General features: G+C 38.2%; 1 pseudogene; it reads right to left on the minus strand.

Annotated features, from left to right (window-relative positions):
* Window positions 1-19,695: 19,695 nt before the first annotated feature.
* On the minus strand, window positions 19,696-45,102 carry LOC149139407 (cytochrome P450 782C1-like; annotated as a pseudogene).
* Between the last annotated feature and the right edge of the window lie 26,987 nt (window positions 45,103-72,089).

Genomic DNA, 72,089 nt, shown 5'->3' on the forward strand with positions numbered 1-72,089 from the left:
TAGGATACATATTGAAATGAGCATAATAATTATGAAGATCGAAAATAGTTACATTTTCAACAGTTGTCCATGGAGGAAGCAAACGATGTTTCACAAGCCAATCAAGATGGAAATTGGTTAAAATCCATGCATGAAGAATTGGACACAATTGAGAAAAACTAGACATGGGAACTTGCTCCAAGACCAACAAACAAAAATGATATTGGAATAAAGTGGATATTTAGGAATAAGTTAAATAACTATGGTGAAGTAGTAAGAAAAAGGGAAAGATTGGTATGAAAAGGTTATTCTCAAATTGAAGGTTTGGATTTTGATAAAACTTGTGCTCCTACTGCTAGATTAGAGGAAATCAATTTCTTTTTTGGTATTTTCTTGTTTCAAGAAATTCATAATATATCAAATGGATGACATATTTGTGTTTCTAAATGGATAATTATAGGAAGAATTTTACATAGAGAAGCCATATGGTTTTTATCTGGCAGAGAAGCTTGATTATCTTTGCAAGATTAAGAAGGCCTTGTATGGTCTCAAGCAAGCAACTTGGGCTTGGTATTCCAAGTTGGACAACTTCCTACTCAAGTGTGGTTTCAAAAGAGGTGCATCTAACAAAAATTTATATGTAAAAGATAAGGATGGAAAACTCATAATGGTGGTTTTTTATTTTGCTGATATCATTTTTGCTAGTGATTTAGATTTGTTAACCTGCTAATTTGCAATATACACAATGGTTGATTTTAAAATGTATATGCTTGGATAGCTTTATTATTTCCTTGGATTGTAGATTGCACAAACTCTCAAAGGGATTTTTATCTCAAAAGGTAAATATGTCAAGGAAGTATTGAAGAAGTTTGTCATGGAGAAATGCTCTTTAGTGAGCACACCAATGCTTATAGGTTGCAAGCTCAGCAAGATTGATGAATCAGTATAAGTGGACTGGACTTTATACAAATCTATCTATTATATTTGACTGCTTCAAGGCTAGACATTATGAATATAGTTGGTATTATTGGAATATTTCAAGCAACCCCTAGACAAATTCATCTACTAGTAATTAAGAGGATTCTTAGATATCGCAAATCCATAATGGATTATAGATTGTGTTACCCAAGAGGTAAAGATTTTTCATTGACTGTTTATACTAATGCTAATTGGGTAGATGATGTAGATGATTGAAAGAGCACTAGTGGTGGTGCATTATTTCTTGGAGAATGTCTAGTTTCATGGTTGAGAAAGAAGCAAGCTTCCATCACTTTACATACAACTGAAGCAAAACATATTGCAATAGCTTCTTGTTGCACTCAATTATTGTGGATAAGTAAGCCCTTTCAAGATGTACAAATGTTTTATTATCAACATATTCCTATTATTTGTGAAAATACAAGTGCCATAAGTATGTCAATGTTGGCATTATGATTCTGGTATGGCTCTATGTTACAGGTGTTGTACTTGATGGCAACTCTCTTAAGTGGCAATGCTCTGTTCAGGCTCTCAAAATGTTAGAAAATAAGAGGTACGTAGGTACACTGTACAAAAGCTGCGGACCCGCAGGAATATCATAGATAAAGTGCGTACATACCCGCAGGTTACCCGTTCATGAGGTGCGGACCCCCAGTTCACTCACTTCAAGGTAGAGAAGCGCGCTCACGTGGGGTTTCTTATGTTTGGCCCGTGGTATTTAGCCCGCCGTTCTTGATTCTATGGTTTTGGCCCGTGGTATAGGATCTAATTTAGCCTCGGTTTGGATCCCTTGTATTGGTTATTGATGGTTTTGTCCCATGGTGTGGATAAGGGCTTGACTATAAATAGAGAAGGAGATCACTTGGCCAATGTATCTTTGCAAATTGTATATCTTAAGATCTGAAATGTTGGGTTATCGGTTTAAAAGCTTGATCTATATAAAAGAGAAGTTGAAAGTGAATCTATGAAGTGTGATCTCTCGGGCGCATGATCAGATCTGGGCATCTAACTATCTGTGGCACACTGGTGGACTGCCAATTCAAGCCCTAATCAGAGGTACGCAGGTGATTAACGGTGCAAGTGCGTGGGTACGCAGAGCAGAAGAAGGCGCAGTGCGTGGGTACACATAGCAGAAGAAGGTGCAGTGCGTGGGTACGCAGTGTGACAGAGGTTCAGGTGCGGAGGCACAGTGAAAGTACGCAGCTCTACAAAAGCCGCAGGTGCGTAGATACGCGACGCGATAGCATCTGAGAGTGCGTGGCCATAGTAGTAGTACGCGGCGCGATAGAAGCAGTGGGTGTGTGGGCACAGTGAAGGCACGCGGCACGTTTAAAGGAACAGTGCGTGGATACGCAGTGCAGTTCAAGGCTCTTTGCATGGATACGCAGAGGTGCAGAAGGTGAAGTGCGTAGCAACGCATGCCAGATAAAGAAAAGCTGCAGATTTGTATTAAGGCATTTATTTGACTGACTTTTCTCTGTTGATAAGGTGTTCTGGGTTTAGTTTACTGTTACTATTGATCTGGTTACTGCAGTTGACTGGGTGACTTACTTGTACTTGATGATTATTTGATGTTCATGGATCCAGTTTGAAAATTTATGAAAAGTGGTCCTTGAAATAAAAGAAGTAGGGGGTTGTAGCTCCCTTCCAGGAGAGACTGGAAAACAAGAGAGAGTTGTAGCTCTCTGCAGGTTGCAGCCTGCGTACTGGTAAAGGACTGCACCAGTACAAAATCATTGTAAAAGGAGTTTCTAATTGAAAGAAGATAGAGACATATTGCAGCAGGTGGTTTTCACCCACATTGGGTTTCCACCTTATATCTAGTGTTCTTTGGTGTGACTATCTGTTTTTCTTGTTCATGCTCATTGTTTTATGGTACTGACATACAAGAATAATTCAAAGTATAAATGAGGAAGATTTATTAAAAATAACTAGATAATACTGATTCACCCCCCCTCTCAGTATTATTTCCAACAATTGGTATCAGAGCAGGTCCTTCAGAGAAGCTTGATCGCTTGAAGGAAGATCATTCATCATGAGCAACTACGAGAGGGAAGCATCAATCAGGCCACCAATTTTTGATGGGACAAACTTCAATTATTGGAAGGTAAGAGTTACTGCCTATCTTCAATCTCTTGGTACAGAAGTTTGGGATATCATAGATACAGGCTACACTTTTCCTTCAGCTACTCCTACAGATACGGCCGAGAAGAAGAAATATGAAACAAATGCTAAAGCAGTCAATACTCTGCTGGGATGCTTATCTCAAACAGAATTCGTGAAGGTTATGCAATATAAATCCACAAAGGAAATATGGGACAAGATTGTCTTAAGCTACAAAGGAGATGAACAGGTAAATCGTGCTAAACTTCAAACCCTCAGGATTCAGTATGAGAATCTCAGAATGTATAATGATAAAAGTGTGGCTAACTATTTCCTTCAGGTAGACGAGATTGTTAACTGCATGAAAAACTTGGGTGAAGAAATAAAAGAGGCTATTGTGGTTGAAAAAGTTTTAAGATCATTGTCCCCCAAGTTTGAATCTAAAGTGTCTGCAATAGAAGAAAAGGAAAATCTATGAACTCTTACTATGTCTCAGCTACACGGAATTCTAACTGCTTATGAAATGAGAAAAGGAGGTCCATCAAATAGGAGAGAAGCTGCTTTCAAGGCTTCAGGCAAAGGAGACTACTATGAAGCAAGTCACGTGCCAGAAGAAGAAGAAGAATCAAATTTTGTCAGAAATCTTCAACGGGGTACTGGAAGGTTCAGAGGTAAGTTACCTTTTAAATGTTTTGCTTGTGGAAGAGTAGGTCATTATGCTGCGAAATGTCCTCATAAGGATAAGATTGACAAAGGAAAGGAACCTGCTAGATGGAACAAGAAACAGAAAGCAAAAAGCTACTACACTCATGAAGATAGTGATGGTCTATCAAATAGTGATGAAGATGAACGAGGTAATGACTATAAACTTTTAATGGCATTTGAAGATGATAATTACATGGATGCTATAGATGTGGATAGCTTTTATGAAGAAATTTCTAGACTCAAGACATGTATAGAAGAAAAGAATAGGATCATTGATACCCTACAATTTCAAATTGATGAAAAAGAAAAATATCTTGAAAAGTTAGAAGGTGAAATTGTTGGTCTTAGAAAAGAGATTGAGAAAACAAAGGCTATTAATCTTAAGTTTGTCAAAGGATCTGAAACTCTGGATGAGATCATCAATGTACAACGTTCTCCTCTAAACAAGACACGTCTGGGCTATAATGGAGAAACTTCTCAAGAATCCACCTCAAGAAGTTATCTTGATGCAGCAAGAAGGAATGAGCAAAAGTACAATGGAGATCACCAGGTAAAACAGGGACGAATTAAAAACAAAGACTATCAGGTAAACCAGGGGCAATCCGTCCTAAGGATGAACAAAAGCTACAACTAGCCACAGGTAAAATCCTCTAAATTTGCTTCAAGAATGGATGACAATAGAAATTACAATCATTTGGCCAGAAGATTTGATAACCGCGGAAGTTTCTTCAATGGACAATGCTTCTCTTGCCATAACTTCGGTCACAAAGCAGCTCAATGTGTTGCATATAAAACAATCATGACTAGAGAAGCTCAAAAACAAAGAAGCTTGACCGGGATTAAAAAAAGGACCTATAACAACTTTTCGGCTCTTGAAAATGAAGTTGAATGTTCTATTTGCAATAACTTTAGTCATGAAGATTCTGAATGCAGGAGCAGGTTTCAGCAGATAAAGGAACAAGCCTCAAGCACCAAAACATGGAGAATAAAGGAACCACAAATAAAAAGATGTGGGATAGCATTTTATGCAGAAGGACAGGAAAATCTATGGTACATTGACAGTGGATGTTCGAAGCATATGACAGGTGATAAAGAAAAACTTGAATCATATTCTGCTTTAGAAAAGGGAAAGAAAGTTTCTTTTGGAAATGATACTCCTGCAGCTATAAAAGGAAAAGGCACTGCTCAGTTAAAAGAAAAGGTCAAAGCTGGAAATGTTTTGTATGTTGATGGATTGAAGCATAATCTTCTGAGTGTCAGCCAGATGTGTGATCAAGGAACCGAGGTGATATTTAGATCAAATGGATGTCTTGTTCGTGATCTTGATATAGGTAAAACAATGATCAAAGGTGAAAGAACTCCAAATATTCTATACATATTTGAAGAAGGACAACAACAATGCTATCTAAGAAAGGATGATGAACACTGGTTATGGCACCGGAGGTTGGGACATCTAAGCTTTTCACAAATAAGGAAAGCATGCAAATATCAGGCAGTTCGTGGTCTCCCAGATATCAAAATTCCAGACAACACCATATGCAAATCATGTCAGTTTGGAAAGCAAACCAGAACTAACTTTCCAGAGAAGGAAGGATCAGCTAGCATGCCTCTTAAGCTAGTACATACAGATGTATGTGGTCCATTCAGGAAAAGGACACCTCGAGGAGAAGAATACTTGATGTTATTCATTGAAGATTTCTCCAGGTTTGTCTGGTTAGGACTTATGAAGCACAAAGATGAAGCATTTGAAAAATTTAAATCCTTTAAAGCCTTGGTTGAAAATGAATCAGGATACAAAATTAAGTGCCTCAGATCCGACAGAGGTGGGGAGTTTACCTCAAATGAATTTTTCGATTCCTGTGAAGAACATGGGATAAGAAGAGAATTCTCTACAGCTAGAACTCCTCAACAAAATGGAGTGGTGGAAAGAATGAACAGAATAGTCCAACAAATGGCTCGTGCTATGCTTGATGAGTTTGGAACTCCCGCAACTTTTTGGGGTGAAGCTGCATATGCTGCAGTTGTTATTCTCAACAAAACAAATGTCCGGGTGAACAGCACTCAAACCCCTCATGAGCTCTGGTATGGTGAGACTCCTTCGGTAAAGAACTTCAAAATCTTTGGAAGAAAATGCTATATTAAGAATACTGATGAGCAACTTGGCAAACTTGAACCTAGAGCAGATGAAGGCATTCTCCTTGGTTATTCTCCACACAGCAAAGCATACAAGTGCTACAATAAAAGACTTGGAAGAATTGTTTACAGCATTGATGTAGTGGTTGATGAGAAGGGATACATTCCTAGGCAAGTAAATAATGAAGATATCGAAGAAGATGAAGACTACCCTCAAAGACAGAATGATGAAGAAGAAGAACCTCAAGAAGAACCAGAGGAGCAGATAAGGATAGAAGAGAAGACTCCATCCAGATATGTTCAGAAGAATCATCCAGAATCTCAGATTTTGGGGCAGAAAGAAGCAGGTGTACAAACAAGAAGAACAATTGCAGAAGCTTCAAGCTACTTGGCATTACTCTCTTCCACTGAACCACAAAATGTGAAAGAGGCATGCAAAGATGAATGTTGGGTCAAAGCAATGGATGAAGAACTTGAGCAGATCGAAAAGAACAACACTTGGGAGTTGGTTCCTAGACCAAAGGATAAGAATGTTATAGGGACAAAATGGGTCTTCAAAAATAAATTGAATGAAAATGGAGAAGTAATTAGAAATAAGGCCAGACTTGTTTGTAAAGGGTATGCGCAGCAAGAAGGAATAGATTTTGAAGAAACTTTTGCTCCTATTGCAAGACTTGAGGCCATCCGAATGTTCCTTGCTCTCTCAAGCTTTCAAAACTTCAAAGTATTTCAAATGGACGTGAAATCAGCCTTTCTGAATGGAGACTTGGAAGAAGAAGTATACATTGAGCAGCTAGATGGTTTCATTCTTGGAAATGATCCAAATCTTGTATGCAGATTGAAAAAGGCTCTCCATGGTCTCAAACAAGCTCCAAGGGCTTGGTACTATCATTTGGACAAATATCTTCATCAACAAGGTTTTTCAAAAGGATCAGCAGATAGCAATCTTTATATAAAAGTTGAAAACGACAAATTGCTAATACTTGTTGTGTATGTAGATGACATTATCTTTGGCAGCAATGAAGAAGCTATGAGTCAAAGCTTTGCCTTGGTAATGCAGAAAGAATTCGAAATGTCCTTGCTGGGAGAACTGACATATTTTCTTGGTTTGCAAATCCAACAAAAAGAAGGAGGGATCTTTTTGTCTCAAACCTAGTATCTCAAGCAGATTTTGAAGAAATATGGCATGGAAGATGCAAAACCAGTATGTACACCCATGGTCACAGGATGTAGCCTCAGTGCAAATGATGAATCAGCAGCAGTGCATCAACCAACCTACAGATCTATGATTGGAAGTCTACTTTATTTGACAGGTACCCAACCAGACATAATGCATGCAGTAGGAATAGTTGGAAGATTTCAGGCAAATCCAAAGGAAACTCATCTTCAGGCAGTAAAGAGAATCTTCAAATATCTTCAAGGAACTCAAAACTATGGCTTATGGTATCCTAGAGATACAGATCTCACACTTCATGCTTATACAGATGCAGATTGGGCCAGAAGCGTGGATGACAGGAAGAGCACAAGTGGTGGTGCATTCTTTATGGGTTCCAGATTAGTATCTTGGTTCAGCAAGAAACAGAGTTCGATTGCCTTGTCTACAGCTAAAGCGGAATATGTTTCTGCTGCATCTTGCTGCACTCAACTCCTTTGGATGATGCAGACCTTGCAGGATTTTCAAATCACTTGTACACCACCTATCTCCATCTTATGTGATAATACAAGTGCAATCAACATTTCAAAGAACCCAGTCATGCATTCAAAGACCAAGCACATACCAATCAAGTATCACTTTCTCCGGGAACAAGTGCTTGAACAAAAGGTCAAGCTGGAGTATGTTCCTTCTAAGGAACAAGTTGCTGATATACTCACCAAACCATTGCCCAGGGAGACTTTTGAATACCTCAGGCAAAAGCTAGGGGTTGTTGATGCATCATCATGTTGTTGAATCTCTTCTAATTGTTGGTTGTACGCAAGGCTCATCTGGGGTATATGCGTACATGTGCTGGATTACGGATTGGTCGAAGATCGAATGGCACAGGTTCAGGGGGAGCATATAATGCATTGTTGGCATTATGAAGGAAGTACAGAAGGAGATCATGGATGCTGGTCTGAATATTGCTGCAATATGCCTCTATCTCTTTCATGGTCATTTATGGTGTTTGGTGGATTATGGTTCTTCTTTGCAGTTCTGGTTTATAATCAGGGGGAGCATGATCTTAGGGGGAGCATAACCCTTTGCCCTTGATGTCAAAGGGGGAGATTGATGTTGAAGATCTTGAGGTTGCCATCAAGTCCAAAGGGGGAGATTGTTGGCATTATGATTCTGGTATGGCTCTATGTTACAGGTGTTGTACTTGATGGCAACTCTCTTAAGTGGCAATGCTCTGTTCAGGCTCTCAAAATGTTAGAAAATAAGAGGTACGTAGGTACACTGTACAAAAGCTGCAGACCCGCAGGAATATCATAGATAAAGTGCGTACATACCCGCAGGTTACCCGTTCATGAGGTGCGGACCCCCAGTTCACTCACTTCAAGGTAGAGAAGCGCGCTCACGTGGGGTTTCTTATGTTTGGCCCGTGGTATTTAGCCCGCCGTTCTTGATTCTATGGTTTTGGCCCGTGGTATAGGATCTAATTTAGCCCTGGTTTGGATCCCTTGTATTGGTTATTGATGGTTTTGTCCCATGGTGTGGATAAGGGCTTGACTATAAATAGAGAAGGAGATCACTTGGCCAATGTATCTTTGCAAATTGTATATCTTAAGATCTGAAATATTGGGTTATCGGTTTAAAAGCTTGATCTATATAAAAGAGAAGTTGAAAGTGAATCTATGAAGTGTGATCTCTCGGGCGCATGATCAGATCTGGGCATCTGACTATCTGTGGCACACTAGTGGACTGCCAATTCAGGCCCTAATCAGAGGTATGTAGGTGATTAATGGTGCAAGTGCGTGGGTACGCAGAGTAGAAGAAGGCGCAGTGCATGGGTACGCACAGCAGAAGAAGGTGCAGTGCGTGGGTACGCAGCGCGATAGAGGTTCAGGTGCGGAGGCACAGTGAAAGTACGCAGCTCTACAGAAGCCGCAGGTGCGTAGATACGCGGCGCGATAGCATCTGAGAGTGCGTGGCCACAGTAGTAGTACACGGCGCGATAGAAGCAGTGGGTGCGTGGGCACAGTGAAGGTATGCAGCGCGTTTAAAGGAACAGTGCGTGGATACGCAGTGCAGTTTAAGGCTCTCTGCGTGGATACGCAGAGGTGCAGAAGGTGAAGTGCATAGCAACGCATGCCAGATAAAGAAAAGCTGCGGATCTGTATTAAGGCATTTATTTGACTGACTTTTCTCTGTTGATAAGGTGTTCTGGGTTTAGTTTACTGTTACTATTGATCTGGTTACTGCAGTTGACTGGGTGACTTACTTGTACTTGATGATTATTTGATGTTCATGGATCCAGTTTGAAAATTTATGAAAAGTGGTCCTTGAAAGAAAAGAAGTAGGGAGTTGTAGCTCCCTTCCAGGAGAGACTGGAAAACGAGAGAGAGTTGTAGCTCTCTGCAGGTTGCAGCCTGCGTACTGGTAAAGGACTGCACCAGTACAAAATCATTGTAAAAGGAGTTTCTAATTGAAAGAAGATAGAGACATATTGCAGCAGGTGGTTTTCACCCACATTGGGTTTCCACCTTATATCTGGTGTTCTTTGGTGTGACTATCTGTTTTTCTTGTTCATGCTCATTGTTTTATGGTACTGACATACAAGAATAATTCAAAGTATAAATGAGGAAGATTTATTAAAAAGAACTAGATAATACTGATTCACCCCCCCTCTCAGTATTATTTCCAACAGTCAAAGAATCATGTTTTCCACTCCAAGACACAACATATTACAATGAAGTACCATTTCTTGAGAGAGCATGTTGCAAATCAGATTGTAAAGTTGGAATATGTTCCTAAAACAAAATAATTTTTTTATATTTTCACCAAACCTATCCCAAGAGAATAGTTTGAGGAAAATATTGGGAGTTGTTCTTCTTTCCTCCCTCCATTATCCCTTCCTTTAAGAGGAACATAGGTAGTTGGTATAACTTCAGCATATGAAGGTGGAGCGAATAGGTCCACGGGATCATCAAGACACAAGAAGATTGTTGACAGGGGGAGTAAGGTTGTAAGGGGAATATGTTAGTGTCTTTTCCATTGATGTAAAAGGGGGAGATGTCCTAGTGATAAAAAAAAACAAGGATAAGTTATGATGTAGAAGGACATCAACAACACAACCAAGTACAACACAAGACAAGTGTATCTCAACACTGATTTGAGACAAACATATCTTGGTTTGTCCTCATGACTATGATTTTTTTTATAAAGGTATAGCCATCAATGAGAAAGGGAGAGAATGTTAGAATTGTGTTGTCATTTATGGAAAAAGATGTCAAAGATCGTAAAGGAGGAAATTGGTGTTCAGTATCAAGCTCAAGAAGAAGAATGAAGATCAACATTAATGGAGAATGGTGTAGAGACCTTTAAGATTTTTTTATTTTTATTTTTTATTTTTTATTTTTTATTTTTTATTTTTTATTTTTGTGTGTAGAGGATCACCTTAAGAGAAGATGGAACCCATTCAGATGGAAAGAGCTTTGAAATATCTTTCCATTGGTATGTGGAAGACCGAAAATGGCCTCCTAATTTAGAAGATAAGACCAATCAAAGTTGAGGACTCCTAAGTCAAAAGGTTGTAGAGTTAAATTGGTGGAGTATTGAGCAGGTCGAGTTTGGTAGTGTTTCCAAACTTGGCACAAAGATGGCGGAGGTTATTGCTTAAAAGACAAAACATTTGGTGAAAGGACTAGTGGAGGTGAACGTTTAAATGATGGGCATGTTCATAGGTGGATTGTGCACCAAGTGCCCCACTAACACATTATAGAATTTGTGGGGCACCAATGTGCTCACATGTTAATTGTGGGGGGTGGGGGGGGGAGAACTCAATGGGAGGTTTTTCCTAGACCATTGATCATTAGATCAATGGAGTAGATTGACTGTGCACCCCCCTAAACCACAAACAACAAGGGGGAGGCACGCAAACCACAAGCAGGTTTCTTAAAGGAGCAAGCTACATGGAAACATATGAATGGTTGATGATGATGTTAGCCCAGGGCCAATCAGATGTGGACATGCATCATGCATATTTGAGGGTTTCAGGTACCTGAATGGGCCATTTTTAGTTGACACATGTCACCACTCTGGAGTCATCACATGTCCCTGATGATGATAGCATGACATCATCTTAGATGCAGGACCCAAAAAGGTTTTTGAGTTGTGTATGGAAAAGAAGCATTGGGGCAATTGGGCATCAAGTGCATGTGGAAGTTGTCAGAACCAAAGCAACCTAGACTAGCATTGATTGGCTCATAAGTGTAGCGTCGTACCCCACCGAGACATGTCATCCCTACGGATTGACCTTGAGAGGTAAATGGAAAAGTACAAATGAGAGAGGTGGGCTGATAGGGCCAAGACACATTAGCATGTATAGCTATGGAGTGACAACTAATGAAAAGTGTGTCGAGTGGCCCCACAGGACACATCATCTCGTAAGGCTAGTTCTAGAGGTTTATAAAGAGGTACAAGATTATATTGTTGGGATAAATGTGTTAGGGGCTAAGTTTGAGCACTAAGACATGGTTATATGTAGCATGAAGACTCAAAGTGCGGGCTTAAGGATTTTAAAGGAACGAAGGTAAGTATTTATGTGCTCATGGACTAAAGTAGGTCACAACACTTGGTCCGATGAGAAAAAAGGGCTAAATAAGAACATAGGGGCTTAAAGGCTATCTTTGGTGGCATATATTTTTTTGGCAATAATTGTGGCAATTTTTCCATATTTAGGAGACAACTAAAGTTAGAACTACAGTTAAAATCATTGGTAAACCTTCTAAAGTGCCAAAATAGCGAAAATTGGCAGCTTATATTAGAGATTGAGCCCAGAATAGCAGAGAAAAGGATTGATAACTTGAAGAACACACTCAAAAGACTCATTTAAACAAGAAAAAGGAAAAAAAATTAAAAATTAATTCAAATATTCAAAGTGAAGTTAACTGAAATCTCATGCTAAAAATAATAAGTCAAAAATATTTATAAATAGAATTGATTGAGAAAATTGGTAATGAGAAGAAATGTGTTGTTGTGTATTTATTAGTAATCATAGATTGTTGAAGATGTTTTGGTGAGTAATTAAAGGGACAACTTAATTTATTTTGGAGTTGGCATTCATGTTTCTAGTGTGAAAATGGATGAAAAATGAATCACTGATGTCAAGAAAGTTGTAGGTTTCATATCAAGGTTTGTAGCTCCTTCCAATAGGTGCTAGTAAATATTTGGGGTTGCAGCTCCATTCAGTTGTAGTTGATAAATCAAGGATTCGTAGCTTCTTGTTGGTTATATAGTTAGAGAAATTTGTAACAACAAGTTGTAGCTTGCCTTATGAAGGAATGGAATTACATCTTGAAGAATTTTTGTGTTCCTTGTGATACTAATATTATTTCTTGTCCTAATATCATTACAAGTGAGAGAAAGTTTTAAAATTACTACTATACTAATTCACCACCCCCCGCCAATATTGTCCTGATTTCTAACAATATCCATGAAAAACATCTTCAAAGACTTTTTTTGGTAGTTTATCTATGAAAACCTTTATCACTATCAATAACACCTCTACATATGTGATCTAAGACACAAGCCTTTGCATGTACAAACAACTTCTTGCTAAAAATACCTTCATTCCTTCCAAACTAACCACTCGCTGCAACATATTAGTTGGATTACTAGCATCATGATCGATCCAATTAATTACTTCATCGATATTATGGTAGAAATTCCTGTTCCATATTATCATAGGTGGAATTACTGTTAAAATTAAACTATATGATTTGTTTCATAAAACTATATTTTCCCATCATCATCGAGATTGTGCTAGTTGCAGTGAACATGGTTTCTAGCATAGAAAAATATATAAATCCATTATTAACATCATGAATTCCACCAAAATTTTTTCCTCCATGATCTTCTCTTTCTTGATAATGAATTGATTCTGCTACTACCTCTGAATCTGACTTTACTTTGAACCACCATCTCTATCCATGGTTGTGAATGTTCGGTGCTCCATTACACCATAACCTGGATCGTATCTACCAAGGCTACCATAATTGTAGTGACACCACTATTGGTCACCTCCATCTTTGTTGCAATCCATGACCTAACCAAGGATTCATGGTGTCCACAATCTGATCCACTCTATATACCACAATATTCACCATAAGTTACACCTCCACATAACTTTTACATTTAGATCTCCTGATCCACCTTTAGGTCTGATACCACTTGTTGGAATAATGATTGTCATTAGACCAAAACCCATAAGAATTAGTATTTTATACAATCACTAGAGATATGATCCTCGAGAGTGGGTTAGTCCGTGCAAAACACATGGGGAGCATTGAATCCAATGTCCAATAATGTTCCCCCATCGTGATCCGGGTGAGTTTTGAACTCGAGGCCTGTCACTCTTTGAAAAATCAATGATTTAACTTGGTGAACTAGGTAACTTAAGACCACATGTTGTGGATCCTTCTTTGGTTGTAATGTCATTATATCATAACGTTGGTGCCCTCGAGACATTTGTAGGGCATAACCATACCCATTCGACCTTATGTCACGACTATGCACTAAATAAACTATCAAATATTGGGTAGATTGGGTTCCCTCCTTGCTTGTTACATGCCAAAATGGGAATGTGATGAGTGTTGGATATCATATCACTATTGGGGGGTGAATCAGTAGTTATGTCTTCTTAGATATTTTTCACAAATTTAACTCATGCAATCATGTGTTGATTCTTCATGGAAACACACATTAATTCATTAGTGAATAAACATTTATCTTCAACAAAATAAAATCAAGAAAATCACACAGAATTGCACAATGGACACAGGAATCTCTGGTAGAAAACCCCCTCCAGGTCAAAAACCACGCCTTGTTGTTGGTGTTTCTATACTTCAAATTTTATTAATCAAACAAATAATTTTACATCATCCTACTTGGCTATGGCCAACAAACAAGTTTCTCACTCTAAATCGAATTTGTGAACACCCATCCATTGGAATCCTCTACCCCCAACAAGCCTCGCCCTACACCCATTGGACTATGAGAATGTTACTCTCTCTACTGAACCTATCGACCACCATCAAAAAGGAACATCCATTCCTTATTCACAAAGCTATCTTCATATTTTTATCATATAGGGCCACATTTCAGAATATTTCAAACTATATCCATGCACAAAACAACAACATGTTTCTTTCTCTAATGAAATCTCAATACATCAACACCTTCTTAATCAAACAAACCCAATACACAATAAAAATACCAACTCTTAATAACTCAACTAGAAACATACATAGGTATATCTCTCTTAATAAATAAAATCAACACATAGGACCTTGCTCATACATTTTTTCTCATAGTGCATCATGTGGAATATGAAAGAATTTTTTTTCAAAAAATGACTTCAAATATTCTACAAACATACTCTTAATACAACTTATTCAGTGGTACAACAAATCTAAATACGGAACTCATCAATTCAATTTATGAATAAAACTTAGATGTACTACTACAACTATACACATACAAATTTCTCTCTGCAATCATAAACAACAAATACATATAATTATGTCATGCAAACTATGATTTTACTTGTAATAGAGCATTATCCTTTCAATCATAAGTATGCTAGAAACCCTATAGACGAAGCTAACTCTCACTAATTTTTTTTTTTTGCAACAACAAAATGAACTACAGGTTCTACCTCTGAATATCCTCTGATGCAAGCTTCTACAAACTCCATCATAATCATAAAAATAAATTCTGCCTCACTACAATGATAACTTCCCTCTGAATGACTCTTCTCACTCCATGATTTCGCCATATAATTCTAAAATTTTACACCCTCTATCAGCTTGACTTGTAGATTCTACATTTCCTCTACATATCATTGGGCACACAATCTAACACCAAACAAGTCCCTTGCTCCTCTATTTAATCATATCAATCAATTATCTCCACTACTCCCTCCATGAAGGATTTCACACCTCAAACCTTATTCTAGCATGTAGATTTGGTCAATTATAAGCTTCTATGAAAAATCCCGAACAAAAAAATCATAAAAACATTTAAATCATTTGAGGTGCATGAGGAATCCAGAGAATCTTGACTTACAGACACAGTCACACCCATAGAACTACAAAATCTTGACTACAACTGCATGCATAGGCCTACTTTCTGACAACTGGAGCCCTTTAGTCACATGCACATGCTTATCTCCCTACAAATGGGGTAGGGGATGGAGGAAAACCAAAAAATCTAGCTCAAAACTACATCCAACTTCTTGATCAATATCTTTATCATCTATAAATCTTGTTGAAGCCATGACAAGCCTCAAAACCATATCTAAAACCTCTTATTGAGCTTATACATGACATACTCTTCATAATTGCAGAAACCAACTCATGAGTGTAGAAACTGTATCAAGTTGCATCAGTCATGTAGCTCAACCATATAAGGGAATGTGATGCATCATGACAACTTCTCTAGATCTCACTAGGAGGCAAACTTAGGAGCATCAAGGAAATCTCAAGGGTAGCACCTCAAACATCATAGGCATGGAGACATATTTGTCCAATAAATCATCAAATCCATCAAAGAAACATTAAAGAACCTGTAACATAAGCATCTTCCACAACAACCATGCACAAGCCAATACCATCAAACAGCCAAGCATATGCATCCCATCTACAACACAAGCCTAGGTTGAAATAAATGCCAACCATCAATCTCTGCAACACTCATCAATCTTCACACACTACCATGTTGACCTTAATGCCAACCATTACCTCATCAAAACATCAATTCCAATGAGGAGACTGAAGTTTCAAGACATGAAGTTATTAGGAACTATCATTTAGTACCTTAGGACAAGAGGTTGTGACCTAGATCTAGAATCTATAGGATATTGGAGCAACCCACAAGTTGTTCAAGAACTTCAATAGCCCATGACTTGATATGGACCACCTTGCGACATCACCTGTCATATCACCTACCTGATAAAAAATGCATCATACATTAGTTGCACAAATCTGGTGTCTCTTTCTACTTCACACATATTCCCCATTTCATTTCTGCACAATCCTTTCCTACACATCCATACTTGACCATTGTCAAGGATTTGTGGAAGGTTTTTCATACCACATCCTCTTCCCAAAAACTCATATACACAACATCCATACATAACCATTCTCAAGGATGTGTGGAATTTTTGCAAACCATATCCTACACATAACCCAGTCCTTTGCACAACATCCATACTTAACCATTCTTGAGGATGTGTGAAAGGTTTTACATACCACATCCTCTACACTAACCTTTTAATTATCTATAATATCATTAATGCCTTCAACTGTTATTAGGGGCCTATCTCTATGATTGTTACCCACACAATGTGCTTTTTGGGAAATTCCCCTTATCACTTCATTTCCTGCATGGAATTATGCGCGTCTAGATTGATGCTAAATGGAAAAACTCATTCAAAGATATATATTTGCATGATTTTTAACCTTAAATTATGAATCATATGTAGTTCACAAAATGAAATGAATTATTGTAGCAGAAAATGAATAAAAACATAAAATAGTAAACTTATATTTTATTTTCACCAACTAGCTATGGACCTCTAATGCTCCTCCTAGTTGTAGACCACACTATTAATTTTCTCTCAATAGCGATTCACCACTTAGTTGAGGATTCGACTTCATGAGGCAACAACTCACCTGAGTCCAAGTACATATATAGTACCATAAATCAACCAATGAAGCTATCAAACCCCTACATCCTCCAACCTATAGTCTCACGTCCCCCATCATCCCACACCCAAGTAGTGCACCCTTTATTTGCACTTGCGGTCTCTTGGTTGAGTCACTACCTCCAAGGTGTCTAACCTAGATAGATAGGGATGTTCTTAGTGTCTTATTACTCCAGAAGTTATTTCTACTCTTTGGGGCCTACAATTACCCTCTATACCCTCATATCATACCCTGGGAGCCTCCAAATTCTAGGATCACATTCCCCATCAATGCTGACCCAAGTAGTCTAATATACCTCATCTCTCTCTCTCTCTCTCTCTCTCTCTCTCTCTATATCTATATATATATATATATATATATATATATATATATATATATATATATATATAGATATATAGATATATATCAACATCATGAGATATTATAAGTTTGAACTCGTCAGTCTCTCTCTCCAGGGAAAATTTTAAGAACCCCCCCCAAATTTATAAATATAATAATTGGGCGAATCTCCATGGTATATAGGAAAAATGGAAGGCAATTTTATCAATAATATAATATGTATATATAATTTTCTAGCGAATCTCTCACCAGGCATGGCGAATATTTTACCCAATTATAAAATCTTGTAAGAACAAGGTTAATTTTAGGGGCGAATAATCGCCCAAAGGCGAAATTTAAGGCTTTTTATATTTTAATGGGGCGAATTTTTAATTAAAATAATATTTTTTTTTTTATATAATTAGCCCATATTTTATTTAAAAATTAATTTATTTTTTTATTTTAGCCCAGGGCGAATAAACTAACCGAATTGTATTTGATCAAAATAGCCCCATTTTGATATTTGTGGAATCGTATTTGATCAAAATCGCCCCCATTTTGATTTACAGTTTGGATTTTCTGGTTTGGGAGTGGTTTGTGAGGGTCGATTTGGTCCCGGGAGTGGTTTGTGAGGGTTGATTTGGTCATGGGATGTTAGATTTATTTTGAAATGGAGGGTGGCTCCCTGTTTTGATGGATTCAGCCCGCTGTTTTGGTGTATATGGCTCCCTGGGTTCTTGTATAAAAATGGTTTTGAAATAGGTTTTTTCATCCTAGTTCACAAATCTAGCAGCAGCAGTTTCGGTGGGATATTCTTGCATTTTCAGATTTCAATCCACTTATTCTTCTCTGGTTTCGGTATCCATTGTTTCTTGGATTTGAATGGCTCATGCCACTGCAGCAGCAACAACAACAGTCAGTACTCTTGTTGGCTGAGCGCGAGAAATTAGGCCCCTTTATTCTCATGTTCGTGTAAAAGGTATATTAACTCTGCTGATATTCAAGCATGGGATAAGTAGCCGTGATCTGCACCATTTTTGCAGTAACTTTCTGGTCATTGTTGTTTTATTTGTTGCTTATATCACGCCTATTTCGTTAAATGTCCGTTTCTTTTTCCTTTGGTGTTCCCTTTCATTCTGTTAGCTTTCTTATAGCTGTAGATTGTGCTCATTTTTGTGCAATCCAGATGTGTTCTTGGGTGTTTAATGTCAAAATACGCGGTCATTTTTATTTTCAGGGTTATTTTATCAGATGATAGGTTAATTTCAAATTTCAATTCGCTGAATATGTTGTGCTTCTTTGGCACAGTACGTCATATTGTTTCTTGCGGTGATAAGGGCTAGAGCAGTTGGTGCCGGCAATGATTGTTGGAACCTTCAACATAGGAAATCGCAAACATATGCATCGAGTGGCCTTGTCACATAATTTTGGTGTATCATATTGTGAGCTCAAGTTAATATGCAATGATATTTCTGTCCCTAATAATCTCTGATGGAAGAAATTCTACAGCGTACTATACTACTATTGTGGTTCTTGTGTTGATAAATCTCCTTTGCCCATTGAAATAACTACTTCAGCTAATTCTTGGTAACGATGGTCACACAATGCCCTATGAATAGTAGAATTTCCTTAAGAATCTGCAGTCCAATGAAAGAAAGTCCATCCATGTGCATATCGAAAGTTAATCCCAGTACCATCATCGATTGCACACTCAATTTGTTCCCACTGCTCTTCGCTTGCTGCTTTCAAACACAAAATAATATCTTTGACTATAACATCTTCATACATAGTATGATCAAAATTTGAACTTGGTTTTATTCCAGAGTGAAGCATGTGAGCAGATTGAGCATGCAACAAAATTTCCTCGTAGCCTTGCTTGGCATCCATAGACTCTAGAAGCGTTTCCATTCCCAATATTAGATTTCTCCTTATTATCCACAAAATTACCCTTACAGAATCAATTAAGACAATGTCATCTTTGTTGTTCAGGTCAGATTCACTAGAAGTATTTGAATATGGAAATTTTCCCATCTTTACAGAAGTATCTATATCCCACAATAATGCACAAGTCTCATCAAACCCTGAGGCATCAATGTTATCCAAGGAAAAATCCATAGCTTCTTTTATCTGATTTCTTTCCAGGGTGAAGGCTTTCAATGTGTCTTCAAATCCGCCTTTTTGTTTGTCAATTGAGGAGCGCTCTAGATCAACCCACCCACTCTTTCCAGCAGTATAAGTTGCACTACAACCTTTCTCCTTTTCTAGACTTCTCATACCTTCCTGTTGGGATAAAAGTGGTGGTATCCATTGTCCACTTTCAGTTACCATGGTGAAAAGCCTTGTCTACGGTGTTTGAAGTAGTTTTTCTTGAGAAAATGAATAGGTCGGAAAAATGTAGTATGTATGCTCCTTTAATCTAAGGTCAACTAAGAAATTCATCAATTGAAGGTCACGTCCCCTTCCCATTATTTCTTGCTTATAAGCACAACTACAATCAACCACACACATTGCCATGGTGTCGATCATGTTCATTTGATGCTCATCGTCTTGGAAAGGAAGTGTAACCAATTCACCCTAGCTAAACTCTTGCATTTCATCCTCAGCTGCCTTACCATCTGCTTTGGTCATGAAAACAATGAAACTGATGTTCCATTGCCTTATTCGTTCTTCTTCCATTCTCGGCTGCCTCATTCTATTAATGGCATTAGGACTAGGCCAATCTAATGTCAGTGAAAGACAATTCTCATCCACCTGGCGCACTAGACTTTTTATATAAGGATTAGTTGTCTGAAGATCTTCATTATCAAGTATACTAATTGGCCTTCTACTTGAGTTAATCTCATTGGCTAGTTCATCGAACCAACCTACCAGTTGTGAGACTACCTCAAAACTCAGATTTGCAAAATCCAGCTCTATGTCTGAAGATTCTTTTTGCATGATTGTTAACTTTGGATGTGAAATGACCAGGCTATGTTCCCTTGGAGTAGTATCTATAAGCACAGAATAGCTGGTGGAAATGAGTTCAACCATGGACTTGGAAGGACCTCCATTATCCCAAGGCAATTTTCTACTCCGACAACAACAGATAATTGTGGTATTTTCTCAAACAAATGTGTAGCCTACTTTTGCAGGAGTCTTTCAATTCTCTCTTACCTCATTAAGAATACAACAATGTCACCAAAATCCTCCCTTATAAAATTATGGAAGACAGTTACCAATGTTGTGTTAATATAATCTGGTTCTACGTTGTAAATATGTAGAATTTATACAACATATCGTTGTTCATTAGCCATGAAGTTTGCCAAAACATTCAGTGCATCTTCATCTGGAGCTATAAGAAGTTATCCTTTTGTTCTATTCTCAAGTGACTACTTATTATTGGAAAGCTTAATCCCATGACAATGTTCTTTGAAAACCATATGTGTGAACATGGATTCAGAATCCACATATTGGTTTTGTTCTTCAGAAATGCATGTACCTGCAATAGACCTCAATTTAGCCTCTGCAACATTTTTGAGCATGACCATGGCAATTCCCACCTCGTTTATTGTTTTCTTATCATTTGGAAAATTGAAGGAAACTGTTTGAGAACCTTTGACATCCCCTGCATTATATATCAGTTGGATCCCACAAAAAGGAGCAGCAACCAAATTTACCATATTCCATTCCATATAAATACCCCTCAGGATGATTTTCCTAAATTTGAAGGTAGTTCTGGTAACAAGCAATTTCTTCGTCCACTTTCCCCATAAATTTTCAATGCATCACCCAGGTTATTCTATACCTCCAAAAAGATGGAGTCCAGGATGATAGAATATTTCTAGAGTGGTAATGCCAACTCTTGTTCATAAAAAGCGTTGGATAAATACCCGAAGGCAAATAGATAGTCAATACACAATTGGATTGTTGGTTGGTAGCGCAAAATTACATCTTGAAGCTCTCTCATAGCCTTTAATACATTTCCTTGGCTCAATTGAACATCCAAATATAGGCTTCAACCTGATTGCCCCCTTATAATAAACAAGGGCCTTCTGTAAACCCCCTGCTTCCATTAATAGCCCAGCCAAGCACAAATACTCCAGTCCAAATGATGATGATGCTACGGGTCCCTCAAAAAGTATAAAAACTTCATTCACTAGGCAACGCAATTATTGCATAGTTCTAACTGGGGTAACTTTACCCTTAAATTCCTTTTCTGGCAGTGGCCCTTTCTGCATTGACAATTCTTACTTAGACAATATGTTCATTGAATTCTCCATAGGCATGAAAATAGATAATTTCTGCAAACTTCATTCTTACCTCTGAAATCCTGTTTATGGTTAGAATAAGCACCAGATTTTCAATATGGCTTCTTCCATTTGCCCAATCTATAATCAGTTTTGAATCCCCCATATCTTAGAGACCATCAATTCCTTTTTAAGTTGCACATTTCAGAAGTAACCATAAAGTGTAAAACTCAGCTCTATTATTAGTCCTCTGGTCTGTTGCATACTTGAAAGAAACATAACGTTTTTCTATTAAATACAAAATGCTACTAGTTTCACATTTCCTTGGAGTTCCTTGATAGGCACTGTAAAAAAAAACCAGCCTTATTTTTGTTGATCTGTGGAACCTTAAGAATTCTTGGACGTTTGAATTTTTCAGGTTTTCATGACCCTCCATAGGCATATCTAATTTGATGGCATACCTGAGTTGAAGGATTATCTATATCTTGGAATATCATGTGATAAAAGAAATTCTTGTATGTAGTGATTTGACCTTTGAAGTAATATATGCAACATATCTCAAATAAAAATTCATTTGTTGTCATTGGTGGCTTGCCAAGTCAATGAAAGCAAGGTGTTGTTATTACTCCCACTAAGGTTCAAGTCCTCCAATGACATGCTCATACCCATGATAATATGTGTGCCAATGCTTATGAGAAATGGGCAGATCCAGGTGTAAGTTTCATCTAATATTGGTAGAATAAACAACCCACACTCGTGGCATTTTAACCAAAGGGTTCTCTCATAGAATGGCAGTGTTTTTTATTTATTCACTATCCCCATGATAATGTGTGTGCCAATGCTTATGAGAAATAGGTAGGAAGTGTAAGTTTTATCTAATATTGGCAGAATAAACAACCCCCACTCTTGGCATTTTAACCAAAGGGTTCTCTCATAGAATGGCAGGGTTTTTTATTTATTCAATATCCCCATGATAATGTGTGTTCCAATGCTTATGAGAAATAGGTAGGCCCAAGTGTAAGTTTTATCTAATATTGGCAAAATAAACAACCCCCACTTCTGGGGTTTTAACCAAAGGTTTCTCTCATAGAATGGCAGGGTTTTTTATTTATTCAATATCCAAAATAAAGCAATTGCAGCTTCATTGTATTGTTCGGAGGTGCTAAGTCAACCAAAAAATATTTCCTTATCTATTTTGACCACTCATCAAACATTCAACAATCAAGTTCTAGATGAATAAGACCACCACCACCTCATGCATCATCCGCTATTGAGTACTGTTTCAGGAGTTCAATTTAGACATCCAAGATAATCTCAGAAAGATAACATAATTGCAGATCATCTATCATAGTCAGTGAATTGAGTAGAAGGGAACCCTGATATGGTCCTGGAGTGCACCTGTTTGCAATCAGCAAAAGGACACCATGGTTCGCTGATATAGATAACTTTGGTGTTGGTGGGGTGTTGCCACAACCTTTTTTGAAAATGATCATAGATCATTGGTGAAACAAAGTGCTGCCTTGAATTTCCAGGAGCTTGTACAAACAAGATATTGATTATGTTCTGCAGAGATGTGAAAGAGAGGATGAGATCTATCACGTTTTGAGCATATGCCATGGAGACCTTTCTGAAAGACATTTTGCAGCCCAAAAGACTACACACAAAGTGCATACTGTTGGCCATCTGTTTTCAGAGCTATAGAAAAGTACGCATGGTCATGTGATTATGTCTAGAGAATGGGAAAATTTTCAAAAGACAGGTGCTACACCCTTGCAGCTAGTTCTAGCCAGACCCTTTTCAAGAAAGGGTATTGATTTTGTAGGCCCTATTTCCCCTGCCTCAAGGAATATGAGATGTTCTTGTTTTCCTTGATTATCTTCTAAGGAAACTGGTCTAGAAATGAAAGAAGCCCCATCAGAGGATGCTGGTCTCTAAGTATATTTTTTGCTACTGGTCTAGAAATGAAAAAAGCCCCATCAGAGGATGCCGATCTCTTCTAAATCTTCTAGATTAGTTCAATATTGTGTTTGGAGCCTTTTAAATTTATTTGGTTATTTCAAATAATAGAGAAATATAGGGTGTTTTAGATTAGTTGTTGATTGACATTATGTATCATATTTAGTTCTTAATTCTTATTTATAAGAAAGTTGTTCTAAGTCTTCAACATATTGGTAATTTTATATATTTATGAATAGTCTGATTGATTGAGTAATAGTGTCCTGTGCAAACACTCTTCAGATTAGACTAAGCTCACCTGAGAGATGCTTATTTCCTCAGTATTATGTCTCTCAATTTATTCACATATATAACAGATTTAGAATCCTTTGATTTTATACTCTGTTCTGGTTTACTCTGTTATTTTACTGTATACTTTAGAATCCTTTGATTTTATACTCTGTTCGGGTTTACTCTGTTATTTTACTGTATACTTGGTTTTATTTAGAGACCGGTATCAGAGCAGGTTTAAGGGGATTTTAGGTTTTTTATTTTTTTTGAGTTTGCTTGAGATGGATAGCAATGTGAACAGTAGTACATAGACAAAATTTCCACGGTTTCATATCAACAATTATGATAGAATGTATGATATTTAGCATATCAAGATGAAAATTAATCATTTCTCTGAAGTTATTTGGAAATAGATTTCTGCATGTTGTAGTTCATGCTGCATTTATGGACTTACTCAAGCTGAGAGGAATATAGTAAAAGAGAATAGGAAGAAATACACTAAAGCCTTTTGTCTTATATAAACGGCAATGCAGGACTTCATTTTTTTGAAAGCTACAAAATCGATGTATGGCATACATTGCAAAACAAATATCAAAGCAGTAGAGCTGGTCAAACAAATATCAAGGCAGTATACCTTGTGGAGTTACAATATCTAAGAAGAGATATTGAATATTTGGAGATGAAGGAGCGCAATTCAATTCCTTATTTCTTTATTTTCACTATAAAATTGGTTAATCTAACTAAAATTAATAGAAACATTATTGAGGATTAAAAATGATAGTAAACATTATGACCAGTTTTTTTCCTTGATTTGATTTTCTGGTTGTAGTAAGATTTTTAATGGATATAACTTGTGTGATTATTTGGAGATGAAGGAGCGCAATTCAATTCATGATTTGTTTATTTTCACTATAAACTTGGTTAATCTAACTAAAATTAATAGAAACATTATTGAGGATAAAAAATGATAGTAAACGTTATGACCAGTTTTTCTCTTTGATTTGATTTTCTGGTTTTAGTAAGATTTTCAATGGATTTAAGATTTTCTGGTTTTATTCCATCTATAATTTTATGAATAAAGATTGAACATATTAACTAACATAGTTTCATTTTAGTTGTGTATCTACCAAGAGACTAGTAGCATCAAAACTTTTAAGATAGCAAATATCTTTTAGAGTGCAAAACTTAAAAAGAGGTTTGCAATTCAAGAGATTCGATCCATCTCATTACTTAGTGGATACATAGTTCAGATGCATCTATGTTGGTTTTCATAAGCACACTTATAAAATGTTAATACATGCCCATCATATATATAGACATATTTGATTATTTTTGTTATTAAATTTTTTCAAAATGTTAGAACTATCTCTGTTTCTTATAGAGAGAGGAAGAGAGAGATTTAATTCCCCTTGTTATTAAAAATTTTCAAAAAGTAGAAGTATGATTGTTTATCTATCTATCTATGTGTACATTGAATTATTTTTGTTATTAATATTTTTTAAAGCATCATCAAACATTAATTGAATTGCAAATTTCCCCATATCATTAATTAGAAAGTACCTATTAATATGTTTGAAGGTTTTAAACATATATATGTTAATGTTCAAATATTTTAATCAACATATAAGAAAAATGCTAAATTTGATATAAAATTATGCTATTTAAAATAGACTTCTACATAGTTTAGTAATAACTTGTATTAAACTATTATTATATTTTTGTTTTAAGTGGTACATGTCAACTAAATATAAAATGAATTAAATATTTTCTAATATTTATAAGATTATTTTTACATGGTATTTATCAATTCCATGTTAAGTAGTGAGCCAATTACTTATTTTCTTCACTTATAAAGTAGATTGAACATGCCGATGATAACTCCCAACACATCTAGATACATGCCGATGATAAATTTAAAAGGCTCCAGGAGATTAATGAAGAAACTATTGAGACCCTGCATAACAATGGCACACAATCAAGCTGATATTGTGGATCCAAATTTGACCACCATGCAGAAACAACACTAGATATCAGCAAGGTCAACAGGTTTGGAAGGATATTAGTTTGACAATCGAGTTGGCTATGTTAACAACTTAACATATTGCATTGTTGCAACTAAGTACAATCAAAATTAGAGATAAGGAGGATGAATTAAATTGGTCTAACAACCTTGATTCAGTCGGCTACACAGCAAAGCTTGGTTACAAAGCAGTGCTCACAGAGAAAACACAAGGGGAGCCAGTATGCTGGTAGAGAAGCATATGGAAAATCAAAGACGAAGTCAAAACTAAGTTGTTTAGAAAAAAGATATTGAAATTTAACTGAGGATATAAACCTAGGATACCTACCACAGTCCGGGTAGAATTTGAATATTTTTCTAAATTCTTAACCAGACCATATAAGGGTTCCCCTACATATTAGCATCACTAGTTGTACTTTGTAGTCCCATTTACCTATCTGTCAGGCTTTATTTAGACTTAAATAAAATTATCTTGCCTTATCTACATTGTTTCTCAGCCTTATATCTTATGCTACAAAATTAGATAGAACTTTGTAATAAAGGCAGGACAACCTTTCAATCTGAGTCTTGACTTACAGCATCCTACAAGTTGGTCAGGCTTAAATTTTTTTGTTGGCAGGTATTGAACGATGATACTATATCTATAAAATATATTTCTTCTGTACTAACTATATTGCCTAGAATATTTTGGTCATTGAAGTTGTGGGTTGGCAGGCTCTAATAGCCCACTTGGAGCACAACCCCTTGAAAAATTCGGCTTTAAGAAGAACTACATGAGAAAATTGCTGTCACTTAGATGTCAGTAAAAACAGGTAGGTCTTTAGAATTTTGATCATAGTTGAGAACATTCCTGAGATAACTTTCTTTGATACTCCAGACTATAAAATTTCTGAGAATGCTGCAAAATGGAAAAACTGGAACTAGACATGCTTAAACCTTCTGCACTCCTCAAAATAGTTCCGCTTACACTGTTTGATTTATAAAACAGAGAATGCCAAGCCAACTGAGCAATGGCATTCATCAACTCCTATATCTTCAGACTTGATTGTTTCTCTTGAAGTCTCATCTTCCGAAGGCTAGTGATTGGTCAGAAAGAAGCCTTGACTTTCAGTAGATGAGCTTTTCTCTAAACAAACCTCTTGATGTGGAAGTAATAGTGGCTTTCCTTGACCCTGTCAAGACTTCCAAATTAAGCTTTCCATCTTATTATATTTTAACCATTTATTTTTCACATGCTAAGGGATGGAGGCTCTACCCTTTCCATACTTAGATTTCTGGTTGTTCAAATTTCTTCCTCAGGTAGCAATACCCTTTCATTTGGCTTAGCATTAGCTTTTGAGTTTTGGGCATGGTAGACATACTGTAAGCTAGCTTGGGAGGAGGGGACCAGGTCCTGAATCTGTCAACCAACTTCTGTAGGAAATTAGGAATAATTCAAATAAAGTGATGTTGTTTCAATGTTATACAAATGAATTATTATATTTTATGTCTTAAAATTTAATAGTTTCCCATTATCATTGTTAAATAATTTTTGTGAAATTCCATTTTGCCTCAAAATTCAATTTCTGATATATGTTCTTTCAATGTTGACTCAACAATTATTTTGCAAAGTATAATTCTATTTTCTATGAACAAGTGAATTTATATGAAGCATATCTCAACGCTTGAAAACTGTTGATGCAGGTTTGCAGATCGATTGGAAATTTTACTTGTGGAATATTTAGTGAGATGTCAAAAGATAATCATGGGAAGAAACCATCAAGGCAAACAGATGTATTATCATACTTTCAAAAGGCTCCATCCAAAAATACACATCCTCTTCATGATTCAAGCTCCTTTGAACAATCTGTTACTGAGAGAGAGGTTAACTCTTGTGGAAATGCATTTGATATCCATACGATGGATGAAGAAATAGGTTCCTCAAGTGGTCAGGCTAAGATAAATGCAGTTTCAACAGAAATTGGTGATGAAAATGTTAAAGATTTTTCCTTGGAAAGTGACACAATCCATTCGCGGAAAAGGAAAAGAGGCCAGTGGGCCATAGGAAGACGATTCCAAGAAAATTGGGTCTCAAGTTTTCCATTTATTGAAGAAATACCTCCTACAAATGAGAAAGAGCTTTTCCGACAAGTTAGATGTATTGCGTGTAGTTGGAAAACTCAAAAGGAAGTGAAATTTCAGATGAAGCTAGATACGGTACAAAAGCATGCAGGAAAGGTGTATGAAAAGAAAATTGTAAATGGTAAAGAGAAATCTATTGTTAGATGGAAATCTTCCGAGGAATGTCGACATGTTGAATATGCAGAAGAATATAAAAAATATTTATTATGTAAGAGGAAACTTGAGGCGGACGGAGGAACCATCATATCTCTATTTGAAAAGATGATGGAAAGAAATTTGTTATCCAAGACGATACAATTGAGCACTGTATTTCACATCTTATCTAAAGGTCGTCCTATGACAGATTATCCAGATCACATGAAGTTACTATCTTTTCTTCAAGTGCCAAACTTTCCATCTTCTCATTGGTCTGTAACTAGTGGTTGGGGATGGGCAGGATATCTAGCTCAAGTAGAAAAGGATGATTTGAAAGAGAAGATTGCAAATGCTAGGTTTTTGGCATTGTCTTTAGATGAGGTTACAGCTATAGATAATACTTCATGGATTTGCATGAGAATTTATATGGTTAATGACCATATTAGACATTCCTATCTACTTGGGATTAATAAGATGAGAGAGACTTCTACAGCTGAAAATATTTATGAACTTGTTCTTAATGGATTGAAGGAAAGTGGTATGGATGAATTAATGATTGCAAAAAAGTTGGTATGTGTTGGAGCAGATGGAGCAGCGGTAATGCAAGGACAAAGGAATGGCCTTTGTGTTAGGCTACAACTATCAGCTTCACCATATATGCTTAATATTCATTGTATGGCTCATAGGATGAATCTTGCATTTAAAATAGTAAGCAAGTTTCCATCAGTTTCAAAAGTTGAAGATCTTGTACGTGAGACTCATGCATACTTTTCTCGTAGTCCCAAACGATATTTAGAGTTTCAACAATTTGCAGATGGTATTACGGATGGAAAAAAACTACTGAAAGATGTTGATACAAGATGGATCTCATTAAATGGACCAGCTCAAAGACTATTTAGTGAGTTCAAATCTTTGGTAGGGTTGATGTATGAAAATCGCTATAATGTAGACAAAGCTCAAGATCTTCTTTTTCAACTAACTAATATAGAGACATTATTGACATTGGCTGGAATTCTTCCTATGCTACATGAAATGAATGTCCTCGTGAAAATGTCTCAGAATCGCACAATGTATATTGCGGAATACACAAATGCAAGAAAGTCAACATGTCTTGCATTGGATAATTTGTATATGATGCCAGACTCTTTTACTGGTCCAGAGTTTAAAAGTTGGACTGAGATCATCAATATAGAAAATACTGAAAATTTTTTGACCTTTGATGAAAAAGGGATACTATGTATCGTAGTGCGTGGGTATATGGTTCCCTTTCATTATATTAGTAAGACAGGACGAATCACCAAAGATTGCCCCGTGTCAAGAGACCAATTTGATAATATTGTGATTTCAGTGAGACAAAATTTGATAGAAATTGCAAGATCACTATCATTAGAGATAAGAGAACGATCTCCTCGAGATGAATTGTTGGAGGCCATGTGTGTGGTATACCCTCAATATTGGAACAATTGTCAATGTCGAAGAACTTTAAAAGCTGATTTTCAAAAAAGATTAAAATGTTTAGTAGACCATTTTTGCAAGAAAGTCTGGATACATGGAGAACAAATTGAAGGTATTTTAGATTCATCAAAATTGTATCAACAAGGTGGACGCTTTGCTGAAACAATGTGGAAGCAATATCCTTTTTTGGAGAATCCTAATGAAAATGGTGCTATAACAAGATTATGGACTACTTTAAGTGCTAGCCAATACCTGCAAGAAAACATATCAGAATATTTCAAATTAGCAGATTTGTGTCAAACCATGATTTTGGGATCAGTGGAGGATGAGAGAATGTTTAGTGCATTATCATTCTTGAAGTCAAAGTTGAGGAACAAGCTTGATAAACATGTGGATACATGTTTAAGATTATATGTAACAAAGTATGACATTGACAATTTTCCATATGAAAGAGCGCTAACTCTTTGGCGATCAGATTGTGATAGAAGGGGAGAAAACAATATAATAAATCTATCTAATGAACTTGATATAGAACATAATGTTTTGGAGGCTCATAATGACAGTTCATTTAGAGAAGATCATGTTCACAATTTAGAAAATGAGGACCAAGATGAGAACTGGGAAATTGAACTACCCTAGGACTCTTATTTTGGTATACATGTTCCATTGATCATGCAAAATTACTATATGTCAACTTCAGGTAAAAATAGGTTCTATATTTGTATTTTTCATTGTAACATTGCAACAACATTATTTTGATGTGTGTTATTTTAAGATTGATGTTTCATATTTAATCATTACATTGTTTGTTTCTTATTTGTGACAGGAAATAAAGCTGGATTTGGTGAGGTTGGGACCTATTTCTTTTCATTTGCTAGCCATTTCTTGTCAGTGATTTGTCAGCCATGTTTTCAAGTCTTTTAGGTACTAAGTTGTTCGGGTCCCCACATGTCCTTAGGACCATTAAGGGATGAGATAACATGAGTCAGTCCAACTCATGCCCCGAATTTACTTTTTACCTATTGATGTAAGTGTTTTGTTACCACTTATCACCAACAAAATTCTACCATAACATAAACCAACTTGAAGACGACACTTCTCATCTTCCTTTTACATAAATGCTCTATGGATCTCCCTACTATACTTTTCCGAGACCAACGTCCCTTCTTGGTAGGTCTCTCCACCATACCACTAATCACACAATAGTAACTACTGCCTTCTATAAATCTCTCTAGTCTCAGTTATTTGTGTCCCTGTCACACTCGACCAATATAATCTTGCAGGTCTACTTTTTTATCATATCTTTATTTTTTGTTATTTTGTGTATTTAACATTAGTACCATCCAAGAGTAACGAGTTAGTGTTCTTTGGATTTGATCTTTGATTTGAAATGAAGTCAGATTTGATGAAGCTGGGACCTATTTCTTTTCACATAGACAGTGTCCTAGTATTAAATGATAAATAACTAATTTAAGAAGTCTAACGCTAAGCAACAATGGGCTTATTCAAGTACATGAAATTGCGTTGATGTCTAGCTCTAATATCTTAGAAAATTTTAGCAGTTTGTTTGCTGCTTGTTTAGAGGATTTTGTCAAGTTTGAAATTTTTGGTTTATTTTGGTCATATTTTTTTAGTCGCTTGACTTATTTCATGCATAGATCGACAGATCTAGTTTTATTTTTATAATTATTGTTGTTTTCTTTATATATTTGGTGGTTTGAGGAAAGATATTTGATTTCCTTTCACTTTGTGGCATGATTTCAACATCTTCACCTTTTAGAATATAGTAAAATATTATTCTTATTTTATGTTTTCTTGGAAAAGAATTATTGATATTTGGAAAGGGAAATAAGCCCTAGGTAGCTAAGCGAAGAGAAAAATGGTCTATGTACTAGGTTCCTGCGCATTCATCGTAGGAGACCTATTGGCATGAGACCGACATTCCTTTTATGCAATTACACTTTTTCAAGGCGGAGCTGAGTTTGCTGACTTGGGAAGAACACTGACAGCTGATCATAATGCTAAGGAGATTATAATGTTGGTTTCAAAAACAGGATTGTGAAAATTGTTTGCACTAGTTCTTCTTTTGGTCATATTTACTACCAAATTTGTGTCTTGCTGATTTTTTACATTTGTAATGACCTTGTGCAGAGATGGTTTGAAGAGCCCGATGTTAGAGTGTGAAGACTCTCTACAAACCACAAGGACTACATTTTCTTGGAGGGCACTCGATGTTCTTGGTGTTGCTGAGTCTCTTCGCTCGAAGCGTAAATGGATACAATGGTATGGCCATAACATCACTTAATTTGATCCTCTTTACTAATCTCCTAATATCATTTCAATACATCAAATTGCTTTGTTTTCATGGAATCCAAAGATACATCAGTAATGTTATTTTGTCTTGGAAATACTAAATTATTTTGTTTTGGTATCACCCAGTTTGAGTTGTTCTTTGCAACTACCACTTGATCATTTAACAAGCATTTGAAATTCAAAGTGAAATAAAGCTCTTTTAGTTTTTTTCCAGAAGAAGATTAGATGTTGATTGATTTCATTTTCCAACAAATGTGGTATTTAAGTTACTTTCTTCTTGCAAGTCGATTTTACCGTTATTAGTACACTGCTAGTAGATTTGTTTGACATGATCATTTTCTTCAATTTCAGGGTCGACTAGCTTAATGATAGTGTCCTTTTGCTTCAGCTCATGTTCATTCATCAGTTCTCAATTGATTCTCTCTGTGTTCAAAATGGATTCAAGTAGCTTAGGAATTACATCGATTTCCATGTTCATTCATCAGTTCTCAACTGATTCTCTCTGTGTTCAATGGATTCAAGTAGCTTGGAAATCACATCAATTTCCTTTTATATTGTATTAAAATGTACAGGAATGTCATAGTGGAATTGCTTTCCACAACAATACTTCTTTGTAACTATGGACTTTATCTCAACTCAACTAGATTTCATTTCTAACAAGAGATTTCCTTAATAAATTCCTCTTGACAAATTTTTCTGTTATAAAACTTTGCAAAAGCATACCCTTGGTATAGCTCAATACACAAGAAAATTCATTTTTGAAGCATAATTCTTATACTTGCAACTTTCATTTCTCTGTATAGACTTTCTAGAAAATAAATTGCGTGTAAAGAGTCTATATTCCACTCTTGGATTCATTTTGTTCGAGAGTTATGTGAAGGACTAACGAACCTAGTAGTCACAGGACGAAACAAACCCTGAGGCAGTAAAAATTTGTACATGGGTCCACATTTGCTCCCGTTATGGTCCTTACAGAGAGTGCATTGAAGGTAGGTATGTTGTAGTTGGTAGAATATGACGAATGTGCTCCCTTCATGTTCTCTAAGACGACAACTTACAATTATTTGACAATTTCCTCATCCAAATGATTTTGAATGAGTAATTTCATCTAAATTTAACTGATTTTCAAACTGGGATTTAGTCTTCTTAATTTAACTGATTTTCAAACTGAGATTTAGTCAGTGTTATTGAGGAGTGAAATAGAAACTGATTTTCTCTTGCAGAGAATAACAAGGATTGGTGTGAGCTTATACTCTGCCTTATAGACCTTCAAATACAAATAAGCTCTTGTATCCCTATTTCAATCACATAATTTAAATGAATATAATGTCATTTTATTAGAAAAATGCAATGAGTATGAAATAGATCATCAGAATGGCCACTATAGCCCAGGCTGGTGAGAACTTGAGTATTTTATATCTGACTAAACACATGCACGTGAAAAGAAACATCACCTGACACAGACATGAACAAGATAGAATCTAGATATTAGAATTTTGGGGAAAAACAATTGTGCCTTAACAGAGAGCTTCTTATCCTACACCACACATTTCACTCTTTCAAGGTGGAGTTACAAACTGAACATGCAATGACTGAGCTGCATGGTCACCAAAGTTGTAACACACCCAAAAAAACAATGCTTCATATCGGCTTCTCAATTATGTGTGTTTAGCATTAGTGATATAGTCTCTTCTGAACTTTTATTTCAAGTAGAAATTTGATTAAATTTCAAAAGTGCAAGAAATCACAGAAAACCCTCCGGCAGTAAATTGATAGGATAAATCTTCAAAAAAACCTGGAAGCTGTCCTGTTCATATTGTCCTGGACTTTTTAGCCAAGTTAATATGTCTGTAAAGAATACTATTTTATCCTAAGAAAAGATTGACACTTTGTTTATCACCAGATGAAAATAAATTAGAAGCAAAACATCAGGTTGGTGACAAATCCAAAACAAGTTGCAAGACTGTAACCCAATCTGCAAAACATCAAAAAACTGATTGTCCCAGAGTGGGATGCACTATGGGAAGCTGTGCTGTCCCATCTTTTACTAGTGTCAGCTTCATAGCACCTGCTTCCATTTCCAGCAGCTCTGTCTTTAAGAGAGCATCGACCTCTATCTTGATAGTGTTGTCATCAAGATATTTGTAGCTGATTTCCATTTTTAATCTTTATGGCAGCTGTTTATAGTCCTATAGGACTGAACGTATGGATGTTTCAAAGCTTCATTAGCTGTTATTCTTTTGTTTCCATCCACTTGTAACATTTGTTTCAGCAAATCCACACCTTCTAGACACCCAACATTTTTAACAAATCTTGTGAGGGATGGGAAAGGCTTTCCCGGATTTGGAAATATGATATCCAACTACTCCTTTACAGATTGCCCACGAAATAGCGGCTCACCGATGAACAATTCTGCCGACATGTTATTTGTTGCTTTTTTCTAGACTAGCTCTCACAAAGCATTTGAGTTGTTCCTGTTCCTGGTTGGTTTTTTTATAATTTTATAGACAAGTTCCATGTCGTGGAAATGTGAAAAAAGATAGTGATATTGCCACCATGTGGCTCTTATCATATATGGTTTTATACTTCTTCAAAAAATTCTCTAAGAGTTCACAATGCTAAAATTCACTAGGACTTTACAAAGTTTTATTATTTAGTGAAAGACTTGCCAAGTTCTTACAAGATTTTATAATTGAGTAAAATATTCGCCATGCCTGGTGAGAGATTCGCCAGAAAATTATATATACATATTATATTATTGATAAAATCGCCTTCCATTTTTCCTATATACCATGGAGATTCGCCCAATTATTATATTTATAAATTTGGGGGGGGGGTTCTTAAAATTTTCCCTGATGGCTGAGTATACTGCTGTTATTAATTTATTATCTAAGGCAATCTCTCATGGGATCGACTCGTTGGTAGTATATCTTGATTCTCAATTGATAGTGTCTCAATTAAATAACATTTATCGGGTACGAGATCCATATTTATATCGCTAGTATTTAAGGGTGAGGTTGTTGCAAAGATCATTTACTTATATTAATTATTTGCACATTCCAAGATCTCACAATTGGTTAGCTGATTCTATCGCTAATCAAGCATTAGACTGTCATATCAATCATTCATCACAATAAAATCAAGCATCAAAAAGTCAAACTGTATATATATATATATATATATCATAAAGCGTCTCGAGTGTACATATGTGTGTCCAAAAATATACAAAATTGGGACTCAAATGCCCATAACCATGTCCGGCATATCTAATGCCTCGGCTCAGGATGAGCATCTAAGTATGTAACTATAGCATTGGCCACACGTCGAAAAATGCGAACCCAGTCACGTGGCATGCCAACCACATGACGCTGCATATCCTCAAGAAGGTCCTCTATGGCGGCCATCGGTACTCGGCAGCTCAGTCTCGCCAAGTGTCGCTGGATGTTGTTTAGAGTCCGTTCTGTATCAGCAACCACCTCTTCGGCTCCTCGGCCACGCCGTCCATGCCGCGGGAACCCAACTGGTCATACTGGCCCAATGTCTGGAACATGATCATCATATCAGTCATTTGAATCTCATCAAAAAATATTTTTCAAAATGCATGATTATATTTGAAAAATCCAAAAAAATCATAAAATCAAAAAATTCTTACCAATCTCGCCCCATGCTGCATTCGGTGGTAACGCTAGATCAGGATCTCCTCAGAAATCCAGCCCAGCATAGGGGTAGTCATCCAGGGCAATGATCTGCTGATCCCACCAAGTGAAGAAGTCATCGTCGAAGGCAGTCCGTGGGACCTCCCCACCCCCCAGACGTTTCATCAGATCAGCCCATCGGCCCATGCGTGGATCGCGTGGGGTGCTGACGGAAACTGCTACCCTGGGACGGAGTGCGGGAACCTTCTCGAAAAAGAAAGTACATAGGATAGTCCCATATCCAAAGTTCTTGGTTTGTCCCCTCCTAATAGAAGTGAGCTGGCTTTTCATGTTGGCCAGAAGAGCACACCAGTCGAACACAGTAGTGAGACAGTCAACTGCCACGCTCATGTTTAGCCGTGATGCCTGATGCAGAGAGGATGATCCGTTCACTCGAGCCATGGTGAACAGGATTATCCTAAGTGATAAACTTGCCACATGTGTGATGGAAATCTAGCTCCCAACCTTCTTGGGATGTCCTGGGTAGTATATCTGTACATAGCCCTCTATCGAGAGGCTACTTCATGTCCTGCCTCGGGACTGTACTACCTCTCCCCTTCGGGAAAGGCCCGTGATAAAATAGATGTCCTCCACTTCTACCCTAAGCAGCATCTGATCAATCATAAAGGCTTCCTCATCGACATCCCAATAATCAATGAGCATCTCAAGCAGACACGTGTTCGCTTTCATATTTGGCAATTTGAAAAATTTAAGCAAACCGCATCCCCGTAGGGCATCTAATGCTTTTGGACTGTTCATAACTTCATTATCTACTGCTGCATGCTCTCTTTCACGCCACGTGACCAGCATCCTGAGAAAAAATCAATTTAAAACCGTTAGTTTTTGTTTAAAAATGGTTCGCGGCGTATACGCGGGTCCCTGTGCACACAGTCACGTATAGGGCCCGCGTATACGTGGGTTCAATATTACCAACTCGCGTATATGCCGCGAGGAAATTTTTGACAAAAGTTCAACAGTGAAACATCAATCAAAAATCTTAAAACCAGTCACAATCAATTGCAAGCTAAGTATAAGAGTTACCTGGAGGTTTTTGACGAATTTGAACGGTTAAATCTAGCTGTGGGAAGTTTTCTCCTTTTGCTCCAAATCCTTTGCTCTCAAACTCAAATGGTAAAAATGGTGAGTCCAAAATGCTTTTTATGAGTTTTGAAAATGTAAAATTTTTTCAACATTTTATTTTGTTTGGCCTCATGTGACTTTTAACTTGGGAGCTTGGAATGTCGAGAATGGTTTGTTTTTCAGGACATTTTGGACGTTTTTCAGTTTCGAGATGGTTCCATGACTGCTGACCTGTCATGGCAGGTATCGTTTTCTCACTGGCATATAGGTTAGGGACACCATTTTTTCTGTTGCATTATGCATACTAGCCTCCATTTGCCGATACATCTGCCATAGGGTTGATCCCATCGTGTTATGGTTCGTAAGCCATCTTCACTCGCCGATTCTTTAAATCATGACACGATGGTAGAGCCATCCTTTACATGGGCATCCTAGTTAGCACCTCACTGACATTTGTTGCCCATGCTGCTCTGATTTGAGTAGGCTCGGGAGTCCTCTGTAGTCCCGCCATGACTTATGCATTGAAGACTCATTCTTCTTAGCTTCTTCGCTTCGTTCTGGCCTTATACCCTAGAGGCTCCTTTGTGTTGAGTTGTACTACTGCATTGCATGTTGACCACCTGCACCTATTGGCCTAGAGCCGGCTTCACTTGGACTCGTGTTTAAGCCAACTTTTGACCATGACGTCTGCAAAATCAACCTTGCATACCTTTGACTTCTGTAGCTTGACACACCTTGACCCGTGGAAGGAACATACCTTTGAGTGTCACTGACCAGTTTTCACCTCCTTGCATTGAGCATAGGAACATTCCTTTCCCAGGAACTAGATCATCTGTTTCACCGACACTCGTTCTTTCCACTGTACCATAGCATTCTTTTATTCTTTTTCCAGCTTAACAGAAAAAGACAAAAAAATTAAATATTCCAAAAAAAGAGTGGGAACGGGATAGTATTTCCATTTATTGTTGGCAGCTAGAGTCAGTCGTGTCGCCCTTGAACAAAGCACTCAAAACAAAGTCTCCTTCGTATGGGTGGGATTTAGTTTGACTTAGGTATGCCATAACCTTGTTATTGAGTCAGTTCTCCCCCGATTGGTTATCTCTTCCAATCATATGGAGGGGTCGTTCGTGCCTCCTCCATGGCGAACTTATATAGAGTCATCATATGCTGCCACATAGTCACATTGAGTCGTGCTTTTGTTCAAGGGAAGTTAGCCTGAGTCGGCCTCTCTGCGGTGTCTCTTGACTCATTTTTCAGTCGGCCATCCCTGGTTGTCAGTGTCATGTCTATCATCACATCAGTTATATTGGTCCTTTACTCGTGCCGATTTGAGAAGGTCCCCATTGACTTCTTGCTGGCGGGTCTTGTCCTTATCGACGATGACATCTTGCTCTAAGGACAGGCCTAGAGCTGCACCCTGGCCCTATTTTCATTATTGATAGGTTACCTTGTGCTCAGCATCGATCAGTATCATGGGTCTTTGACTGAGTGGTTTCCCTTGTGTTCGACATCAGCTTACATTATCACACATTGGGATTCGTGCAGTACCTTGGTTTCCATTTGACCCTATTGGTGGATACCTCGCCTCTGTGTCAGCTTTCATTATTGGTTGGTTCAGAGGGTTTCTGCTGTGTGCTAGCCACATCTTGTGTACGCTAGAAACATACTTCAGTTGGGTTACTACATCTTTTTCGTCTGATTCCTTCCACATTATTGGCCTATGGGTTACACTCGTGCTAGATTGATGAAGGATGCCTTAATGCCCTCCTTCTAGCAGATCTTTCCCCATCGACTCTGGCTCATTGCTCTGGGGCAAAGATCTAGAGTCTATTTGGTAGTACCTTGGGGTTTGCAGTCATTAGTGGCAGATCCTTCGCTATCAATAGTGGGAAACCATCATTGTCTCCTGATCGATAGATTCTTACAGGTGTTCGACTCCAGCTCATATATTCACACTTGTTAGATTGTACTGGGTACCTTGACGCTCATTATCACTATCGGTGAGTAGTCTCACGTTTGTTAACGGTATACATCAATGACCGGTAATCAAACGATTTCTCACATGGTCGACTTCAGATCATTTATTCCCATGGTGTAGAAATGTACCACGGTGGTCGGTGAAGACCTCAGGTTGTATCAGCATTCATTGGTTCACTTGACAGTTGCTCCTGTTGCTGCTAGTTGATACCACTCCACTTTATATGTTGCAGTCAGTCATGGCGAGATTCTATATGCTGGCACCTGAGTTTGCAGTGTAGTACCATCCTATTCCATCATGCTCAGTTGGTACCTTTTGGGATCAGTCTTTCGTATCAGTGATCCGTTGCATCTTTCCGCATCATTGACAGTCTTATATGTGATATTCAGACATGTACTTGTTCATCATGATCAGATGATCCATTATGTATCTTTCAGTCCTTTATACTTGTATACTTAGTGGATCTGCTTGTACTTGATATGCGGACATGCTTTACTTTTTCTGAGCATGGGTATGCCCACCTCAAACAGTGTTTCTTTCTAATCTCCTTTGGTGGCATGGCAGGCTGAATTCTGGTGAAGTCCTCCTCGGTTTTTGACAGACTTCCTTTCCATGTACTTGCATAATACATTTCGGCCATCATGTACCCCTTCTGACCTCATATATTAGGGGGCATCTATTATAGCTCCAAATCACACTCTTATGGTTTGTGATGATGTACTCATGGCCTAGGGAAACCCCTCCTTCCAGACTTGGTCCTAAAATTTAAAAAACAGTGTTTTATCCCTTATACGCGACATTGCCCTGAGTTAAATGCGTGTATACGCGGGTCTGTGTATATCCAACCTGCGTGTATGTATTAAAACACTTAAAAAAATATAAAACTCCTTGTTTTCGGGCGGAGATCGCGAGTTTTACCTGCTGATCACCTATTAGTGCCCGTGGCCCAATTGTTCCCAACCAACTCCTAACTAAAAAACTACTTTGGGAGTGGTATAAAAAGACCTCAAAGGGAAGGCCTAAAGGAGGAGAGAAGAGAGAGAAGGGTTATTATGCTGAGATTTTTCCCTTGACCAGGTCTAAAGTCCCTTGTGCCTTCTGCACTTCCCCCATTTTGTACAGGAAACCTTTGTTTCCTTGTGTGTTGATGTTCATCCACCATTTATGACATCATGGAGAGAGTCATGGAAGGAGTTTGTTAAAGGCTTGAGGCTGGAACGGATCCGGACGGAAGCTTTGCTTGGAGCCTGCTGAAGGTGACTTAGGTGAAAATATTCCTTTTTATGTACTTTGTTTGTCTATAATAAAAGAAACACATGTCTTGGTTCCCGAAATGAATCTTCTTTATGTTAATGATATTCGTGTTTAGAATTCATATGTGAATGGTTGTTTGGATTTCATAACTAACTACCTTTCTTTATAACATGAAGATGGTTTCTTTATAAGTTTTTTTCCATGTACTGTTGTGTTCTTTGAATTGGTTGTTTTGAAGGACAAAAGAGAAGAAGGGAACTCCAAGAAGGGTTTGGACTCTAAGGGCCTTCTCAAACGTAGGACCGAAGGTACGTACCCTTATCATAGAATTTGCTTATAATAGAACAATGTAAACTTTGAAACGGGAACTGATACTGTTACCCGTTTTGTAGAGATAGCAAAAAAGTGACATGATTTCGAAAATGGGTGATGTAGAATGAACATGTTTTTTTTAGAGCATAGTTTTTGACACTTTAATACTTTTATGTACATTATGTTTTAGAATCATTTTAGAATGGTAGTGATTTTCATGCTGATTTTAAAAAGTGAGTATTCTGCATCACTCCCTTTTTTTAAAAGACCTGTTTTTTGGCTTTAAATTTTCTAACGTATAAAATGTAAATAATTATTTTGTAAATTTGATCATTTTTGAAGTGGTCGTTTTCTTCACATTTTCTTGTTTTTTATTTTAATTTTAACTTTTTTTTAGTGAGGTTTTTATTGTTTTGCATTTTTAAATTAGGAGGTCGATATTTAGAATTTTCGATATTCTACATATTTATACATCCTTAATTAATTTTTCACTCCACATGAAATAATTGTTTCTAAAAAACAATATTTTTTAACAATGGACATAAAAATAACCATTTTTAACATAAATATAACTAAAAAACTACACGTTTTGATAATTTTTTGCTAGAATTGACATGTCAAAATCACAATTTTTATACGAAAATTTTAAGTAAAAATGGTTAAATAATAGTTTTTTTAATGAATTTCATGTAAAAAAAATAATAATAATCACTTTTTTTTCAAAAAATAATGATTAACTTAAAATTTAATGCGAAAATCACATATTACAAATATTGAACGTATAACAACCTTAATTGAGTGTTTCCATACTTGATTAATAATTTCATAAATGAAACTAAAAATTGGTGAAGATAAATTGTGAATTGTGGAAGAATTGTGGAGAAACTACAAACATTTTGTGTCGGGCCTATCTGCTGATATCAAGCAATTGCATTGGAATTCTACCTTGTTCTCCAACTAAAAGTAGACACATACATTCAACCATAGATTTACTCTCGAACGCGTGCACAAAAAGGGCTATAATGTGTTGCATATTAACGTACTCCATGTTCGCTGCTGGGTGCTTCCTCCTCCCAGAGGAGAAGGGAAGGAATCTGAAGTCATTCCCACCGATATTTATATTGGTTTTTGATCCGTCCTCGAATCTTTCTGGCCTGAATTCGAAAGGCTCGTCCCACAATTTGGGTCATGTGCAAAACCCCATATGTTGACAAACATAATGATTTGACAGGGGATTCTATAGCCTGCAACATCCACGACCTTTTCATTTAAATGGGGATCCGTCAACAGAACCAACGGATGGAGACGAAGAGCTTCCATCATGATGTAATCCTATTATGGAATCTACCACATGTCATATTCATCCACCAGCCAACCATCGCCCACGACTCTGTCTATTTGTCCTTGCAGTTTTTTCAAAACCCTCTGGTTTTGTATCAGCTCTGCAATTTCCCAGTCAATTCTAGTCGTCGTAATATCTACATCGAACAATGGCACATCCTGACGCACACAAACATAGATTCAAATTGAGCTGTAAATTGTAAAGTTTGAAACAAATTGAAGAAACATATCATCATTAATCCCATAAGGTATTTTTCTGAGAGCTATTCTTGGCCTTGGAGGGACAAGAAAATATGCACAAAATCCTTGGTCTCCTCCCTCATACTCCCCTATGATTATTTTTCCAGGTCATGCCTATGGTTGTCTATAATGAGCCTGTACACTCTCTCTAGATTTTTGCTTACCCTTCTGACTCTTCGATCGTAGCCTTGCAAATCCAACCAGTCCAAAAGAGGAACAAGGTCGCTAACAATTAAGGTGTCGAAGTTAACCATAACATCTTTCACATCCTCCATGAATGATTCCATTTCCTCGATGTTAACCATTTGCTTCCACATAGCATTCCAGATAAGAAAATGAAACAGGGAGCAATCTCATCCCTGTTGAACAACCTGTCAAAGAAATTTCGTGCTCAAATTTTCAATGTGAAATCCCCAGTACCAACGTATTTGAAATCCAGGGTGCAGATGTATCATTGAATGCATTTAAATTCATGTATTATCCACCACTTTTCAAGGAGTCAGAGTTGTGGACGCACTCCAAATGAGGAGAGTTGTCAAGTTGCCAAAATATTGAAAGTATTAATGGAACCAACAACGGAGACAGATGGCCCCCATTGGCCACGTCAACCAGCTTGAGCAACATACCCCGTTCCTCTATGTTCGCGCCATTGAATGTCATCATCAGTGAAGTCTTTCTCAGAACTAGGTTTTGGTAAGGAGTAATATGCAACTATGGAACTCGACATTTATATCGTGCATGATTTCTTGACACTAGCCCACTCCATGAAGAAAGAATGTTTTTGTAGCATGTATCATATAGATTTATGTTTGAATATCATTTAGATTTTCATAAGGAGTTAAGTCTTCCCTATCATCATGTTCTCGTTTCAAGGAAATTCATGTGACAAATTCAGCTGCAGTGACGGATAACAGAATCACTATTGTAAAAACTCATGGAATGCACTACCAAATAAGATAGTTGAACTCTGTCTATGTAAGGTGAAGCATAACTTTGATTCAATGTAGGTTAACTTTTTCCGACTAAGTTGATGTATGATTTTTTCTTTAATGTGTAATCTTTATGCCTAGTATTGTATCTTATGTATAAAACAAGCGCTGAGACTGCGGTAGTCCCTGCCGCGCAAGTCAAAGGAGAAATTGGAGAAATTGGGGCAGTAATAATGCATTGATAGCAGCGGTAGTCCCTCGGCCAAATTCTGCCGGTAGAAAGCTAAATAGTTAAAAATTGTCAAGGTTTTTTATAAAAGGTCGTGATCATCCTTGAAAGTAAATCAACTTATTGATTCTGCTTGTAAGTAGAATAGTTAAAAATTTCCAACGGGTTTCATGTGTCCTAACCATATATATGAAAGAAAGGCTTGCAAAGTTTATTTTCGATGATAATAGTGATTCTCAGAATTGCCGGGTGGCTGGTCGATTCTCAGAATCGACCAGCCACCGCCCCGCCACCACTTGGGTGGTGGCGGGGCAGTGGCTGGTCGATTCTGAGAATCGACCAGCCACCCGGCGATTCTGAGAATCAATTCTAGTCGTCGTAATATCTACATCGAACAATGGCACATCCTGACGCACACAAACATAGATTCAAATTGAGCTGTAAAGTGTAAAGTTTGAAACAAATTGAAGAAACATATCATCATTAATCCCATAAGGTATTTTTCTGAGAGCTATTCTTGGCCTTGGAGGGACAAGAAAATATGCACAAAATCCTTGGTCTCCTCCCTCATACTCCCCTATGATTATTTTTCCAGGTCATGCCTATGGTTGTCTATAATGAACCTGTACACTCTCTCCAGATTTTTGCTTACTCTTTTGACTCTTCAATCGTAGCCTTGCAAATCCAACCAGTCCAAAAGAGCAACAAGGTCGCTAACAATTAAGGTGTCGATGTTAACCATAACATCTTTCACGTCCTCCATGAATGATTCCATTTCCTTAGCTATAGGAGGGTGGGACTGAGTATATTTGCTTCCACATAGCATTCTAGATAAGAAAATGAAACAGGGAGCAATCTCATCCCTGTTGAACAACCTGTCAAAGAAATTTCATTCTCAAATTTTTAATGTGAAATCCCCAGTACCAACGTATTTGAAATCCAGGGTGCAGATGTATCATTGAATGCATTTAAATTCATGTATCATCCACCACTTTTCATGGAGTCAGAGTTGTGGACGCACTCCGAATGAGGAGAGTTGTCAAGTTGCCAAAATATTGAAAGTATTAATGGAACCAACAATGGAGACAGATTGCCCCCATTGGCCACGTCAACCAGCTTGAGCAACATACCCTGTTCCTCTATGTTCGCGCCATTGAATGTCATCATCAGTGAAGTCTTTCTCAGAACTAGGTTTTGGTAAGTAGTAATATGCAACTATGGAACTCGACGTTTATATCGTGCATGATTTCTTGACACTAGCCCACTCCATGAAGAAAGAATGTTTTTGTAGCATGTATCATATAGATTTCTGTTTGAATATCATTCAGATTTTCATAAGGAGTTAAGTCTTCCCTATCATCATGTTCTGGTTTCAAGGGAATTCATGTGACAAATTCAGCTGCAGTGACGGATAACAGAATCCCTATTGTAAAAACTCATGGAATGCACTACCAAATAAGATAGTTGAACTCTGTCTGTGTAAGGTGAAGCATAACTTTGATTCAATGTAGTTTAACTTTTTCCGACTAAGTTGATGTATGATTTTTTCTTTGATGTGTAATAATTATGCCTAGTATTGTATCTTATGTATAAAACAAGTGTTGAGACTGCGGTAGTCCCTGCCGCGCAAGTCAAAGGAGAAATTGGAGAAACTAGGGCAGTAATAATGCATTGATAGCAGCGGTAGTCCCTCGGCCAAATTCTGTCGGTAGAAAGCTAAATAGTTAAAAATTGTCAAGGTTTTTTATAAAAGGTCGTGATCATCCTTGAAAGTAAATCAACTTATTGATTCTGCTTGTAAGTAGAATAGTTAAAAATTTCCTGTGTCCTAACCATATGTATGAAAGGCAAGCTTGCAAAGTTTATTTTCGGTGATAATAGTGATTCTCAGAATCGCCGGGTGGTGGGGCGATTCTCAGAATCGACCAGCCACCGCCCCGCCACCACCCGGGTGGTGGCGGGGCGGTGGCTGGTCGATTCTGAGAATCGCCCCACCACCCGGTGATTCTGAGAATCAATTCTAGTCATCGTAATATCTACATTGAACAATGGCACATCCTGACGCACACAAACATAGATTCAAATTGAGCTGTAAATTGTAAAGTTTGAAACAAATTGAAGAAACATATCATCATTAATCCCATAAAGGTATTTTTCTGAGAGCTATTCTTTGCCTTGGAGGGACAAGAAAATATGCAGAAAATCCTTGGTCTCCTCCCTCATACTCCCCTATGATTATTTTTCTAGGTCATGCCTATGGTTGTCTATAATGAACCTGTACACTCTCTCCAGATTTTTGCTTACTCTTTTGACTCTTCGATCGTAGCCCTGCAAATCCAACCAGTCCAAAAGAGGAACAAGGTCGCTAACAATTAAGGTGTCGATGTTAACCATAACATCTTTCACATCCTCCATGAATGATTCCATTTCCTCGATGTTAACCATTTGCTTCCACATAGCATTCCAGATAAGAAAATGAAACAGGGAGCAATCTCATCCCTGTTGAACAACCTGTCAAAGAAATTTCGTGCTCAAATTTTCAATGTGAAATCCCCAGTACCAACATATTTGAAATCCAGGGTGCAGATGTATCATTGAATGCATTTAAATTCATGTATTATCCACCACAGCAGCAACCATTCTACCAGCAAGCAGCACGGGCATAGCCATAGGTTAGCAGACCCCGTAGTAGTTTTTGTCTGAGCAGATCTTACTCGCTTCACCCACTCTTTGAAGCATCACTGAATCTTAAGAACCAAATCGATCGTCTCGTAAGCGCAGATAGTCAATACGTGAAATCGGAGTGAGAAAGTAAAAGCACAAGTAAGTCGTTCCTACCCGAATTCCACTACCCTAGTGATGCCGATGCCTGCATGTATTGGCGCTATTTGCCCTAGTTCAAGTTTCGGATATGTCAAAGAGTCAGAGTTGTGGACGCACTCCAAATGAGGACAGTTGTCAAGTTTCCAAAATATTGAAAGTATTAATGGAAATGGAGACAGATGGCCCCCATTGGCCACGTCAACCAGCTTGAGCAACATACCCCGTTCCTCCATGTCCGCGCCATTGAATGTCATCAGTGGCCCTAGTTCAGGTTTCGGATATGTCAAAGAGTCAGAGTTGTGGACGCACTCCAAATGAGGAGAGTTGTCAAGTTTCCAAAATATTGAAAGTATTAATGGAAACGGAGACAGATGGCCCCCATTGGCCACGTCAACCAGCTTGAGCAACATACCCCGTTCCTCTATGTCCGCGCCATTGAATGTCATCAGTGGCCCTGGTTCAGGTTTCGGATATGTCAAAGAGTCAGAGTTGTGGACGCACTCCAAATGAGGAGAGTTGTCAAGTTTCCAAAATATTGAAAGTATTAATGGAAACGGAGATAGATGGCCCCCATTGGCCACGTCAACCAGCATGAGCAACATACCCCGTTCCTCTATGTTCGCGCCATTGAATGTCATCATCAATGAAGTCTTTCTCAAAACTAGGTTTTGGTAAGTAGTAATATGCAACTATGGAACTCGATTTTTATATCGTGCATGATTTCTTGAAACTAGCCCACTCCATGAAGAAAGAATGTTTTTGTAGCATGTATCATGTAGATTTCTGTTTGAATATCATTCAAATTTTCATAAGGAGTTAAGTCTTCCCTATCATCATGTTCTGGTTTCAAGGGAATTCATGTGACAAATTCAGCTGCAGTGACGGATAAAAGAATCCCTATTGTAAAAACTCATGGAATGCACTACCAAATAAGATAGTTGAACTCTGTCTGTGTAAGGTGAAGCATAACTTTGATTCAATGTAGTTTAACTTTTTCCGACTAAGTTGATGTATGATTTTTTCTTTGATGTGTAATAATTATGCCTAGTATTGTATCTTATGTATAAAACAAGTGTTGAGACTGCGGTTTTCCCTGCCGTGCAAGTCAAAGGAGAAATTGGAGAAACTGGGGCAGTAATAATGCATTGATAGCAGCGGTAGTCCCTCGGCCAAATTCTGTCGGTAGAAAGCTAAATAGTTAAAAATTGTCAAGGTTTTTTATAAAAGGTCGATTGATTCTGCTTGTAAGTAGAATAGTTAAAAATTTCCTATGTCCTAACCATATGTATGAAAGGCAAGCTTGCAAAGTTTATTTTCGGTGATAATAGTGATTCTCAGAATCGCCGGGTGGTGGGGCGATTCTCAGAATCGACCAACCACCGCCCTGCCACCACCCGGGTGGTGGCAGGGCAGTGGTTGGTCGATTCTGAGAATCGCCCCACCACCCGGCGATTCTGAGAATCAATTCTAGTCATCGTAATATCTACATTGAACAATGGCACATCCTGACGCACACAAACATAGATTCAATTTGAGCTGTAAATTGTAAAGTTTGAAACAAATTGAAGAAACATATCATCATTAATCCCATAAAGGTATTTTTCTGAGAGCTATTCTTCGCCTTGGAGGGACAAGAAAATATGCAGAAAATCCTTGGTCTCCTCCCTCATACTCCCCTATGATTATTTTTCTAGGTCATGCCTATGGTTGTCTATAATGAACCTGTACACTCTCTCCAGATTTTTGCTTACTCTTTTGACTCTTCGATCGTAGCCCTGCAAATCCAACCAGTCCAAAAGAGGAACAAGGTCGCTAACAATTAAGGTGTCGATGTTAAGTATAACATATTTCACATCCTCCATGAATGATTCCATTTCCTCGATGTTAACCATTTGCTTCCACATAGCATTCTAGATAAGAAAATGAAACAGGGAGCAATCTCATCCCTGTTGAACAACCTGTCAAAGAAATTTCGTGCTCAAATTTTCAATGTGAAATCCCCAGTACCAACGTATTTGAAATCCAGGGTGCAGATGTATCATTGAATGCATTTAAATTCATGTATTATCCACCACAGCAGCAACCATTCTACCAGCAAGCAGCACGGGCATAGCCATAGGTTAGCAGACCCCGTAGTAGTTTTTGTCCGAGTAGATCTTACTCGCTTCACCTGCTCTTTGAAGCGTCACTGAATCCTAAGAACCAAATCGATCGTCTCGTAAGCGCAGATAGTCAATACGTGAAAGCGGAGTGAGCAAGTAAAAGCACAAGTAAGTCGTTCCTACCCGAATTCCACTACCCTAGTGATGCCGATGCCTGCATGTATTGGCGCTATTTGCCCTGGTTCAGGTTTCATATATGTCAAAGAGTCAGAGTTGTGGACGCACTCCAAATGAGGAGAGTTGTCAAGTTTCCAAAATATTGAAAGTATTAATGGAACCAACAACGGAGACAGATCGCCCCCATTGGCCACGTCAACCAGCTTGAGCAACATACCCCGTTCCTCTATGTCCGCGCCATTGAATGTCATCAGTGGCCCTGGTTCAGGTTTCGGATATGTCAAAGAGTCAGAGTTGTGGACGCACTACAAATGAGGAGAGTTGTCAAGTTTCCAAAATATTGAAAGTATTAATGGAACCAACAACGGAGACAGATGGCCCCCATTGGCCACGTCAACCAGCTTGAGCAACATACCCCGTTCCTCTATGTCCGCGCCATTGAATGTCATCAGTGGTGAAGTTTTTCTCAGAACTAGGTTTTGGTAAGTAGTAATATGCAACTATGGAACTCGACGTTTATATCGTGCATGATTTCTTGACACTAGCCCACTCCATGAAGAAAGAATGTTTTTGTAGCATGTATCATATAGATTTCTGTTTGAATATCATTTAGATTTTCATAAGGAGTTAAGTCTTCCCTCTCGGCAGAAGCTTCACTAAAATGATGGTGTTTAAACAAAATACTATATCTCCAAGAAAATTACATTCTCCAAAACTCTTGTTTTGCCATCATATAACATTTTACATGCATAAATCTAAGGGTTATACCTTGTTTAACCACTATATTGTATTTTATAAAACATATTCACACTGTATTTTATTAGATGTACCTTATTTTCTTCCCAGTGGTTATACCTTGTTTCTTTCAATAGCCCTTGCAATTATTTCATAAAAAGTAGTTGTAGTAAATTTACACAGCAACATTGTAGCCCTAGTAATAGATTTATTTTCTACAAATAGTATATTTGTTGAATTGAATTTTTGCAGACATAAAAAACTAGTTCTATCATTGCAAGAATTTTTAATTGTTAAATTGATTTTAAACTATTGTACATATTAGTATTAACTGTTGACTAGTTTAATTGAGCCAATTATAGTATGTAATTACCTCTATATCACTTGTTAATAATTGGTAATTGTTAATAATTGGTAAATTCACTTAGAGACCAGTAAACGTGAAATGAATAGCCAAATTGAAAGCTCATGACATAACATTGATATATAAAGTAGATTCTATATAAGAGATTGTAGGAGCTTGTCACGTGCAATAGATTTGGATTATTGATCTGACAATTAATTCAATGGATGGTGTTTAACATGAAGAGATTGAAATATGTTACTCATGAAGTAGATGGTGGGATTGAAACAAAAAAAAGACATAATAGCAATAGCAAGTTTTATTTTCCTCTTTATTCATGGTTCCATAAGGGTTTGACCATGGTGAAAAGTTTTATCATTACCCTTTCCATATGGTTCCATTTAAGGCTTTAAATTAGATTGTGGTTACACATGGAGATGCCAGTTTTATTTATACCCTCTCTTTATGTTTCAATATAAGGCCTGATCCATTTTAAATAAGAATTGAGTTTTTATTTATACCATATTTTATGGATATATCAAAGGTTTTTTCATTTTAAAGAAAAGTGAAGTCCTATGGATATGGTAGATTTTGTTAATACCTTTTTTTTCCATGTTCATTTTTTTTTTCATGTTTTTTTAGATTGAATTCTAATTATATTTTAAAAAATAGTATAATTTAGTAAACATGAAGAGGAGTATTAGTTTTATAAGGCTCATAATTGTTATGGTGATTATATGAATAATTATTATATCTAATAGTTGGATTTGGTTTACGGAATTAGGAAAAATGTTGTTATACTCCTAGAGGTCAAAGGCCCCGAGGAATTCGGCAAAATGTTGTACATCTCTAAATTATGTTGTAAAATGTTGTTATGTCCCTAAAGTATGAGCCTCTCTACAATTTAGTTTGAGAACTTAGTATGGGGTCAATGTATAAGTGTTAGATGGTTAAATGTTAGATATGTAAGAGATGTGAATATCTTTTAAAAGTTAGGCTCATAAGTATACCTTATTTTCTTCCCTGTGGTTATACCTTGTTTCTTTCAATAGCCCTTGCAATTATTTCATAAAAAGTAGTTGTAGTAAATTTATATAGCAACATTGTAGCCCTAGTAATAGATTTATTTTCTACAAATAGTATATTTGTTGAATTGAATTTTTGCAGACATAAAAAACTAGTTTTATCATTGTAAGAATTTTTAATTGTTAAATTGATTTTACTGTTGACTAGTTTAATTGAGCCAATTATAGTATGTAATTACCTCTATATCACTTGTTAATAATTGGTAATTGTTAATAATTGGTAAATTCACTTAGAGACCAGTAAACGTGAAATGAATAGCCAAATTGAAAGCTCATGACACAACATTGATATATACAGTAGATTCTATATAAGAGATTGTAGGAGCTTGTCACGTGCAATAGATTTGGATTATTGATCCGACCATTAATTCAATGGATGGTGTTTGACATGAAGAGATTGAAATATGTTACTCATGAAGTAGATGGTGGGATTGAAACAAAAAAAAACATAGCACTATTGATGTTGATGTTATGGTTGAGAACATGTTGAATTTATACTTAGAAAAGAAAAATGATATTCTACCAAAAACATTAATGTGTTTTTTTCCTCATAAACAACTTTGTTTGGCACATAAAAATTTGGTTTTACTAGCATTTTTTTAAAAGTTTGAAAATTGACCCTAAAAAAAAAAATCATCGTTCCAGTATCATCACTTTTTCGTTTGAAGCTATATTTTGCACAAAAATTTCGTAGTAAATTTCGTAGTCACTGCCATTTTTAAAACATGTTCAAAATTGACCCCTAAAAAATAAAATCATCGTTCCAGTATACACACTTTTCATTTTTAGCACTGTTTTTGATGTTTTTTTGGGGTTTTTTGGCCAGAGTTCCCGTTTTGAGTTTATAGTTCCCGTTTCAAAGTTTACATTGTTATAGCATAATGTCTGTATGAATGCATGTTTCTTTGAATAGATAACTTTTAGTCTGCTAGGGTTTCAACCCAAAAAGCCCTAGGGGAAATTTTCCCTCTACCGCTTGCCTCTCTGAATTCACCTGGGGATGAATAAGAGATCATGAAATCTCCAAGTGGAACCAAGAACTATTAGTGAAATGACACTAATCAAAATCCCAGAAGTTGACTCACTCTCCTGCAAACATCTATATATGGATCCCTCATCCTAGAGATCCAAAGGCTGGAATTTTGTAATTTGTAAGGAAGTGTTGTTGGTTTCTCTTTGAAGACATTATATTGTTGGGTGATATTGCTTTGTATGAGGCGAAGAGGGATTTCATGCTAGGAGGATGATGCTGGATTAGACAGCTTGGTTGTAATCCTCTCTTCTACTACTTCTATCAATAAAGCTATTTTAGTTTTTCTCCATATGCTTGTATATCTCTGAATCTTGTATTTGTATATGCATTTATATGGTTAATGTACATCTGATCCTACATTGTTTATGGTTACAGATCTCTATGCTTTGATGGTATTTTGCTGCTTTGACTCTACAGGTGTTCTTTGAAGCGGGACAAGTGAGAAAGGAGTGGCGAAAGCTCTATAAAGGGAGAGAGGAAACAAGCAAGGAGACTAGTGAAAGACTGAGGTTGGTACTCTCTGCTTCTCTCTCATCTATCTCTCATAAAGGAAAACAAAAATAACTTTAGTTTGTTTGTTTCTAAGATAGCTACCCGTCATGGTAGGACTAGCAGCTCTGAATAGACACTAGTTTTCCCGATAACAAAATGGCGACTCCACTGGGGAGTGAATAGTTTGTTTGTTTTGTTACTTTTTTTTGCTTTATAAACCATAGACGGAGCTTGAAGTTAAGCCAGCTAGCCTTCGAACTGCTTTTTCTATGCAACTGCAAAGTAGATCAACACTGCTTCAGTCAATCTCCATGTTGGTTTATGAACTGAACATCTGACTTGCAAACATCCTAAGTGCCCTGGTGGTAGCTCAAATAACCTCATTAGATCAGCCCCTATACTTTGTGTTTACTGACTATCATTAGCTCAACCTAAATCCCTGAACTTAGCTGCAAATTGTGAGTGAAAACCAAGCTCAGTCTTGTCCCTGGACCATCGCACTGTCTCTCATTGGAAATCTGGATGCATCGCACCTCCCGTGTGTTGCAGGTGAGATGCATCCCTGTTTCCCTATGTTACAAGTGTGATGATTGAGTAAGACTGTTTCTGCCTCCAGATTTTGGTTTTTCTTCATCGTCTTTAGCTTTATTCAGTAGTTTTGCTGTCTATGATCAATATATCACTGTCAAAACCATCTTCCTTTTCATTATTCAACCTCCACTGATAAGGAATTGTGAATGTTTTTTTATGTATTTTTATGTATTTTTCATTATTTACAGTTCTCCTTTGCAAATAGTATCTTAATCGAACTGTCATCTTTTGATTTGAAAGTGTCGCAAGTGTCATTTTTAGTCAAGAAAAAAAGTGTCGTAAAGCATTCCTCTTTTAGATAGTCGATTACACTTTTTCCATTATATTTGATTTGAATTAATAGTATTTCAAGTGTCGAAAGCAATTTTAAATTCGAAATCGCAAAGTGTTGTCTTAGTATTCCTTTCGTTTTTTGAATTCGAAATGGCAAAGTGTCATCTTAGTCTTCCTTTCATTTTTTTGAATTCAAAATCACAAAGTTTCATCTTAGCCTTCCTTTCGTTTTTTGAACAGAAAATTGTTAGCACTGTTGCTTTGAAAGAAGATAGCTCAGATCTGTACTTAGTTATTTTGTCATTCTCACATTAAGGAAACTAAAAAACAATACATGCATGTGCATTTGTATTTAGACTGCATGCTGAAATTGATTTAGGAAAACTGCATCTAGTGTGTGCTCTCTACTCTATGTTGAAAGAATTTCATTTCTCTTTCCTTAGTAGCTAGGATTTTCATTGCAAAAAGAAAGTAAATGACTGTTTATCATCTTAGATTGCATATTTAGGAATTGTATATCTACTTCACACGGTGAACCTTAAAGGAAAACTTATTAAGAAATATCAACTGTAAAATAAACCTCAATGAACATAAAAACGCTTTGGAACCTAACGCACAACATTTAGATGTCTAGGCTAGAGACGTATTCCAGCATCGTAAAGCCTAGTAACTATCACCTTCATTGCAGGTTGGGTGATTCCTCCTCTTTGATACGATAAGTGCCAGTACAGACCTGTGCTCCCACGTACCGTCGAGTATATATTGGGAGACCACAATAGGCTATATCCTTTATCCTTAGGAAGCTGTGTCTGCCGCCCTATCGATCGCAATGCACTAAACACATCATTCAGGAAGATTGACTTCCGTACCGTAAAATGTATTCTGCAATTTTACGATTGGTTTGGTAATCCCTCTGTCTAGATATCTAGAGAAGTCACTTTTATTCCTTTTCAGACTCCCTAAAAGAAAAGGTCCATATGAGCACTTGTCACTCCATGCTCATTAAAAATCGAAGGCGACTAGAGTCATCTTTAGCTTTTTCTCGACTCTTAAAAATTCAAAAAGCAAGTTGTGTCAAAGCATCATAAAATTTATTTTAATCGGAATAACATCACTATTCCCTCGTTGGTATTAGGTTGAGAAAATGGAGTCTACCAATCAAGGATTTCCCCTTGGGGGAAATCCTAGTCCCTTCTCCTCTTGGGGAGATGTTGGTGCTCCACACATGGCTACATTGTCCCTTCCAGGACTCACAATTGGCCTACCAGTATGGCTTTTCTTGACCTCCGTCATTCAAAACACTGTAAATCCTTAGCAATCAAATCAGCAACCAGATGATACTGAAGTTGCTCCCCCACCTTCTACTTCATTTGTTTCTCCCTCTCCTTCTTCCTCTTCACTTGGTGAAATTAGTAACACTAAAAACCAAGTAACTAAGAAGAAGAAGAAAGAGAAGGAGAAGAAGAAGAAGAAGCCAATGAAAAAAGGGGGAAACCATGCATCGTCTAGCAAAAATCCACACACTGCACCTTCCAAACCTAAATCTCCATGTGTCATTTGCAAGGGATACCACTATCATCGAGATTGTCCTTGCATCCCACAGATCCTAAGGGACTGATCTCCCCACTTGCACAATCCGGTGTCTTCAACCTCTGACGATCATGTTGAGAGCACACCATCAACTAGCGAAAACAAAGTCAATGGAAAGAAAGGAAGATCTAAATTTCCTTGTAGACTGTGTGAAGGCAATCATGCCCTCCACCGTTTTCCTTTCCTGGACAAAGCTAAAAGAGTCTTGGATAACCATCCTGCTTCACTGTAACGACTTCCTCCTAGATACAAGAAACTCTTGCCGAGTCCATCGCTAGCTGAAAATATGACTGTCACACCTTTGTTGTCAGTCGAAGCATCTATCATTGAAGATAAAACCTTTGAGTCCACACCGGACCAAAGTCAACAGGTCGAGATGGCAGTCAACCCAGCCTTGTCTTCAAAAGGTCCACCTTCAGATGATATTGTCACTAGAGAGAATGAGAACGATGTTGTTCAAATTCTTTTCGTTAACACAAAATCCGATGAACATGGGGGAAATATACCCATTCCTTTATTGTAGGAAGGAAGTTCATCTGAGATTTATCTGGCCATTTATTCGGTCCATCCTCCAAGCACTCTAGTCATTTCCTTCGATTGGAATCTACTAGGGAGACCCCACCTACCATCTAATGTACCATTCCGAATCATAGTACAAGCTTACATAATGATCATGGTTGGTACTATCATAGATGAAGGGGCTTTTTTGAGTATCCTTTCCTCAACTGCTTGGAAAGAGCTTGGTTCACCATCGCTTCTACCTGAGATTCGAAATCTGACAGGCTTCAACAAAGGAACCAGTTGACCATCAGGGATCCTTCCAAATTTGCCTATAACTTTGAGAAGGAAAACCATTCATCTAAACGTGATGGTAGTCCAAGGGCCTTTAGATTACAATCTACTCCTTGGGCGTGACTACATTTATAGCATGGGAGCTATTGTTTCCTCACTCTTTCGAGTGCTGTGTTTTCTGCATGAAGGTAGAGCGGTCCATCTAGTTGACCAGCTTCCATTCCCTGGTTCAAACACAGCTATTAGTCAAATTCCATCCCTAACTAGTCTTTTTGCACAAGGAATGTCTCATCAATCTCTATTTCTTCCACCTGATGAGTGCGAGTGATTCGGTGATTGTGACTGAAACCCAGGGGGCATGCACCCTAGTCTGCTTCAGCAGGAAAACCCCAGATATAAGGTAGGTTTCTATGTAGGATATATGAATAGTTTGACCCCCTTTCCGTTTAGGAAAATGGGATTAGATTGGAAAAGGATTCCCATGTCAAAGGTTATGTGATTGGCATTGACAACAGTCACCCTTTGTCCATTTCGATGGATAAAGCCAAGGAAGTGTTTTGTCTGCTACACGGATGGGACAATCTTGCTAATGCGAGAATTTCCGTATGGTCACCTGGAAACTGTACTTTATACTTGGGGGCATGCCAACCTTTTTGCATGCAAGTGAAAAATGATCTTTTATTTTCTTAGTTTGTAGGCTCTCAACCCTTTAACCTCGTAGGTTGGTCGTTCCTAGCTTGCATACAAAAGGCTCCAGAGCAAAGTTTCGAATGGGGCAAGCTCCCTAAACAATGAACCTATCGATGAAAGACATCCTTATTATATGACTAGCAGGAGCAGTTTTACGCGAAGTTCAAGCTTGTTAAAAATAAACCTAGCAATGAGCAAATGTTCCCCCAGAGTTCAAGCTCATTAAAAAATGAGCCCTCGTTCGGTAAATAACCATTGCAATCGCATAATTATCAGCTTTTGAACCTTGGTCATGTTCTTACCATCACCTCCACTCTTTTTTAGCTGATCATACGCCTCCATTTGATTGTTTACCCTTTTGAGGAACAACTGTGACAAGTGATTCTATTAGCCACCTTCTTTACACTGCCGTGATTGAAAAAAGCTTCCAAACCTTACCTGGAACCAGTTTCTATCCAAAAACATCACTTGTTCCTCAAAAAACGAGTCTCCTTTAAGCTCTTTTCATCTGACTTGTAAAATAGGAAAAGATTGTTGAGCAATTGGCCTCTCCAGCTCGTTAAAGTCATTGGAAGTGCCATCCCTCCTCTATATTTTAATCTTTTTGGACCTGAGGGATCATTACACAAAACGATCGATCGTTTTTCTTGTTCAGCTCATTAAAACTATCGAAAAGTCATCCCTTTCATATTATTTTATACTTTTCGGACTTAATGGATTATATTATGAAAAAGGATTACTGGAGTTACCTTTCCATATATTTTTAGACTCTCTAAAATTGAAAAGGACTGAGTTATCTTTGTCATTAAACTCGTTAAAACAATAGTGACAAACTTGTCCATGTAGACAAGAACGAGTTTCACTGTTGCTAGGCTCGTTAAAACGTAGCGGTAGGTTTGCCTGAAGGGCAAATTATAGAACAAGCATATGTTATCCTCCTCAAGCTTGACAAAATAAAGAGGTACTGGTCAACAATGACTGGGGAAAAAGGGAAGAAAACTTGAATAACTTCATTGGTAGTAGGTTGCTCTTGAACATGACACTTTCACTCCATCACCATGATTGAGTTGAGTTGGGTTATTCTGTTCACTGTTCATATCACCATTGGTCCACTGTACCATCCATTTTTGGGTTAACACTACCAATCCATTTCAGTGTCGTCAATATGTTCAAGAGAATTCACTCAAAGAATTCACCAACCTAGCTAACACCTCATCCATTGCAATACCTTAACACTCCATTCTTTCATGACTGCCACCGTAAACCTTGTATCATCAGATCATTTTCACCTCCACAAAATCATTTGCTCCGTTCCATGTCATAGATGTGGGATTCATTAAGGCCCTCCTACGACAGGTCACTTCTTTTCGACATCCACTCATTATCCAAGAAGTTGACTTAGGAAAAACCATTTCAGTACTTTGAAGCTTGCATGCCTCAATGGCAAGTTTCTCACTTCCGGTGACAAGTTTACATCAATGGCCTTCAACCGAAAGATTTTGTGTGGTGTTCGACATCAACTCATGTATTCAAACCACGTGAATTGTACTGCAGTACCTTGAGGGTCATTATCATTATCGGTGATTCCTCTCATGCCTGTTAACAACTTACATCATTGGCTAGTAATCAGGGGATGTCTTTCCATGTTCAACATCAAAACATCTTTTCACATGGATTGACTTGTACTTCGGGCGAAGATTGAATGAGTTTGAAGACCCTAGATATAGTTTCATCCATCCGGGTTGTGATATATTCAGGAAAATAAAGAAATCAAATGTACATCATTGCTAGACAGATAATCATCCAAGCTAAGGGATGATGGCTCTACCAGAATCATCAGTGTGCCACACATACGATTGTCTATCCTATGTACATGAAAATGAATTTTTAAAAGCTGAGCATGGGAATGCTCGCCTTAGCTAGATCATGGAAATATTATGAAGATAATGTATTGTATTGTATCTTATTACAGGTCACCTTCCAGTTCGGAAAACCTCGGATCCTCATGATAAAGCATTTCACCCGACATCAGAAGATTTACGACCTCATGTTTTAGGGGGGAATTGTTATAGACATATTTGGGCACTGCAACCCCAACCAAATATGTCCATAAACCAAGGGCTTCTAAACCCCTAAAAGTGTTGTTTCATACCCTAAAGGAACAAGGTTAGTTGATTATATCATTTCCCAGAAGTTTTCCCTAAAAGACTACTTAGAACTGGTCGAAACTGGACCATACAGACTGCTCCATGTTGAGGGTGCGATGCATGTCACCTGTTACACACGGGGGGTACAATGCATACTGAAAATTCCTTCTGTAAGGTTTGATGAGTGAGAGCAGACAAATGGTAGAAGCAGTTTTCTAGGTGGAAACTCAAAGAATCTTCTAGAAACTGCTCATATGACACTTACCTCTCTGAATTTGCCCAGGGATGAATAAGAGATCATGAAATCTTCAAGTGGAACCAAGAAATATTAGTGAAATGACACTAATCAAAATCCTAGAAGCTAACTCACTCTCCTGCAAACATCTATATATGGGTCCCTCATCCTAGAGATCCAAAGGCTGCAATTTTGTAATTTGTAAGGAAGTGTTGTTGGTTTCTCTTTGAAGACATTGTATTATTGGGTGATCTTGCTTTGTATGAGGTGAAGAGGGATTTCATGCTGGGAGGATGATGCTAGATCAAACAGCTTGGTTGTAATCCTCTCTTCTACTACTTCTATCAATAAAGCTATTTGAGTTTTCCTCCATATGCTTGTATATCTCTAAATCTTGTATTTGTATATGCATTTATATGGTTAATGTACATCTAATCCTACATTGTTTATGGTTATAGATCTCTATGCTTTGATGGTATTTTTTTGCTTTGACTCTATAGGTGTTCTTTGAAGCAGGACAAGTGAGAAAGGAGTGGCGAAAGCTCTATAAAGGGAGAGAGAGGAAACAAGCAAGGAGACTAGCAAAAGACTAAGGTTGGTACTATCTGCTTCTCTCTCATCTATCTCTCATAAAGGAAAACACATGTAACTTTAGTTTGTTTGTTTCTAAGATAGCTATCCATCTTAGTGGGACTAGCAGCTCTGAATAGACACTAGTTTTCCCGATAACAACCAGCCAAGTGACTCGAGGGTGAGTCATGACCTTTGTGTTGTGGGTCTGTTGGGATGGGGTCTCGTGGGTTAGTTTTGGGGTTAAAAACCTAAGTATTGATGTAAATTTTGGTAAAATATGTAAAGTCTCCACAAATTATGGATGCAGAGTACGTAGATAGTTAGGAGTCAAAAGGGGTTTTAACCCCTTGTCTATGTAAAATGGATTTGGTTTTTAGATCTTGTATGTAGAGAGCTATAAATAGGTGTGTCTTAGAGAGTCTAAGGTAGATCTATGTATACGTATGAGATAGGGAAAAAGGGAAAGTATGCAGCAGGTAGATAGAAGGGAAAAGGATCCATAAATGAGTATGTAGAGGCCTTGAGTAGAGTTTGTAGCTAAGTGCACGGACCCCTACAGCTGAGTGCGTAGGGAAGTTTTGAGTCTGTAACGTCATATTGAAGATCAATAATGAAGGTTGTTGAAGAATTTCATGTGTTTATCTGTTTACATTTGTTATTTATGTTTTCGAGATATGCTATGATGGAATAATTCCTTTATGAAATATTGATCTATTAATGCCCAACTCCATGGGATAAATCTTATTAACTGTACGCAATGCATGCTAAGTACTTTTGCGAAGATTATAATACATTATGTTATGTTTATTGAGTACTTAAGTAGATATGCATGAAATTAGATCTAGGTTTATTGTATGGTGCATGTAAGTGCTAATTCATCTATTAAGGGTCTGCAAAGACCTATCGTAAACCTTTGCGAAGGTCTAGAGGCTGTTTAAAGGAAGTTGCAGTACTGAGCCCTATGGGCTTATAGATCTGTGTGAAGGCAGAGCTAGGGCAATAAAAGACATCAAACTGATCTCTGGATGTGTAAACTTTGTTCTAGCATCCCCCCATATTACTTTGTGTGAGACTTCAACCTGCATGACACAGGTTGATGTCAAAAGGGCCAGTAGTGTAGGGTTTTGTTTGGCGCAATTAACTCTGAACCTGGGTCAAGACACACGAAGCCAACGCCTCATCGAATGATCAGAAGACAATGAAGAAGGTGAATGTTCACTTGAGGGGGTAGATGAAGCAACACCATTTTCTCTTTCTTTCTCCCGTTCCTCTCTTGCCATATTCTCTACATAATCTGCATAGATTATGTCCACCATGCATGCCATCCTACTGAGTTTTTCATGGAGATATTTTTTGTTCTCCATTTCCTTTCTTGTTGCACGTTCAAACATTCACACTTGCAATTCACATAAGCAAGAAGAATAATCTAATAACAAACTTGGTCCAGATCTCTTTAGCTACTGAAATTAACCAAGATCTTCTACTTTTGTGATGTTAGAAGAATTTCATATGAAAGAGCATAAAACAACGACATATGCATACTTTAAAGCAAATGAAACATAATGATGACCATCAAATTAAAGAACATAAACACATTGATAACGAAGTTCACCCAGTGGGGTTTATGTCTCGGGGCCTGGTGTCAAGAGAGGGGAGGTTGCTTGATTAAATGTTGCAAGATGATGATGAGTGCATGGTACAGTGTTTTCTATTACAAGGATAAATTCCATCAACCAAAGTGGCATGTCTCAACACGAGATGTTCTCCTATACGAAATCTCACTCATGTGGTCCCTCCTTCAACATGACAAGCTAATAAATTCTCACATGATGTGGCATGCAATTATCCCTCAACATAATGGTAACAAGGATCTCAACAACAAAATCACTATCTCAGCAAATTAAAAGAAAGACATGGCATAACTGCATCATATACCTCCACTTTCAGGGCTAGCCTGAAAATGCAGAGCTCTGCTGATGAAATTAACTGAATCGTTGAATTCGTGGTGTGAAATCGTGTCAAATGAATATAAACATAGCCCCCTTATAACACCATCAAAATTTGGACCCTCGGGAATCTCAAAGATTCCTTCCTAGAGATGGCCAAAAAATTCATTACTCGTATGAAAATTCTAAGCACACCACTATGCTCCTTGCAAAATTCTAAGAAAAATGAGTATAAAGTTAGCATCATTCCACCTCTATAAAAAATCAGCCTGTAAGGGAATCTTTTAGATTTCATAAGATTATGTAAAGATTCCTTGCTACTAGGTACCTGAATTTCTGCTGCTCAGATGGGAAAACGGAACATACCATCGTTCCCTACGAAATTTCGGTTTGTTTGAGTATAAATTTTACATGATTATGTCACTGTGAAAAATTACTCTCTAGGGAATATTTCAGATTCCTTCAAGATTCTGTATGAGAATATTTTGTGGAATATTCCCCTAGAATATTCTCATCTCGAAAAATGTGCCTAGCCTGGGCAGAGTTTTGCCTTGGCTCTTGGTTCAACTTTCTCTTACTCGACCTCCTTTGTTCTCTCCTCCCATCGATGGATGAAAATAATTTTTGGTTTAAATAAATTTCACTGGGCGTGAATTATAAAGTACTACCCTTGCACCATTGGTGGGTCCCTAGATTATGCTAGGGCAGCACTCGGGTCCCAACCCCACAGCCACCCGAAATACATGGTGGCTACATATGGTGTGTTGGTTATTTTTTGTTGCGTTTGTTTAAAATGGTCATCGGTTTGGTTATAATCATGAGGTTTGTTAACATTTTGGTAGTGTTTGTTATATGGTTATGGGACCGTCGTGTGGGTAGGTCGGCCACTCGGCCGACACAGGTTCAAGTCCCACCAGTTTTGCACTATCTGACCATTAACGACGGCGTATGTGGCATATGGTTGGCAGTGGTGGTGGCCCTCCAACCCACTTTTGTTTTGATTTTTATAATACACCACGAGGCTCGATTGGTCGGGTTTGAATGTTGCTCAACCAACTCTTTTTTAATATTTTTTATTTTTATAAAAACCAACTAGTTAAAAAAATTTGACCTAATTTTAAGGGTCATAGGAAAAATTAATGAGGCAACAAATTTTCCCATTCTGATGGTCAGATTCTATGCACCGGAAAATTCCAAATTGTTGTCTCGTTAATCGCTGCCAATTGGCCTAGTTTGACCAAAACTTTGATAGTGAATATCTTAAGCATAAGAACTAGGATATGAGTGTTGTTTACATTGTTTGAAACAGAATGATGAGAACTATGATATATTCCTCATTTCACTTCAATATGATGACTTTTATTTCTGAGCGATTCTGGGCCACTTCTAAATTTTGAGCGTTTATGGAGCCACATGGATCAGTAGCGAAGTGAAAGAGATCTGTGTATTAGTAGACAACTTAGTGTGTTTTACTTTAGGAAAGTCATTCGTAATAATTGCAAGTATTGTAGTTGTGGTTGTTGTAAGGACACCTAGAGAAGAAGATAAAACATTTTCATTGTAAATGAGCATGGAATATATTTTGACTTTTGTTGTAGTGACTGCAACCACCCTCCAAAATTTTGGCTCACATGCAAATTTCAAATTGTACCTTGGATCCTCCGGTCAATCATTCCTTGGTCACTTGTTGGTAAGTTGATGATCTCAAGCTTCCCCTCCTTGATCTTAATAGCTCCTCATTCTCTCATCTTTGTAACATGTGTTATCTTTGGGCATAAGGATTGTTATTTGGCATGCAAAGGGAATTTTGTTTTGCTTCAAGGGAATCGTATGTGTTTAAGTTGTTATCATCACATAGACATGTTGCACACTCACTTAACGTACCCTTGTCATGAAGGCTGTTGCATCAAGAAAAGTATGTCTTGTACATTCTGGATGGTCTATGTTGTATCACTAAGTGTCCGTGTGCGATCATAGTCAAGTCTCATCAATGTTTACATATGTTTCATTGATCTCACGCTTAGCAAATTTCCCAAGAAACTTAGCCTCACAAATCCTCCTCGAACTATGCACTTTGCTTCTGTAACCATCAAGATTCCTCCTTTTCTTGCTAGAACTTCGTAGTGTGTAGAGATGCTAGCCTACCTTGGCATCCAAAACTACACAATGGTTTTCTCTTGTGTCCCTCCCCCAGCCAGAACACAAAATCATTAGAAACTATGTAGTATTTGTCACACGGAATCTGTCAAGGGTGCGGACACGACTGACCTTCCTAGAAGTCTAAGACATTCTAATGACAAACAAGACAAAATGGAGTGATCTTTCTCTAAATACACCTTTTACAACATGAAAACTACAAGTGTTTAGGCTTACCTTATTCCAAAACGCTGTTGTTGAAGTCCGTTCTTGACGATCCGGATGAGCTCCTCCTTCAAGTCAATTCCTGCAACCACAAACAATCAAACAATTACCAAGCACTTGCATTTCATATAATAAAACATATATTCAACATGCAGACCAAGGAACACATGAAATAACTCATTAACACAAGCTATTGAGAAAAATAAACCAGTTTGTATTAATAACGAAACAAAGAAACTCTTACAACCTGGCCTTGGTGTTGTGCAAGTTCCTCCCAGGGTCCATCAAGGGTTTTCCTCTACTTTGACAAAGCTCACCCTCTCCCAAGTAGAATCAAGTGAAGACAATCTCTCCTCACAAAGGCTCTAATGGAAGACCTAAATCCTGCAGCATTTACCCAAAGAAAATGTATAGCTCCAACCTCCTCTCCTTCTGGCTCAATGCCTTTATTTATAGTGCTGTAAAGAGGTTATTCAGGTCCACTATCAATGGGATCATCCCCCTCTATGGGTGGGATAGCTCCCTTATTGATGGGATAAGTTCCCCCTTAATAGAGATACATGAACCAACTGGAGGCGCATCCATTTCATCAAACCGACCTCTAGAATGTTCTAGAAGTAACCACAAGTAACTTTTTCAAGATAAAACTCGCGCATTTTGCCTTTTACAGAGGGACGCACCTGTCCCTTAACATACAGAGCGTCCATGGACGCAGATTTTGTGAACATGGTCAGCGTCCCCGCAGGTAAGGCTAGAGAGAACCTGCGACCCCAGAGATAAACATAGTTTTTACAAGACTTTCTCTCTTCTTTGAGTTTGAGATGGATAACAGAGGCATGAGACTTGCCTAAGAGGGTAGCATGACTGTTGATTTGAGCCATACTAACTGTAAGTAGTCAAGGTGACATTTTTTAGTGTAACAGATTGCCCCCTAAAGTGCGAAGCCTGGAATAGAATAGGGTTTTGTAATTCTAGGAAGGGTGAAGCGCTTTATCATTTCAAGGATTGCCTTGTGGATGGCCTGGTTGGAACCTGCAATTTTCAACACAAAATACATGGATAAGATTATATCATCACTGAGGTAGGCATTCCCATACTCAGATTCAAAACTTTAACTAATGGACTAACTATTCTGATACAGGAATGATCTTGCAGTACATCATTTTTATAGACTTTTGTAGACACAGTATGGACGCAGCCATCTGTTTATGATTAGTCTACATAGATAATGAATACAAAACTCCTCGCAGCCTGGATGGTAGAAACTAGATCCAGGGTCTTCACTTCTACTTCCCGAATTGGTACGATTCTAGCCATGTGATTAAATGATTCGATGTCGAACATGGTAGAAACCACTTGATTACCAGTCAATGATGTAAACTGTTAACAAGCGTGAGAGAAACCACCAGTAATGTCAATGGTTCTCAAAGTACCAAGCACAACCCGTGAAATGTGAATAGATGTTTTGATGTCGAACACTTCACGGAATCCTTTGATCGAAAGTCAATGATGTAAACTGACGTCAAAGGCGAGAAACCTGCCATTGATGCATGCAGACTTCAAGGTACTGTCGATTCCTAAGTCATCTTTCTAGATAATGTGTCGATGTCGATAGAAAGCGACCCGTTGCAGGCAAGCCCGCAACACGAAATCATTGTTCAAGTTGAAGAAATGTTGCTGTAAGGACTGACTCAGGGATGGTCAAATGGATGACAAGTATTTTGCAGATGAAAGTTTTTTCTTGCAGACCTCTTGAACACATAACGACACAACAGATGGCTTGGTGACGTATAACTCAAAGTTAACCCCTGGAACCCGGTTAAAGACTTTCAAAGTGATTTGGTCAACTGTGAGGTAAAAGATTTCCCAACCCAGGTGAATGAAAAGTGTCGTGTTCAAGAGCGGTAATAAAGTTTCTTCTGAGACAAAAGGTGACAAATAGGTTCATTCTTCTCTTTTTCCCCCACCATTTCTGGCAAGTACCTCTTTATTTTTAACAAGCTTGAGGAGGATAACATATGCTTGATTATAAGCTCATCCTTCGGACGAGTCCAACCTAGTTTAAATTCGAACCCTAGGAAGGAGTGGTTCGTTCCTGTTTGTAATTGAACAGGTCCTCTACTGTAAAAGTTTAACGAGCCCAGTATAGGAGAAACTCGGCGTTTTTCAATTTTAGAGAGTCTGAAAAAACTAAAGGAGACTCCACGTTGAACTTTTTCGTATATTTGTGTCCCTCAAGCCCGAAAAAGTATAAAATAATACCTGGGGGAACCGCTTGATCTTGCGACCAAGGAGTACTTTCATAATAGTGTCGTTAACCTGAAAAGTAAAAAGCGATCAAGGACACGTCGTTTTATTTCCTTATCGAGTTTGAAACGACAAAAACCCGGCAATCTTTTCCTGATTTTGCGGTCAGAAAAGAGCTAAAAGGGGACCGTCTTTTAATTCCGTTTTAACGAGTGAAAAAGAAACACTCGGCGATCTTTTCATGTTTTAGGAGTCAGAAAAGGGCTTAAAAGATGACTCTGATATTTTTGTTTGTGAAAAATTACAATTTCCCTCGAAATCCCTTTGTCCTGCACAAAAGCAACACATTACTCATACCTGTTTAAAATAGGCAAAAATACATTCAAAAACATCTTTTCATGGTAAAAAATGAACTAATTCATCCAAAAAACCTATAAAAAGACCTTTTACCATGTCATTTTTACCGTTTCACTGTTGAGGTTGAAAAAGGAGCTTTTGACAAGAAACTTCCCGTGGTTGCTGCGGAAAATCTGACCGTCGGAATCGAACGCCGTCTCATCCAGGTATTTTACACATCCTACTCTGCATTTCTATCCGTTTAGAATCAATTTTTAGGTTTTAGTTTCATTTTTTGGGGGGGTTTTGGTTTTGGAATGCGCCTCTCGGCGGACGCAGGTGCCCTTCGGGTGACCTGCGTCCCCCGACTTTTTCTCATACGGGAAAACGGTCGGAAGACGCAGCCCGCCTTCAGGCCAGCTGCGTCCGGGCGCCCTGTGCTACAAAGCCGGGGTGCGTCCTCCGAGAAACGCGCATTTCAAAACCCCAACTCTCTCAAAAAACCACCAAAAATTCCCAAATCAATTTCTAATTGCTATTTTTGATATGCAGGGCATTAATCATGTTAGACTGGAGAGAAAGAGAGCATGTAGAGGAAGATGAAGCTGCAATAAATCATCAACCTTCCCTGGATGCCCTAAGAGCATGCGGATTATACAAATATTGGACCATACCGGGCATGAGGGGCCAGGTAAGATTCTTGGAATGGCTGGTTGAGCGATGGAACGTACAAGAACAATGCTTTTACATAGGAGGGCACCAGCTCGAGATAGAGCCCTCGGATGTATACTTTCTCACTGGCTTGCCAAACAGAGGTGAGCAACTCAGTCTTGCGGGGACTAGGCCGGGTGGCCAATCCCTTGATAGTCTCCGCGAGAATTGGTGCACACCTGGGGCTCACCATTCAAAAGGCATAGAGATAAAACACATCACTCTGCCGGAACTCAAAGTCATAGCGTTCACGGTTACCAGAATTTGCGGCGCGGCCGCTTTACACATTGCTTCCGGATCCCAAATGCGGATGGCAATTGACTGTTACCAAGGCACCATTTTCAACTGGTGTGAAGCTGTGTCGGCTCATATGAAGAGCCAACTGACCAAGGCAAAGAACGGACGACTAAAGACTTTTGGATATGGGCCTATAGTCGTGAGCTTTGCCTTGGAGAGAATTCCAATGCTGATCCCTCAGCAACTCACTGTTGATATCTTGGGTCCCCAGCAGCCAAAGCTGATACGATGGGTTGCGGTGATGGCCCGGCATCCTGACGAGGGCGCGACAGTAGTTCGATTCTCAGATAGTTATTTTGACTGGTTAGAGGGCCAGCTTTTTGTGATACAGGACTTTCCGTATGCCGGAATGGATTTCAGAGGTGATCCGGACATGGTTCTTCCACAGGGAGAACAATGGGACGACAGAGGTACTTTTTATTTTCACAAGTTTTCTAGTTATGTATTTTTTTGTATTTTTTATATATATCGTCTCAAAACTAATAGTAAACTTTTTCAAAATGCAGATGTTGGTCCACAGCGTCCAGCCAACCTCCGGCCTTATGATAGACTACATCCAGCTGCACCGGTACCGGCCCCACAGGATGCGACAGCAGAAGTACTAGCTGAGTTGGAGCATGATCTAGAGCGTCTCACGGCAGATATACCTGAGACTACTATGGACGACATTCCTATCAGGCTTCAGCGCTTCGTAGTCGCGGTCCCTGGACCGTTTAGGAGATTTTTGCGTAAGGTAGCCCGCGCAGTGGTGTCGTACAGAGAGCACCACCAGTGATTGACTAGTCACTTTTGTAGTCACATGTGACATTTTTGACTTTTTGTACTATCATTTTGCCGATCATAAGGTGTTTTAAACCTATGATCGAAGACGATGTATATATTTTTTGACACACTTCTATCTATATATATCACTATTACCGGCTTATCTTGTTTAACATATGTGATGAAATGTTTTTAAATTTACTTGCATGATTATTGTAAATGTCTGTCCAACATTCGAGAAGCAATTGCATCTGCTAATGTATTCAAAGACCTTGGAATATGTTGATATTCAATGTAATCAAATTCACGTTCCAAGAGACGCACTCTCAAAAACAACCTTAATAACACAGGATTTCTAATGGCATAAACTCTATTAAGCTGTAATACAACAAGTTCAGAATCTAACCTCACTATCAAACGTCGAATTCCAAATGAAATAGATTCGGATAATAATTCAACCACTGCACTGTATTCTGCAATGTTATTCGTTGTTTGACCGAGGCTTACCCCATGCATAGAAACTAACTCGTCAGAGGGCGAATAGATAACCCAAGCTGCGGAAGAGATATTCCGTGTACTACGACAAGCACCATCAGCAAATCCAATGTATGTTTGGAGAGGCGTCGACATCTACAATATCAAGAGTAAAACCAAGATAAGCCAGAATAATGACGAAAAACCACACTTGCTAAGCTAAGCACACTGACTAAACTAACACACTTGCTAGCTAGAAAGAAAATCTAACCTATCTAAAAATTTCTCCATACCCATCATTTTAAGCATAATACCTCTTTAGGTAAAGTCCATTTCTGGGTTTACCCAAAGAGTCCCCATCAAAATCAACTAACTCATAAGCCCCTTTTGCTAGCTTTCGCTTTACAATGTAGGGCCCATGCCACATGGGAACGAATTTTCCGGCACCTAGCTTATCGTTAGCTTGATCATATAATAGTACTAGGTCTCCTTCCGAAAAACTTCGAGGGGTTACATTTTTATCGTACTGAGCTTTCATTCGTTTCGCGTGAGTCTCGATAGCTAAAGTAGCGTCACGTCGAGTCTCATCTAATTTAGCCAAGTATAATAACCGTTTCTCCTCTTCGGAAGTAGCTGGAAGTAATTCGACAGCCATTTGAAGTGATGGGATTTCGCATTCAATAGGTAACACAGCTTCTAAGCCATAAACTAGCTGGAAAGGGGTGAAACCTGTTGAATTTTTCACTGAAGTTCGATATGCCCATAGCGCCGAAAATAACATGTTATGCCAATTCGTTCGATGGATACCAATGATCCGTCGAATCATGATGACTAGAACTTTGTTGATTGACTCAACCAAACCGTTGGCTTGCGGATAATAAGGAGTAGAGCTATCGTGGCGCAAACCAAGCTGGCTTGTAAGCTCAGTCATCATGACGTTTCGAAAATGGCTCCCATGGTCAGTAATGATTGCTTGTGGGACACCAAACCTAGTTATGATATGATTGAATACGAAAACTGCAGCTGTCTTGCCGCTTGCGTCGAATGTAGGCATCGCCTCGGCCCATTTTGTAAAATAATCAACCGCGAGGATGATATACGCATGCCCCCCGGCCGAGTGAGGGTTACAAGTAATAAAGTCAATGCCCCATTTGGCGAATGGACCAGCGGCAATTATAGGGTGGAGAGGAGCAGGTGGAGCGCGCATCTTTCGATCAAACACTTGACAGTTGTGGCATGTTCTGACAGCAAGGATACAATCTTTAAACATAGACGGCCAGAAATAGCCAGCGCGCAACACCTTCTGAGCTGTGGCATACCCAGACATATGACCGCCACATGCTCCAGAGTGACAATCATTCAAAACTCTCTCAGCCTCTTCGTGAGTTAAACAACGTCGAAAAACTAAGTCTGCCCCCCGGCGATAAAGTGTATCTCCAATAATTCTGTATTGCTGGGATCGAAACCGAATTTTTCGACGGTCTTCCTTGGAAGCTTCAGGCCGAAAGGTTTGGGTTTGGAGATAGATGATTATATCCCCATACCACGGATCTAAAGTGCTAATAAGAAACAAAGATTCGTCCGCAATGGACTCCTCTGCCACAGTCTCTGTGTCAGCACTCGGGAAATCACACATCAATTCCGCAAAAACTAAAGATTTCTTAGACTTGGACTTCTCGAACTCCAAGTCGAACTCTTGCAGGATAACAATCCATTTAGAGTACTTGCCCCCTAGCAGTTGTTTTGTCAAAATATAAATCATAGGGTTGCAATCCGAAATAACTGTAGTCTTGCGGAGAAGAATGTAGTGACGAAAACGCTGGACAGCTTGAACGGCTGCCAGGGCCAATTTCTCCACATGCGAATATTTTAACTCAGTGGGATTTAAGGTTCTACTAAGATAATATATCACATGCTCTGCTTTGAATTCATCTTCTTGAACTAACACCATTCCAATGGTGGAATGCGAAGCTGCGAGGTATAAGAAGTAGTCCTGGTTGTAGTTGGGAGGATGCAATAACGGTGCATGGGTCAACGCGTGTTTTAGTGCATCAAAAGATTGTTGGGCAATCTCGTCCCAAAAGAATTGTGCGTTCTGTTTCAACAACCGTGTAAAACCTTTAGTGACCTCGGCGTAGTTTGGGATGAATCGGCGTAAAAAGTTCGCTTTCCCTTGCAAACTTTGGAGTTGGCGCAAACTCGAAGGAGGAGGCAATTTGATGATAGCCTCGACTTTCGAGGGATCGACGCGAATGCCGGCTTTTGAAACAACAAATCCCAGCAATCGACCTGTTTCTATACAGAAAACACACTTGTGGGGATTCAACCGAATTCGATAATGCCTACACCTCATAAAGATTGCTCGTAGGTGGACAAGGTGATCAGCTCGTTGTAAAGAATGAGCAGGCAAATCATCGAGATAGGGTTGCACAATGTGCTTGATGTCATGAAATGCATAAGACATCGCCCGTTGAAAAGTGGCCCCGGCATTCTTAAGTCCAAAAGGTAATTTGCAATAAGCAAATGTCCCCCATGGACAAATGAATGCCGTTTTTGGTTGATCGGCAGGTAGAATATTGATTTGATTATAGCCTGAGAAACCATCCATGAAGGAAAACATCTCACTTCCGGCACAATCATCAATAATTTGATCGATATAAGGCGTAGGATAGTTGTCTTTTGGACAAGCTCGATTGATATCCCTATAGTCGATACAGATTCTTATTGTTCCTTGTTTTTTATTGACGGGAACAATATTCGATACCCAATCCGTTAACGGGATCGGATAAATGAAACCTGCTTTCAACAGCTTTTCGACTTCTGCTTTAATCGCAGCCGCTTTTCGAGGGTGAATCTGACGCAACCGTTGCCGAATGGGTTTAGCATCCGGGTAGGTTTTGATTTCATGAACAACAATGGCAGGATCAATTCCCGGCATTTCCTCGTAAGACCAGGCAAACACGTCGCGGAATTCTTGGAATAGGGCCTTGTAAGTTTGGATTTCTTCTTCAGTACATGCGGCACCTATATGAATGTTCTCCTCGATTCCGGGCTTCACTGAAATATCAATGGGAATAGTACGAGAAATATTCCCTAAATTCAGCTCTGAATCAGAATGTTTCGTTGGATCCTGAGCGTCTTTGACATATTCAGCGGTAAAGATAGATGAAAAATCATTTTCAAATGCATCATCCTTAGGTAAAAACGAAGATCTGTGATGGAGATCTTCCCATGGTAGATCATCTACACTTAGGATTTCGCGAAGTTGTTCGTCAGATGACACTTCTTCGGGAAACGTTATCCGTTCTAAGGGTGAGGTGAAAAGTGACTCTTCACTGACCACATTCATTTGGTCGGTTGAATGAAAGTCGGTAAAAGACATAAGAGCTTCATAAGCAATCTCATACGGACTCAACGGCATAACATCACCGAGTGAGTCTAGCTCAGAGTCAGAGGGAACATACCAAGGATCATCATAAATAATGTTTTCTGACGTGATCATATGAATTGTTGCAAACGAAGGGTCTGCATTGAGTGGAGGGAGAGGAAAAGTTCCCAGTAAACCGGAATCCTTAACTAAACCTACACCAATGTCCCTATAAGGGATTGTCGTTTTACCAACATGCTGGATAGTTTCTAAAGAGGTTGGGTCGGATGAAAAGTATGTCAGCTGATCAATAGTCACGATCTTACCGTTATGTGGAAACTTAATGACTCTGAAGACCGATGAAACGACCGCTGTCATAGCATATGACCAACTTCGACCCAAAAGAAGGTTGTAGTCTAGAGGGGCATCAACCACTTCCACATCCAGACTAACGGTTTTACCTTCGACCCCTATAGGCAATTCTTGTAGAATACCAAACGGACGGAACCCACGGCCATCAAAGGCCTTAAGGATGGTGGGGGATTGGTTCAACGAAGGAGAACCAAGCGATCTCCAACATTGAATCGACATAATACACGTAGAAGCTCCCTCATCAATCACAGTCCGATGAATAGGCCTGTTTTTGACTATCACTGGAATTTGGAAAGCCATTTGATGGGGGAGACGCGGTGTACTACTTTCTAGATCAAAGATCATTAGGTTCGGGTCCTGAACATCGACAGCTCCAATAGCCGACAAAAGCAATTTTCGTTGCGCTGGACATGATTGCAGCACTTCGAGTGCCGACATTGCTGAAGGTGAAACAGCTAAGTCTTCAACAATGTTGTAATTCTGGGCTGCTCTCGCATGTGGATTGAAAGCAGACCTTCGAAGTACACCCTTGGCGGGCGGCTTAATCACTAAGTCTGGGTTAGGTTTTTCGATCTGTAGTGGATCGGAACCAGGAGCTGAGGTTGATGGGTTAGAGTGAGAAGATTCTGCTTCTTTACCATCAACAGGAGCCTTACTACCATAATCTTGCGATCGAGTCGCAATCCTGACATGAGACATCATCAAAATGGGTTCTTCACTGGCATTCGAAGAAGAACCTATCATCTTATTCTCCTGCTCTGGAAATGGATTTTTTAACACAGCAGGAGTGGGAGAACCTTTGACTATTTTCACTACCTCGGCCCGATGAGGGCAGTCTCTCGTAAAATGATCTTCTTCAC

The sequence above is a fragment of the Pinus tabuliformis genome, chromosome X (genome assembly GCF_031772625.1).
Source record: "Pinus tabuliformis cultivar Carrire ecotype Pingquan chromosome X, CPIR1, whole genome shotgun sequence".
NCBI lineage: Eukaryota > Viridiplantae > Streptophyta > Pinopsida > Pinales > Pinaceae > Pinus > Pinus tabuliformis.